Source organism: Telmatherina bonti (genome assembly GCF_933228915.1).
Source record: "Telmatherina bonti genome assembly, chromosome: 15".
In the NCBI taxonomy this organism is placed as follows: Eukaryota; Metazoa; Chordata; class Actinopteri; order Atheriniformes; family Telmatherinidae; genus Telmatherina; species Telmatherina bonti.
In genome coordinates, this window is record NC_136613.1 from 17,380,218 (window position 1) to 17,452,306 (window position 72,089).

General features: G+C 37.9%; 3 protein-coding genes across 4 annotated transcripts; 2 read left to right on the forward strand and 1 right to left on the reverse strand.

The window, feature by feature from the left end:
• Window positions 1-2,340: 2,340 nt before the first annotated feature.
• On the forward strand, window positions 2,341-22,170 carry LOC306766241 (nectin-4-like). 2 transcript variants are annotated; one of them, XR_013771590.1, is made up of 9 exons: window positions 2,341-2,509; window positions 5,890-6,228; window positions 6,348-6,650; window positions 9,960-10,053; window positions 17,915-18,063; window positions 19,477-19,573; window positions 19,668-19,767; window positions 20,755-20,901; window positions 21,206-22,170. XR_013771590.1 is itself a non-coding variant. In XM_079253888.1 (8 exons), the coding sequence occupies exons 1-8, from the start codon at window positions 2,455-2,457 to the stop codon at window positions 20,782-20,784; spliced, it is 1,167 nt and encodes a 388-aa protein (XP_079110014.1). In that variant the 5' UTR covers window positions 2,341-2,454; the 3' UTR covers window positions 20,785-22,170. The 2 variants fall into 2 exon arrangements, 1 of the variants encoding a protein (XP_079110014.1); XM_079253888.1 differs by having other exon boundaries at window positions 20,755-22,170.
• Window positions 22,171-25,144: 2,974 nt separating this feature from the next.
• On the forward strand, window positions 25,145-51,935 carry LOC306766445 (nectin-4-like). The gene is made up of 8 exons (XM_079254213.1): window positions 25,145-25,271; window positions 26,182-26,520; window positions 26,612-26,914; window positions 35,308-35,401; window positions 45,746-45,897; window positions 46,304-46,403; window positions 46,488-46,536; window positions 51,606-51,935. The coding sequence occupies exons 1-7, from the start codon at window positions 25,193-25,195 to the stop codon at window positions 46,531-46,533; spliced, it is 1,113 nt and encodes a 370-aa protein (XP_079110339.1). The 5' UTR covers window positions 25,145-25,192; the 3' UTR covers window positions 46,534-46,536; window positions 51,606-51,935.
• A 17,448-nt stretch (window positions 51,936-69,383) lies between these two features.
• LOC306766139 (gap junction alpha-8 protein-like) lies at window positions 69,384-70,682 on the reverse strand (the record flags this gene model as incomplete). The annotated part of the gene is made up of 1 exon (XM_079253750.1): window positions 69,384-70,682. Exon 1 carries the CDS (start codon window positions 70,671-70,673, stop codon window positions 69,384-69,386), a length of 1,290 nt encoding a protein of 429 aa, XP_079109876.1. The 5' UTR covers window positions 70,674-70,682.
• Window positions 70,683-72,089: the final 1,407 nt, after the last annotated feature.

Sequence of the window (72,089 nt, forward strand, 5' to 3'; positions counted from 1 at the left end):
CCCACAATGTCCAGAAAGATGGTACCATCGGTGGGGTCTTTTTCATGCAGTCGATAGAGTGAAACATTTTTGATATTGTTGGTATAAAACATACTTATCTTACTGCGCAAGATAAAACAAACTGCATGTGCGCTTCTGCCTTTCATATAGATGGCCATGATTTAAGTAAAGAAGTTTCCAGACATCCCAAAGAACTTCCACACGGAGTCACCTCAAATATGTATTAAAAAAAAGATGGCAGAAGAAATTCTCAAAAGATCAGGTAATAAAAGATCTAATTTTGGAAACTTTCTGCAAAGGAAATTGTTACTTCTTTTGTAACTAAGATTATTCATCAGTTATTTCAAAGAAAGAAGCTATAATATTTGAACTGCAATGCCAAACAGTATGTTAATCTGTACTGATTTTATATTGATATTCATATCAAAACTTATAATTATATAAACATGTATATTCCCATTTGTAGATACAGTGTGAAACCTGTTGCTAATGGTTCCATACTGAATGCATTAACATGACACCAGCACAGATGTCAAAGACACCCCTTTGTACTGTGTATTGTGCAACTTGAAATTGATACACATGCTTTGCTGACTGTAACCAGATACTAGGTTGTTCATGTTTGAGTGTGGGAAGTAAAAGTTATTAAAGCTCAAACATTAATGGTATGACAATATAAATCTTGTGTTGGGGATTGCTATATTGTGTGGTGTTTCAGTTTTTTCCAATGGATCAGCTGATGAAGCACTGCAAATGTAGAAGAGGATGACCACAAGGCTGTGTGACACCCCCAAAACCTTTCCTTTTCTTTTTTTTCAACTAAGGCATGAATATTTTTTCAGTCATTTAATTTATTTGCCCTATCTATTAAAGCTTTTTTTTAGAAGATGTATATTTGTTTATGCAGTCAAACACAAACTCTATTAAAAGTTGTTTTCCTATTTCAGTTAACAATCAACGATGTGTGTTGTCTGCATAGGCATGACATATGATTTACTTTTTTTTTTCTGTAACCTGAGAGTGTACAATAGTAACTTTTTAAAAAAAAAATTATTTGTGGTTTACAAATAAATGCATTGAGGGCACATGGGAGCACAGACATCATACGTAGACGCCTCATTGTGCGCTGGAGAGTGAACCAGCGTCGCCGCCATATTGGATGGGTCTCCGCTTTCAAGTCCTGATGTAGAGTCAACGTAGTTTCCCCACATTCCTGTTTTCTGTGAAACAACGCGTATATATAACAAACACACAAACATAACACTTTTCTACTAAATTGGTTAATAAATAATGATAATACAGTGAATAATCTACTAAAATGCAAATTATAAATTTTAGTACTATTGAGGTGCATATGGAAACATATTATATTGTTATACTATTATACTTCACAAAAAGTTTTTCGTGGTAGCCTAATTACCTCCGCCAAGGAGGTTATGTTTTACCTGTGTTTATTGTCTATTCGTGTTCCAGATTACTTAAAAACTTATGGACGAATTTTCATGAAATGTTTATGACTTGTTGGAAATGCGAAAAGGAAGAACTAATTCTATTTTGGTGGTGATCCGGATCACTGTTTGAATCCTTGAACTTTTTAAAGGATTCTTTCATTGTGCTTGTAAGAGGTTTGCGATCTCCGAGTGCTCGTTTGAGTTCAAGATTGGCTTTTAAAAAGTTATAGACGGATTTTCATGAAAATTTTAAGAGTGGTTGAAAAGGAGAAAGTCAGCAACTATTCTCGTATTTTGTTCAGCATACTTTGCCATACCGGCGAAATATTGAAAGCAATGTGTGGAATTACATTTCACATGATTGAATAATAATTCATTTAAACCAGACAAAAATAGGTAGATAAATCCAAATGCATTAATAAACAATCAGATATGTTAGTATGAAATTAATTTATACATTTTTTATTACAGCTAACTTATTAGTTAAATAGCATTATAAAAATATTTTTTAGCTTGAAAGCACGTCGTTTTTTAATGTTTTATAGTGATCTGCATCATAACAATACATATGCCCCATATGCCCAAACCAAACTCTAAAAATCAGGTAAAAATGAAGTTATTGTTGTAGTTGAGCCTACACCTTACAAATAAATGCATTAGAGGCGGCACGATGAGCAGCGCGATACAATGCGGCGTCTGTATTTATATGTCTATGGCAATGACTGATAGACTGTATACATGGGTTTCTTTAGGACCGTCCTGAAACCAGAAGTACGTCGTCATCATGGCTTCAATATGCTGTGCGAGAGAGACAAGAGACACCTAACTGCAGTCGCGGTGACGTCTTCGTTTAGTAAAAAGCAATGTTCCGTTAACGAAGTATTGCTTTTGAAAAGCCGAATATATGAATATCTTTGTAACTTTTATAGAACTCGTCGACTTGCGTGAGCGTGGATAGGATTATTTTTGTGCGATTTTCTAATGTTTTTCTCGTAGATTTTCAATGTGGCACAATTTGCTTCTAATGTCTTTGCTCATGTCCAGCAGAAATCCTCGAGGTGAGCTCATTTTTTCCTTTTTGCCCCTCGCATACTGATCACACGATCAACGCACTTTTCTGTTTTAGCAGAAAATATCAAGTAAAACCTTTGTCCTGTGCGTCATGTTTACCACGAAGCAGAAACACCCACTACGATGCATGCAAAAAATGCTTTCCATCACCCGTTTTATTTGGCTGTAGTATTTACAAATGTTCATCAGTACCAGACGACAAAACTGCAGAATAATGTATTATGATTGCGTGTTGACCAAAAATGTCCTCCAGTGTCAAATACTTACTTATAGAAATGAAAAATAGATATATTCAAAATTCACTCAAAAGACAAACATAAAAATAACTAATCGATTTAAAGATGAGAATCAAATACGCGTGTCCAGGTTTGTGGAAGCTGGTGACCCAAATGCAGGAGGCAGACCTGTTTTAATCCTCACACTAAATAAAAAGCTAACACAATGAACCAGCAACTGAGAACATCAACCAAGGGGTATAAATACACAGAGGGAGTAACGAGAAACGGGTGAACTAAATCAGAAAATCAAAACCAGGTGAGCGAATGCACAGAAGCAAAAAGGACAACAATAAACATGGGAGCACGACTAGTAAACAAAACAGGAAACCAGAACTAAAGAGGCAACACAAACATTACATCATGACAACACAGGGGTTATTTACTCAGAGAAAGAGAAAAAAATTGTGACACTTGTTAAACCCGATGTTATATACACACACACACACACACACACACACACACATATATATATATATATATATATATATATATATATATATATATATATATATATATATATATATATATATATATATATATAACATCGGGTTTAACAGTAGTTAACAATAGTGTCACAAAATATATATACATATATATATATATATGTATGTGTGTGTGTGTATATATATATATATATATATATATATATATATATATATATATATATATATATATATATAATTTTTTTTTTTTTTTTTTTTTGTAGATAATAGCTACAAAGCATCTTCTATTATCTTATAAAGTTTTGGGTTTTGCATTATGGTGCACACGAGGGCAACGGACATAAGTGCATTATGTCCCCCTCCCACCCCCAACAGCCATAACTTTCCTGTTGGACTTCTGATTATGGATATGGACTGATGTGTCTGGAATAAAGAATAAATGAATGGATGAATTATTTGTAAAATTCCACCTGTCGGGCTTTGCTAATGTCCAAAATGAGAAAGCAAGAATATTTATATGTGGCACCCATTTGCCCCATTTCCGTAGAAAGTCTAGTTGTTTTTCTCCTCACCAAGATATGCCAAATACATATTTGTATGTATTCTTCTTGAATGCAACGCGCTCATGTCTGCAATAGGCAGTGGCTTGACTGTTGAACCCGAAGAACTTTTTCTGCTACTGGAATCAAGACATGACGGAGAAATATTGTGAGTAAATGGTGTTTTAATTATCTGTCTAACAAGTGGCATAGTATTTAATGTGCAATCTGTGCTATATACAAGTACAACATATCGCTGCTGTTTCGCCACCTACTGCATCTTTCAGATTAACACTAAGACACAATCTAACCTTAGCTTTGCTAAAGAGGGTGTGCACTCAGATCTTTTGGGCTGGGCTAACATTAGCTTTGCTAAGAAGCTGTCTTTTTAATCAGAGGCTGGGCAGCATATGTTTGCCTTTTGGTGGGTTGTGTAAAATATATTTGTGCTTAGTCACTTACCCGACCTAATATGTGTAACTAAATAGCATAACGTATATAGTCACTGCTAATGACAGTCCTCTCAATCTTGAAATTACAGCGATACTTCTTATTGACATACCCTTGAAATGTATTGCATTTGTTTCTGGTCTTGTACATTTTACATGTAACCATTTTGCAGACTTGGTATATTTGTTATTGCTTGTGTAAAGCTGGCATATTTTAACTAGCTTGGCACGCTATTATAATACCTCCCAGCTGTTGCCTGGTTTCTTCTGCAGACCAGTCACCTGGACTGATCTTCTACTCATACTCCTTCGCCAATAAACTGGTCATTTGTCCATTACTCCTCGTGTGTGGCTGTAATTTCGGATCCTCACGGTAACTCATTACATACTACAGGACACACAGCCGAAGAGCTGGGGAGCTCCTTCAGTGAGGGACTGCTTCATCCACTGTCATGATGTGTGTTTTGTAATCTTAGTTTTGGTCTCTTGTTTTGTATCTTAGTTCTGGTTTCCTGTTTTAGTTTGTAGTTTTCCTTGTTTAGTTCTGTAATGTCTGGTTTCCTGTTCATTAGTTCGCTTTGTCTTGTTTAGTTCATTCACTTCACCTGTGTCTCGTTTTGTTCCTGTGGATTTATACCCCTTAGTCTCTGTTCCTCATTCCTGGTTCATTTTGTTAGCCTCCTGTTTCAAGTATATTAGATTAAACATTTAGATTCAACATTCCTGCATTTGGGTCCACACCTCCACCACCATTCATCATGACATAATGAACCAGCCATACTCTGGAGTGTGGAGTTACTTGTACAGGAGTTCTTGTGCTGAGAGGCAGCCAAGAACCTCCCAACTTATGAAGGGCTGGATCCCATGCCTTCCAGTTCTTCACATCCACATGCCAGGAGAAAAAAATCAAGCAAGCGCTGTAAGCAGGAACCCACAGTGACCGTTACACCCAGCCAACTGGTAGGAATGCTGCTAGGGCTGGATGAGTAACCAGAGCCGGTGGATGGGGTGGTCCGGTCTGGTTTCGTGAGAACCAGCTTCCTGCATTCCTGTGTCAAGTCATTTTGGATTAAACATTTAGATTCAGCATTCCTGCCTCCAGTCCTGCATTTGGGTCCACACTTACACCACCACTCATTGTGACATCCACACTGTGAAGGAGATGTACCACAAAACTTTTCTCCCTGCTGCTGTCAGACTACAACAACAAACATCATGCTCGCTAGTCTGCAGACAAGTGGACAATAATAAACAAATAACAGACTTATCACTTATCTCGTATTTGCAAATAGTCTTGGACCTTAGTTGAAATTAGCAGGTAGCCTACGACAGGACATGGGATGATTCAGCATGAAACTATTTAATCAAGTTGTAATACAAAATTGTACACTTCTAAATTATGCCAGGTAATACAGAGATGTGGAAATTATGAAATGGACAAAAATTTTAGTTTAAAGTTTTAGACATAGTGTCCTTATATGCTTGTCAGTGCTGGAACTCTCAGAACTTTTTAGACCAAGAGGTTTCAATCATCATAAGGCCTGATACAGTCTTTGCAAAGGGTTGATTTCATTATATTTTGTTTACAAACTCTTATATGTGTTTTCATTGTGTTATAGGGCATTTTAAATCATGATAATCTAATATTTAATCAACAGCACTGGTCAGTGGTGGAAGTTCAACAGTGGTTCTTGGAGACACTGCAACTTTACCCTGCAAAAAGCCTGACACCAGTGAGGCCCTCACTCAGATCTCATGGCAGAGGAGAACAAGAGCAAATCCCCTTGATGACAATTTCTATGTAATTGACGCAACAACCGGACCTCGGTTTGTAAATGGAGGAGATAATCGCTTTACATTTGTTGGGAATATTGATGACATAGATGGAACAATCCAGTTATCCAATGTAACACTGATGGATGAAGGAACCTACACATGCATCATCACTTTGTTCCCCAGTGGAAATCACAGAAGAGAAATGCCTCTTAGATTGCTTGGTAAGTTGAAGGTCAGTGTTTAAATCTTCTAAATGTTATGTTTATGTCTGCAGAGGAAGCAAGAGAATTAAGTTTGCTTTGACCTTGCTTTCATGTTGACGTTCTTATTTTCCTCCTAGTGCCTCCATCCACAAGCCTGGAGGACAATCCGGTTATTTTGGGAGATGAAGAAGTTTTCATTGCAAACTGTACAGCTGCAGGTTCAAAACCTCCTGCTGAGGTGAGGTGGAACACAAGTTCTGTGAGCATAATACTGAGGACAACAAGCATCTCCACTCAGCATGAGAATGGTACAGCCACCACAGTCAGCTCACTTTTTGGAAAACCTTCCAGAGACATCAATGGTGGTTTGGTCCAGTGTGTTATCACTGCTGAAGGACTGACAGAAGAAAAAGTCTTGCCCTTAAAAATACAAGTGCACTGTGAGTACATGTTTCTTCTCTTTAACATACCCTTACCTAATTGTTGGTACCATGCATAACTTCAGAGATGTGTCTGACATCCATCAGAATTTCTGGTGTGTTTCTTTCGGCTTGGGACAGAAGTGAGTCAGACCGTAGAGTAGAATTTCCAATAATCAGACATTTTCTGTTTTCTGGGAGTTTTATTCCTCACATGTGGAACAAACTCCAGGTCTGCTAAAACTTTCAGCAGTTTTCAATCAAAATTCAAATATTTTCTATTTGCCGCCTTTTATCAAAAAATAACATCTCTCTAACTTTTATTTCATGCATTTAATCTTTTTCTCTTGGTCTAATTTTAAAAGTTAGTTTTAATGTAACTTTTAAAGCTCCCCCGCACTTTGCTGGAATGCTTTTAGTGACTCAAGTTTGCTTCTTTGATTCACATTAGAGTCCATTTGTGCTTTCAGACATTTCAAACCAAACCAAATTTTTCTGAGCAAACAAAGCTGAAGCATTTCCATATGCTAGCTTTTTATGTGTGTTGAGTAGTGGTTGATGAATTGATCTGAATATTGATAATATCTATACCATTTGTGGTGTTGATGTTGATATGTAACAATGTCATAAGTTTAGTTTAACTTTAGTTCCAGTGTCTCTTCTCTATGCAGTAGGCGCGGCTGCATTTCAAAGAAGCATCCTTGTTGTCTGCATCTGTCTTAATCATAGCTCTTGTCACACTTAGGATGGAATTTTTTTGCATATATCTCCTTTATGACACCTTGAATACAACACCACAGTGATTACATGTTGGGTGTGAGCAAACTGTAGTTCAAGCTTCAGCTAGTCATGGGAGAGGTGTGAGAAAGTACTTTTTTTCAAACTGGAAAAGCAGCAATTTGAGAAGCAGATCATTCACAGTAGATGGATTAGGCTCGGCGTTTTTCCTTTTTCCTTTCTTTTTTTAAGTTTTTTTGGAGAGTTGGCTATAAAAGTGAAAGTGATCACAACTTTAATAGAACAAAGAAAAAAGAACATAAATGGGGCATTTCCTTACCCTGACTGTCTTTACATTCAGCTCTACTTATCTGATTATTCAGATAAGGCTTCCAATAATCAGAAATTTTCTGGTTTCTGGGAGTTACTAACTAATTTTAAGACAAAAACTTCTCTTCCTGTTTTATTTTTTGTTTGTTTGTTTTTTAAAATAATATTATTTTTCTTAAAATAGTAACTAATACCCCTTAAAATACAATAGGAAAAACACATAGAAATAAACTAATTTAACATTGCCATACTCCAGAGGCAACAAACAAAACAAAACGTCCGCTACAACCATAGACTGTATATTAAGGCTACAACACCAGCAGAGTCCCAGTGTTAGACAAAACCACATGAAAAAATTAATGGCAACGTAATCTGTGTTAATAAATGTCAGGCTGCATCATTAACTAAAAGTTTGCTGTGTTATTTCCATGGGATGCCAATCAACTTACTGGCAAAATAAATAAAAAAGATCATAACCATTTCCTATTTAGATGGGGCAGACAGCTTAGATACAAGGCAGAGGCGGATACAAAAATATGTCAAGATAAATGAAGTGAGATCCTATTTTAATAGCCAGTCATAGGTGAAAACAAGAACATGAGAAACAAGATCACCAGGGAGTGTAGTGTTTTAGTGCCCTGTCAAGAGATCCATGCTATGTAGCCCCTTGAAAATGAGCAAACCAATAATTGCTCTACACAATCCTCACATTTAATAATTCAACACATTGCTTTTAAACAAGCAAGAGCCATTTAATAAATTAGTTTTTTTTAACAACAGTTACACTCTTAATTTACCTGTTTTTTTTTTACAGTGTTCGTGTGTATGTGTGTGTGTGTGTGTGTGTGTGTGTGTGTGTGTGTGTGTGTGTGTGTTAAAGAGAGAGAGAGAGCTTTCTTGAATTAGAAATTTACCAGTGTGATGAAATTGTTAAACTCCATGGTGTTCTTCAGGAAGTTTGATAACGTGAACCCATAAAAGGAAAAAGCTGTGTGGTTGACTGATCATAAGAACCGTTGAGCTGTTACTAAAGTGATAAGCAAATACTGACATGGGAAGGCAGATGCAGTGACAGCTGAAAATGTCAACTCGGACTTAAGGCGGGACAGGAAACCAGATCATCCCAGCGTGACATCCAGTATATGATATATGTACTATGATATGTACAGTTTCTGAGACATTTTGCATCACTTTATGGTACAAATTTGCTTTAAATCCGATGGAACAAAACCTGATACTGGTACATGTCTTCTGCTCCTAAATGGACAAAACCAGAAGATTACACAATAAAACATGTGACTTATCACATGGTAATATATCGTAAATGTCCCTAAAAAATGTTGGTACGATTTTAATTTACATTCTGTTAAAGGGACAAATAAAGATCTCTCATTGAAAAAAAATGAAAAATTTTTTTTATGGGTTGGGTCTTTATGGGTTAATAATGGCCATAGCTGAAATCTTGAGCTGGAAAAGCCGTTGCTGTTCGTGTATGTTAGAACACTGAACTGAACACTGAGCTGTTTAGATTTCATTGTAAAATGTGTGTATCAAAGGATTAATTTCACATTCATTTGTCGCCTACTAGGGCTACAAGAGTAGGAGCATTCTTACAGTGCCTTATTGTACTGGTTTGCACAGCATGATTGACATTGTGCCTGGCACACAGGGGCGGTTCCACCTTGGCCTTTCTGAACTGATCACCTGATATATTTTCTTGTACTTTTTGATTATTCGTCATTCGACTCTAAAATCAAAACATAACAATACTGTATTCTGTCAATCAGCTTCAAGATAGCATCATGTAAATTAAATTTACTGGATGATATATATGATTGATTATTGATAATTTGCATGATTTGCACTCTCTTTATATTTATATATATATTTATGTTTATGGCGTGTAATGTATTAAATTGTGGAAAAGTTACTCAAGGGGCAAGCCACTGAATGTTAATTGGTTACTCCAAGTTGTCCCTTTAGAGTGTGAGTGTGAATGGTTGTTTGTCTCTCTGTGTTGGCCCTGTGATGGACTGGCAACCTGTCCAGGGTGTACCCTGCCTCTTGCCCAATGATTGCTGGGATAGGCTCCAGCTTCCCACAACCCTGAATAGTAGCTTGCGGTTTGGAAAATGGATGGACGTTCTGTGTGAGTGGGATGATCTGTTTGAAAAAGAGAGTACAATCGTAGGTATGTTCTTAAACTTTGATGTTTTGTCCTTGCGTGAGTGTGATGGTTTGTTCCTGATTACATGAATAACAGAACTCCCTGTGTGTTTGCAGTTTCGCCTGTTGATGTGAGCATTATGGCAGGTCCCAAGGATTCTTTTGAATGCAAGTCTGAAGCTAACCCAAGTGCCAACATTACCTGGAAAAGGTGCAGTATTATAAATAATTAACTCTTAACATTATTTTATTTGCATAAACAAGCAACCAGTACTCTGGAATATTTGCTTCATTTACACATAATGTTTAACAAGAGTGTTGTTAAACATTATGTCAAAGATTGTAGACTGAGGTGGTGGTCCCCCTTTTCAAGAAGGGGGACCGAAGGGTGTGCTCCAACTACAGGGGGATCATACTCCTCAGTCTTCCTGGAAAGGTCTATTTGGGGGTTCTGGAGAGGAGGGTCTGTTGGACAGTTTAATCTCGGATTGAGGAAGAGCAGTGGTTTTTGTCCTGGTCACGAATCAGTGGAACAGCTCTATGCCCTCTTTGGGGTCCTGGAGGGGGCATGGGAGTTTGCCAAACCAGTCTACATGTGTTTTGTGGACCTGGAGAAGGTATTTGACCGTGTCCCCCAGGGACTCCTGTGGGGCGCACTCTACTCATGGGGTACCTGACCCCCTTGTACGAGCTGTCCGGTCCCTGTACGACAGGTGTCAGAGCTTGGTCTGCATTGCCGAGAGTAAGTCGGATTAATATCCGGTGAGGGTTGGACTCCGCCAAGGCTGCCCTTTATTACCGATTCTGTTCATAACTTATATGGACAGAATTTCTAGGCACTGATGTTGAGGGTGTCCAGCTTGCTGGCTTCAGGATTGGGTCTTTGCTTTTTACAGATGACGTGGTCCTGTTGGCTTCATCTGGTCGTGATCTCCAGCTCTCGCTTGAGCGATTCGCGGCCGAGTGTGAAGCTGGTGGGATGAGAATCAGCACCTCCAAATCTGAGACTATGGTCCTTAGCCGGAATAGGGTGGATTGCCCTCTCCAGGTCGGGAGTCAGGTCTTGTCTCAAGTGGAGGAGTTTAAATACCTCGGTGTTTTGTTCACGAGTGAGGGAAGGAATGGTGCGTGAGATCGACAGGCAGATCAGTGTGGCGTCTGCAGTAACGCGACGTCTGCAGTAACGCGACGTCTGCAGTAACGCGACGTCTGCAGCAACGCGACGTCTGCAGTAGTGCGACGTCTGCAGTTGTGCGACGTCTGCAGTTGTGCGACGTCTGCACCGATCTGTCGTGGTGAAAAAGGAGCTGAGCCAGAAGACAAAGCTCTTGATTTATCAGTCAATTTATGCTCCGGGGAAGAGACCCCGGGGAAGACCCAGGACTTTCTGGCGGGATTATATCTCTTGGTTGCCCTGAGAACACCTTGGGAAACCCCCCTGCAGAGTTGGCAAATGTGGCTGCCGAGAGGAAAGTCTGAGCTTCCTTACTTAGGCAGCTGTCCCCGCAACCTGACCCTGGATTAAGTGGCAGAAAATGGGTGGATGGATGGATGGTTTAACAGCAGCACCAGATAGAAAATAAGTGTTTTTCTGGAAAATACATTTGACTTTCAGCTGAAATTTTTAACTTTCTTACATCTGCACCCTTGTTCAAGTCATAAAGTTAAATTTTAAATCATAGACATAATCTTAGAGGTGGACACAGAGGACATGTCCCCTGCACTTTTTCAAAAGGCTGTTTTGGTCCTCTGCACTTTTTACTGTTCAAAAACAATGTTTCACTATAGTAAACAGAGACAGTCAAGCACTACAACCAAGCAGAAAAAGGCTGCTGAAGCTGAAATCAGTTTCCCTTAGTTTAGATTGCCTTCAAGCTCCTCCATTTGCTCTGCGTTTGTGTGACTGGCTGTCACTTAACATTATATACGCACCAGTAAGCTAGTCTGCAGTCACGAGCCCTTGTTAATATGCAACTGTAAGTTGGCCATTTGTTCTGCCTGGGTAGGGTCAGCTGGAAGAATTGTATTATCAGAAGTGTAATTTACACTTTTTGAATAGATTTCCACATGTGTATGTGCATGCGTGTGTGTTGTGTGTACGTGTGTTTGGTAATGAGGCGTAGCCAGGATGTAAACAAAAAGCAAAACAAACAAACAAAAAAAACCCAAAACATGTGGACATAAGAAATGTCTTTAAAAGTTAAAGTGTAAGTTACTCAAAAAGCATCCGTTATAATCCTTCTGGAGCACCTTCACTGGTTCCATAAAGCATCACTTTAAGATACTTCTCATCATTTACAATAATGTTATAAAGTGTATTCTTTTTGGAAGTGCTGATGAATATATTATTATTATTATTATTATTATTATTATTATTATTATTGTTATTAGGAAAAACACAACTACAAATTTATACATCACAACTCATGATCATTTTGAAACTTCAAGGATTGATGTACCTTTAATTGTTCCAAAGTTCATGACACGCATCAATGTATTTTTGTCAGGTGATGAATCGTAGAGATGCAGAAGGAGGTACAGGAGGAAGCGCTGGAGTAGGAAGAGTAGGAGAAGCTGGAGGAGGGAGAATAGAAGTTAGAGGAGATGGAGGAGAAGAAGCTAAAGGAAGGACAATAGGAGACGCTGGAGGCTCAGCAGTGAGGTAGAAAGAATAAGCATATGTTAGTCTTGACATTAGGCATTGTGATGCTTCGCCCTTTAAGGACCTGGTCTACCATTTGGTAGAGGTAAATTTGCAGTAACTTTCATTAATTTCTTTAACAAATTGTGGAAATAAGCCTGTGTGAGCCATCTCTACCAACTGGTTTGGGTATGTAAAACCCAAAGTAAGTGTTTGTTATAACATTACTGTTTCAAACTCCTATCATTTCATTGTTGTTACATTTTTATTAACTTCTTAATTTTAACGTTTCAACCATTTGCTAAAAAAAAACAAAAAACCATTTATTCTGTTTATTCTTGTCCAAAACAAACAGAAAAACACAGAGAAACATTTTTGCCTGGCCTTTTTGTTAGTGTGAAAGTTAATGGGTTAATGCCACCATGCTATGAACATGATGTTCCATAAATAAGTGTAAAACTGGTGGTACTGAGTTGGTGTGAAATTGACTGACAAGGTGAAAAACAGAAGTGAGAGATAATGTTTTGCTACATGCCTTACAGCCAGTCACACTGGAAAAGGAAACATTAAGCCTAAAAATAGCAATAGAAAATTCAAAGAACTCTAGGAGTACACAGTGAGCCGAAAGATCAGTTTTATGTCCCTCCCACTTCTGAAATCAAAATTTCATTCTCGTTTAAAATTGTTTTGCTTTTGTTGTAGAAAAAAGGAAAATTATTTAGAATATGAATGAGGGAAGTTTACAAAGTTTATTACACAGAGTCCCTGTCTACTTTTAAGAGCAAGTTGAAGACTCAACTCTTCAAGAGCACTTCAACACTTAGTATAGCTGTATTTATTGGAAAGTTGGAGAACTTAGCACAGTTCTTTGCAACAAACTTTATGATATTAATTCTTTGTATTGTAACACAAGTGACATTATATGGTGGGAAGGGAGTAAACAAAAAAAAAAAAAAAAAGCCTGTAGCACTTCATGCAAGGATCCGCATCCAAGTGGATAGTCCACTAGCATCTTCCTACGACGTCCTCAACTGTTTAATTTTGTGCTTGTGTTGTTCTCACTCATATGTAAGTTGCTTTGGATAAAAGCGTCTGCTAAATGACTGTAGAATAGAATAGAATAGAATTTAAGAAAACATGTTGATGGAGAGCGCCATACAGACTCTTGGGAAGTCCAGATAAGTTCTGAAGAACTGGACAAAAGGAAAGATATTTTCCAGCCCAGAGCAATCTCAAGCCTCTTTCTGTCACGTATGAGAATGATAAGACACTCTCCTTACAGTCTTTTTCCCATAACACTTATGTCTTATCATCACAGACACCTTGCTCCATTGCCTAGTATCAGCACAGGGACAGCACACACTGACTGTTTTCAGGTTCTGTTCAGTACAAACAGCAACATTATCAGCATATGCACACAAGTGAAAAGTAAAAAAAAAACCATTGTTTCTCTTTATTTTCCCACAGGAACGGAAGAAATGCAATGAAACACATTCTCCTAGTCTCTTAGTGCAGACTTGAATGGGTTAAGCACTTACTTCATGGATTTTTTTTTCTGTTTAAAGGTCTACTAACTATTTATTTTCACCCTGAACAGTTATGACAGATGAACTCACATGATCCTGATTTCATAGTTTGATGTGTTCCATCAGGTCTCTCCATCCCTCAGGCATGATCCATACCCCAGCAATTGCATTTTTTAAATTCAAACACATTTCAACTTTTTAGCTGTAAGGAATGCTTTATGGAGACAATTAAATATTGTTCATTACAGTAGAAGAGGAGAAAATCCATTTATTTATATATAATCATGTACAGTAGTTACAGCTCACACCGATGTAGAAAATAAATTCCTTTCATTAAAACAATACAGAAACTGGTATCAGTAGCAGTATATAGAAAGATTTTTTGATAAGTTTTTGTTTGTCTGGTTTTTGTTATTTAAGATTGTTCCATCCATCACCCATCTGTAATTTTAGTTATTGCTGAGTTAAAAGTTAATGATGGACATGATTGGGGAAAAAAGGAAAGATAGTGAGCGAAGAGAAGAGAGAAAAAAAAAAGAGACTGAGATACAAAAGACACGAAAGAAAAAGCCACAGTTGTACAAACAAAATAGAGAAACAGAAAACCAGCTACAACACCTGCAAAGAAGCTTAACAGAAAACCTGTCATGACCTTGATAAGAATATGTAACGGAATCATCAGGAGCACTTACAAGAAGAAAAACTGAGAAAAACATGAACAAATGTCTGTCAAACTCCTGAATCTGCCTCATCTCTGATTTGGGAGAGTCGACCTACAGAAGCGAGATGTACCCGTCTGGTGTCCTTGTGCAGCATGAACAGCCAGGAGCTCAACACTATAAAATGAATTAAATTAAATTAAATTAAATTAAATTAAATTAAATTAAATTAAATTAAATTAAATTAAATTAAATCAAACAAATGAACGAAACGACAGAAAGAAAGAAACGAAAAAGACTTCATTAATCCCAAAGGGAAATTCAATATTGTTGTAGATAATTTATGTTAATTAGAGGAGGTCTTGTTTCTGAGGCTGATGGCTGCTGGCAGAATGATCTTCTGTATCTTTCAGTCTTACAGCAGACTTGATGCCTTTCTCTGAACACACTCTGTTGATGAACACACTGTTGAAGAAGTATCAAGATGGTGGAGATGATAGTTAAGTTCAAGAACGACCCAGGTTGTTTCTCTCCTGCCATTTTAGAGACAATCCAATGATTTCTGTTGAGTCTTTCGGCTTCCTTGGCACCACCACCACCTGGGAGCTCAAGTGGGAAAATAACTTCCTCACCAAGAAGTCTCTACAGAAGGTCTGTTTCCTACAACAGCTGAATGTGTTGATGGTGAACTTCTGCATGGCCATCATCAAATCCATCCTCACATCCTGGTCAGTAGTGTGGTTAGCTGCAACCACAGCTAGGGATTAAGTACGGCATTAAGTGCTCTGCCAAGAGGCGATCAGCTGCAACCTCCCATATCTCCAGGAGCTGTACTGCACCAAGACCTGGAGACATGCTCTAAGGCAGTGGTTTCCAAACTTTTTCTGCAGGGCCCCCTTTTCATCAGTGACAATAATGTCGAGCCCCCCTTCCCGTCACATGAACCAAAGAAACATACTAAGAAATGCCTCTTTAGTTTTAGTTGCTGTATTTTAGGTAACTATAATTGAATCTGGGTCAGTACAAATATCCATTCTTCTGCTTTAGTGTGAAACATTTTAAACCAGAAATCTCTGCAAACTACTTTAGGTGAGTGGAGTTGTCTATGAGACGGATGCGGCTTTAGTAAAATCACTTTGTTTGGCTTCATATTTCATTATATTAGATGGTAATATTTTGGTACATGCAAAAGTCACTTACCATTGATTATTACTATTACTGGTCAAGCAGGGACAGATATGCTCCAACATAGTTTGTTCTCTTTTTTTTTCATTATTTGAAGTCTCTTTTGTATATTTGCCATAATTTCCTATGAGTACTTTTACAAATTCAAATACTCCAAAGTTTTATTTAGCCTTCCCGTGAACATCATGTCATCACAACCATTTCTCTCCCACATCAGTTCCCTGCTGAACAGTAACTCCCCCCAATAGACACTTCTGCCAACAAAACATTTATCTTTTTTTCTTAATCTGTGTATATTTTAAACTGTATGTAGGATTACCTTTTTTTTTTTTTTTTTCCCCCACTTCTGACTCTTTGATGTATCTGCACCTGATTGAAGGGGGACTCCAGAAAACTGCAGATAATGACTGGTTATTTATCTTATGTGACTGTAGACCTACCACAAAGGGATTTTAAGCCACCCAAAAATGCACAAGCAAGCTGGAACACAAAGAAATACTGCCTTATAATTATAGGAAATATTTTCATAGACATTGGTGTGGTAACACATCGCAAAATACCCTTTGTTTACTAAAGTCAAACAAGTTCAGTTAAAAACATCCCGTAAACATGTGATTATAACTTAATCAGAATCAGAACAACTATCTACATCCCTGGGGGGCAGTAAAGAGGGCAGCGAGCAGCATGAAAAGCAACAGAAAGTTCAAACGCAAAACAATTAACATAAGTAAATATGAAACAAAAAAGTTAACAAGGTTAAGGTCCTGGTTGACCTGTTGAGTTCAAAAGGAGAACCGCTTTGGGAACAAACAAAACCCTTCTCTGGGTTTCCCAGGCTGGAGAGCGGAACCTGGGACCAGATGGCAGCAGCTCAAAAGCTGGAAAGAGAGCATTCGAGGGGTCCTTACAAATGTGACCAGCCAGGCCACGTGCCTGCAGCTCATACACAGAGTTCAGATGGCGGGCAAGATGTCTCCTTGTTCGGCATGTAAGTTTAGGTGGACAGCCGAGTCTTGGTAGGTTTGCAGATGTGGCGTACTGTTTCAGTTTCCAGATAAGGTATTGATGAGTGCTCTGTAAGACGTTCAAAGCTTGGGGAGTCTTTTTTATAGCCTAAACTGCTTTAAACTTCTCTACAACTTTATCTCTGACCTGTTTGGTGTGTTCCTTGGACTTCATGGTCTTTTTGCTCCCTAACATACTCTTATCAAACACCCGAGGCCGTCACAGACCAACTGTATTGGTACTGACATTAGATTACCCACAGATGTACTCAATTTAGTCTTTCGGCCAACATTCAGTCATTCAGGAAACTTCTGAAGGCAATTGGTTGCACTCAGTGAAAAGAGGGCTGAATACTTTTTAACACTGCACTTTTCAGTTTTTTATTTGTGAAAAATAAAAAAAATATATGAGTAATTTTCATTGTACTTCACAATTGTGAGACATTTTGTGTTGGTCTTTCACATAAAATTCCAATAAAATGGATTTATGTTTGTGTTGTGTAATGTCTCAAAATGTGGAAAAGTTCAAGGGGTATAAATACTTTTGCAAGCCACTGTACCTCTTGAGGTATGAGTGTGTGTGTGTGTGTGTGTGTGTGTGTGTGTGTGTGTGTGTGTGTGTGTGTGTGTGAAGGGGTGAGTGTGATAAATAGTCCTTTGAATGAACAGCATAACTGAGCTATTAAAGTCACTTTGAACAATTGGGTGTTGACTGGGTGTTGGCCATAAGGGATATGTTATTATCTCTGAGCTAGTTCTGCAGCTGCTGGACTCCTTGAGGAGCAGTAAAGGCAACCATGACTTGACGTGACTTTAAAACCCTGTAACCCCAACTATGTCATCAAGAGATGTCATTGTTGCTCTTCCCAGGGCAAAGGTTGAACATTAGATCCAGTCTAGTGGCCAGTTTTTGACAAAAAACTGTTGCAGTGGGTCAAAAGTTGAATTTGTGATATTTTAAACTAAATAACAACTTGATTTGCAACTAATTTATAACATGATTATTAGCCAAATGGAGCCTGTGGTGAAAGTATTATCTAAACGTTTTCTCTTTCAGATCTGGCAAGTCTTTACCTCAATCAGCCAGAGTCCAGGGTGCAGTACTGCAATTTTCTAGCCTGACATCAGATCTGACTGGCCTCTATCAGTGTGAAGCAAGAAACCAGTATGGAAGAAGCGAAGCTTTTTTCTATGTTTATGTCTCTGGTAAAGTTTTACTGTAATTTTGCTTTGTAGTGTGGCCATTAGGCTGTTCATGCTTTTTGAAATTGTCACTGTTTTAAATTATCTGACTTTTTTTCCCCCTTTATAATTAGAATTATGTCATTCTTTAAAGGGAGATGTGATGTAACTAGGATTTGTCAGTGCCTTACTTGCCGTTTATAGGCAGAGGTTTTTTGATGAGGGAGCTCAGCTGGCAGCTATTTGGTGTGAGACCGCAAAAGACAGAAGTAAAAACAACTTAAACCTTTGAAATTCATGAATGTTCAAGCAAATTTACATTTCCAAAATTTACATTTTCATATTTGCATTTTCTGACTGTTATTGACTTAGTTGTATTAGCAATACAAATGCATGCTGAAATGGCAAGATAAAGCGAATCCCATAATTTGCTTGGGAGGAACATAGTTTTTGTTTGTCATATACATATATGGCTTTATCTGATATCACCCTTCCTCCTTAGCACATATATACATTATTTACACTGATTTATATTCAAGACTTAGTTCATTCTCTGATTGACAGATGAGATACCAAGTGATAGAAATAGATTTTGTTTTTAAGTAAAATTTAAACAGTTCAAACAGCCCATATCATTCAGAGAGCAAAGATTGTTTGTTTTTGTTTGTTTGTTTGTTTGTTTTTATCAAAGTCCTTATTGCAACCAGTGATTTAATCAGGATTGGACAGAAATCTAGGAATGGCACCATTAAAAGTAGTAAATTTGTTTATACTGATTGCTCTATTTTTCCCCCAGCTTGTTTAGGAAATACAGTGTTCCAGCTACATCTCTCTGAAAGGAAACTGAGGGCAGAATGAAAACACACAGAAATGTATTAGACCTAAGTGTGTTCTTGATGACAGATTGGAAAGAGTGAGAGTTTCTCTGCCCACAGGCCGAATATGGAGAAAATTCTTAGAATCATTATGTTTTCTTAGAATTTCCCATAAAAGTGAAAAGTAGATACCAGTAAGCATAAAAGGCATTCCTAAAGATTCTTAGCTCTGAGAAGAGTTTCTGAGGTGAGATCTGCTAAGAGCAGGAAAGAGGACTTCTAAGAGCTTTAAGAGTTCCTTTAGCAAATTTAAAAATGGGGGACAGAAGAAATTTCTCAAAACACTGGATGACTGTGTGTTAATGAAATGCTATAAATTGGATCATGCAAGAAGCATGGTTTCTCTCATTAGAGATGCCTTTTTTTCCTCCAACTCAATGCCACAATGCAATATCACCGGAAATGATAGTCATTACAACACTGAGGTATTTAGCAACAGGTAAAATGAAAAATGGAAATAGAAAAAGGAAGTTGAAATGTTGATAGACTTTTTTGTCCATTTCTTGCCTTCAGTTCTTTTCTCTTATGGTTTTATTCTCTCTTGTGTCTCATTTCCTAATAGAAGTCAGCCAAGTTGGTTGGGTTTTATTTGGTCTTCTGCTTGTCATTCTCATTGGCATAGGAGCATGGAAACTCTATCAATCTGGGAAATGGCGAAGGTATTATCGACAGAAGCAATGCACCTAAGCTTAATATTTATTGCTACTTTTAAAAACAGAATATGAACACACATTATACATACTCTGTCAACAGCTGTCTTCCAGGTGAAGGAGAGTCACAGGAAGATCCAAGGCCTCCTACATCAGCACCAGCTGACCCAAGTGAATTGGTCAGATTACAAGAAGGAAGCCCTGTAAGTAATTCTTAGGCCCAGATCTAGTAAGGGTTTGCATGTAATAAAAAGTGCAAGCTCACTGTACACACACACACACACACACACACACACACACACACACAAAAAAAAAACAACTGATCTACAAACAGCACACTGTGGGTTGCATCTTTCAAAGGCCCAAAATAACCAGTTACCATCCAGTTTACATGTTATTTCATGTGTGTTGGGAGAAGAAAATGTATTAATTTAATTAATAACATTAATTTAAGACCTGCAATGTGATCTATGAAACCTGAGAGCAATTTTGCATATAGAAACTGCAACTATGTTTATTATGTTTCAAAAGGACATGGAAACAGTTTGTGTGTGTAATTGCACACATGGTTGCGGTTATTGTTGCAAGAAGGAGACATCAAAGGAAGGAGGAGCAAGGAGAAGCAGAAAATGTGTTTTTCACCCTTGTGAACATTTTTTTGAATGAGGAAACAATCATCAGAACATATCACATATCCAGCATTGCCATTTTGAAGATGGTGGTAGAAGACAGGACGTATATGGAGGGGAGTTATGTATACCTGTAAATGATAGGTATTGCATGTCACAGCTGGCATCCCCAATCCGTTTTTCTAATGTGTTTTCAAAGTCTTATGTGTCAATGGATGGTCAAGGCCATTAAGTTTCCGTGTTTTCTTAGAATAACCAAAGAAAATGATTGTGTGCAAAATATCTACAGTCAGTGCATTATTCTTTTATTTTGGAAAAGCAGTATTCTGTTCTCCAAGTTGCGAGCTGGCAATTTTTAAACAACTGGCTTATAGGTGGGTCAGTTTATAAAATCTTTAGTAAGAAATAAATGATTACTTTATTAGCAACAAGAGACTGTCATATTAATTATTTTCTTTGTAATTTTTTTTTTTTTAAATCCATTTCTATTATTTTATCACATGCCGATTTTTCTTTTGTTTATCTTCTAATTTTGTTCTTTTTTAATCTTCTCACATTTAGGTCGAAAGTTCTTCAAGGGAAGCAGACTGATGTCATTTGAAGTGCTCAGGCTTGACTAAGCAGCAACCACCAGCAATGACTCCCATTCTCTAGGCTGCAGCCTAGAGGATCTGGGCTGGATATTGGGCGGAGTTGGATGTCAAATGGGTGTGGTTGGATGTCTTTTTTTTATTTATTTATTCTTTTGTCTGTTTTTTTTATTTAAAGCCGTGACCTTTTGATTGACAGGTACCTGATCTGCTTCAAGTACAAAGGACATAGAACAACCACGGTTTATCCACTTAACAGTGTGACTTAGTTTTATCCACCTTTAGCTGTGTATCTCCTGTTAGTTCCAGGTTTGCTTGGTTAGCTACAGGCAGCTCGGAATTCGCTTGTTGTCCATCATCCACCCCTTTGCTCACAGCCCCCATCTCAGCTCTACATCTTTGCCCATATTTGTATTTTCCAGGAGAGATGACACACATGACCCTGCTAAGATGGCAATGGTAGGAACCGCCCACCGAATTTCAATTCAGCTCTTCAAAAACTTATGAGTGACGTTATGGAGGCTCTGTCCATCTTTTTATATACAGTCTATGGGTTTGACCAACGATGTTATTCACTTAGTTTGGAAAAACAAAATTATAGACTGCTAGGTGCATTTCGTATTGTTTTAAATTGAAGGCTAATTTTACTTTGCAAATCTAATATAACACAAAATTGTATCCTTTATATTTTCCAGCTGGTTTGCATTGTCTTCTGATAGATTTTGTTTCTGTTCCTACTGTTATTATAGGCACATTGGAAAATTACAACCAGCATAGTTACTGAGTAGTAGCACTGCAGGTCATCAAATAAGATGTACCAATAAAGTTCTTTGTTTTTCACAAACTCACTGTGTGCAGGGTGTGTCAAACTCACAAAGTCAGCATTATCTAAGGTCAAAATTAAGCTGAGCTGCAAACTCTGATGGAAAACAAAATATCAGCTGTTGCCTCAACAGCATATTTTGACTTGCTTGCTAACCTTTTTGATTCCTGTTTCCTAACAACTCCTCTGACATGTGAGATGTGCCTGAATCTTTCCACCTTGACTTTTTTTCCTGACTGCTCATGGGAACATAAAGACTGGAAGTTCACAAATAACACCACAAAGGCTTGTATTTATGGTAAATATACTAATCCGTGACCTTTTACTTGTCTTTAAGCTTGTGTTATGTAGCCACATTTCCAGTTATATATGTAATGTTTTCTAGTTTGTTGTAATGTCTTACCTTTATTTGTCTGTTTTAACTTAATTCACAGGTATTTGCTTTGTAGGAGAACTGGCACTATAGTAAAGATATTAGAAGTCAAGTTATGATAGTCGCCCAAAGCCAACTGGGATAGGCTCCAGCTCCCCCGCGACCCTGAATTGGATTAAGCAGTTCAGAAAATGCATGAATGAATGAATGAAGTTATGATAGCATTCATTGCTTTCTTTTGCTATTTTAGTAGTTTTTGGGACATTGTTGACATGATTCCCTGATAGTATCTAAATGAAATGTATGTTATTAAAAGCAATTGTTGCAATGTGTCTTGTCGTTATTGAAACAGGACTGCATACAACGTAATTTTAAAGCAACATAGTGAGTTTGAGTCTTTGAATAAATCTATACATTACCAGCATTACAGCTGCAGGCACTACATAATTTATTTTTAGCTTTACTTAAAACCTTTATTTACAACATACAATAACTACAGTCCATTTGTGTTAAGTGTTAGTTTTGCTGTATTTGCTACATTTACTAATAAGATGCAAGTTCTCCAAACATTGTGATTTTACAATCAAACCTTGCATTAGTTCCATCAGGTCTGTTTGAGATAAAAACAAGTCATTTACCTAGATTGTTGACTGTCATGTTAGATTGCGTGTTACAGACGGCTAAGCCAAGCTAACTGTCCAAAACTTTCATAGGAGAGATCATTGTATAAACAAGGAATAGGATACAAAACGTTTGCCAAGGCATTGAAGCCATCAAGTTCAAGGAACAGTGGCTGGACCATTTGGACATGGCAGACAGAGCAAGTATTAATGGTTGCTACCAGATTCTTGAGGAGGCAGGTGGTCAAAATCCTTCAACTGACTGCAAAAGACCTGCAGCGAGACTTTGTGGCAGCAGGTGCTGAGGTTTCAGCTCCATGGAGAGGTGTAAATGCACACAGTACATACTGCCTGAACTCCAAACCATACACCACTACTGAACCAAAAGCACACAAAAAATTGTCTCAAGGCTACATAAATAAGACAAGGAAGCTTTAAGATGCTGTTGTGTGGAGCAATGAAAAAATCCTGGACCTTTTCAGGCCAGTGTATGTCTGGAGGAAGTGTGTTGGAAATTATTTTATCAAGACACTCAATGAGATGATCACTCAAGAATGATTCATATGAGAAGAGGAAGCAATCACGACTAAGTGAAACTAAGGATGTTTCCCAAGGTGCTTTCATTGTTGCCTTGTTACAGAGTTCTTCTGTATACAGACTGGAATGATGTTATTTCTCTAATATGTACTACACATGATCTACACACAATCTGCTCTGTATGCAAACCGTTGAACTTGTACTGTCCTGTGTCAAATTTCCATCACAGAGGGTAGTCTTGCAAAATATTAAACAAGAAAGAATAGCTGACATTTTCTGCCGTGTGGGTCTTTTTGGTGCTCCAATCCTTTTATCCCTGTACCCAAAGTACAGGAAAAAAAGCCTCAATGTTTTAACCTGATCAGCGTGAGGATATAAGACCATAAGGAACTATTATAGATTAATATGGCTATATTAAACTGCAGCAATACTTGCAATAACTTTCAGTAGCCAGTTGGGTGGCTGTAGTATCATATTTAACATGTGAGACTTTTGATGTTGATGTAGAGCTACATCATTTGGAGGCTAAATAGTTTAGAGTCTCCCTGTGGGACTCTACTCTTAGTCTGCAGACAAATGTATGGTAACAAAGTTATTTAATCTTCAATCAATCAATTTAATCAAAGGTTTTAACCTTTCAATATATATCTTACACAGTTGAAAATTTACTGTTAAGTGTGAGGTGTAACTTTTTTTACCCACTGGATGCTCACGCAATTTAACAAGTCATGCTTAGTAGACGGCACAAAGTTTTACAAGGTTCTGTTGATTTAACCTAAGGTCAAGTACAGCTGCAACATATAGGCCTATATTTCATGTGTGGTTTTGTGGTCCTGAAAGAGTAATGGAATGTTTAAAATGTTTCATAAACATGCACGCTAAATACACGTGATAAAGCACACTTTCAGCATAGATTATTGAGATTGAGGCCAAGGTCATTCATGAGGTGTAATGAATAAAGCAAATACATACTGTTAATACTTGCTCATTGTATTTTGTTAATTGTAGTGTGTTTACTACACGTCTGTTCAATTAAGGTAGTAAATCATCAGTTTGTAAGACTATCTTGTCAATTATAGGGGAGAAAGAGTGCCCTTATTGATAAAATCTTCAGATAATTACTGAAATGTGACATTAATTCAATCATTAAATACTTATGTATTGGAATTATGTGCATCATTGAATAATAAAATATGTCATGAATTCATTTAATAACTAAATATATCATTAAATAATTACTTAAATATATCATGAATATCCTGCAATGGACTGGCGAGCTGTCCAGGGTGTACCCTGCCTGTCGCCCAAAGCCGACTGGGATAGGCTCCAGCTTCCCCGCGACCCTGAATTGGAATAAGCGGTTCGGAAAATGAATGAATGAATGAATGAGGTCCTCTTGGTGGGAAACTATTTAATCATAAACAGTGTCTTACCAGCTGTAAAACCCTGGGGCTCAACCAAAGCCATGGATTGGACAACAACATGAAGCAAATAATTAAATGGTGAAATAGTTTTGACTTTTACATACAATGAATGTCTTTTAATGAAGTAAAAACACATTTAATGACACATTTATATATTTAATTCCAATTTTAATTAATTCTGTAATAAAGTATTTACTTAATGATGTATTTAATGAACAAATTAATTACTGACATTTCATTATTTAACATACAAAAATTACAAAAACTAACAATGCAAGTAATTATTTTATAATATATTTAAACAATAAAGTAATGACTTTCTTACACAAATAAATAATTATTGAATTAATTAATGTTGCATATAGGTCTTTCGTTCATGATATATTTGATTATTTGATTAAAACAAACAAACAAACAAACAAACAAACAAAACACCTATTCCTTCACTTTTCCCACTCAAATTGCGTTACCAGTTTGTTTTTTTTTTGGTTTTTTTTTTTTTTGGTTTTGTTTTTTTTTTTTTCCACAAACGCAGACACACCCTTGAAATGCAGGAGGGTCGGGTCAGTTCGAGTTGACGATGAGATCGAGAAGCGACTACGTGGACTACTGTTGTAAAAGGAGGAATTCTCATGTGCTTTTCTCATTTTTCAATGTTACTCCACTTGCTGTTACTGATATGCGGACTCCTGTCGAACAGAAGCAACCGTGGTGAGTCTTTCCTCTTTTCTTCTTCTTGTAGTCCACAAAGTTTGAACCAAAGAACAACTTTATGCAGCGCAAGAGCTCGCTCTTTTCTGCAGGAGTTAAAACTACTAGGTTTGTGCTTAATGTTACTTTGGTAATTTCAATGTTAAGAAAAAGTTATTTCACTTATATTGCAGTGTATTATGAGGTACTTTAGTACCTCGATGGAAATTATTGCTAATCAACATCAGTCTATAAACCCTGTTTACTGTAAATTTGAGTATATGCATGTTTTGATTAAAATCTTGTCAAATCGATATGGGAAAAAATTATGGGGGTAAAAAATACGAAGTAATCGGTCCAAAAAAAATGTAAACAAACAAGCAAACAAACAAACAAACAGACAAATAAAGCATGGTAGAAAACATAAGGGCTTTGAAGTTAGGGCTTATAGGGCTTCGTTTTTATGTTGTGTTTTTATTAAATTATTTATATTTTGAACTGCACTTTGTGAGACTGTGCCCGTTGTAATTGTGCTACCGAAATGAACTTGAACTTGAAAACAATGTCGCTGGACCTCTGACACCCATGTGATAGTAATAGTAAAATAATAAATAACAGTAAAAGTGGTAAATATAGGAACTTTAAAATAAATGACAGTAATTTGCGTAGAATATTATAAACAATAGGACTGTGTATGTTTGTTTAAGTTGTATTAGTTTTTTGTATCAGAGATGAAGTAGGCTACAGGTTTGATCCCGTTAGAGCTGATGGTCGAGAGGGAGCAAGACCAGGATCTGTGGGTGAAGCTATGGAAATGTTGCATGACATGGCTCCATGACACTTTGTTGACAAGTGATTATAATTAAGCATCAATTGTAGTATAGTGCATTTTAAATGATGATAACCTGATCATATTTCCTAAACTTCACAGCGCTGGTCAATGGTGGAAGTTCAACAGTGGTTCTTGGAGACACTGCAACTTTACCCTGCAAAAAGCCTGACACCAGTGAAGCCCTCACTCAGATCTCATGGCAGAGGAGAACAAGAGCAAAACCCCTTGATGACAATTTCTATGTAATTGACGCAACAACCGGACCTCGGTTTGTAAATGGAGGAGATAATCGCTTTACATTTGTTGGGAATATTGGTGACATAGATGGAACAATCCAGTTATCCAATGTAACACTGATGGATGAAGGAACCTACACATGCATCATCACTTTGTTCCCCAGTGGAAATCACAGAAGAGAAGTATCTCTTAGATTGCTTGGTAAGTTGAAGGTCAGTGTTTAAATCTTCTAAATGAGAACCAGGGTTGCTTTGACCTTGCTTTCATGTTGACGTTCTTATTTTCCTCCTAGTGCCTCCATCCACAAGCCTGGAGGATAATCCAGTTATTTTGGGAGATGAAGAAGTTTTCATTGCAAACTGTACAGCTGCAGGTTCAAAGCCACCTGCTGAGATAAGGTGGAACACCAGCTCTTTGGACCAAATACTGAGGACAACAAGCATCTCCACTCAGCATGAGAATGGTACAGCCACCACAGTCAGCTCACTTTTTGGAAAACCTTCCAGAGACATCAATGGTGGTTTGGTCCAGTGTGTTATCACTGCTGAAGGACTGACAGAAGAAAAAGCCTTGCCCTTAAAAATACAAGTGCACTGTGAGTATATGTTTACTTTTTCAGCATACTCTTAATTGTTGGTGCTACATATAACTGCAGAGATGTGTCTGACATCCATCAGAGTTTCTAGCATAAGATCTATGGCCTTTTCAGTCTGTCTGTATTACCTCACTCTCTTAGAATCATAATCACTTGTGTGCAAACACACAAGGAATTTGGCAAGTTGCTCTCAATTGTACGTGCATTAAAATAAACGAAGAATAAGCAAAAACAAGAAAAAGAGTTAGTAAATAAACACAAAAAACATAAATACACAGTAGAAATATGCCCGTCGTAATAAGCAATAAGTCAATTAATCGCAAGATAAGAAAAAATGCATGCAACAGGTTTGCCAGACACAATAATTTTGTCTTTCTTTTCTGCTGCATTTGTTTTAAGACAATATTAACTAAACACGGCAATACAATGAGCTTTCATTTGCACTTAAGACCAAAACAAACAGGCTAGCTCCATCTTCCCGACAGTCCACAATATCTGGGGTGTTGACCCGACAGATTAAATACAACTCGGACAGTGCAAAATGGTGTCCACTCTGACAGCATGATTGGTTAAGCAATGTTGTCCTTTAATATAGTTAGAAAGGCGACATTTTGGAAAACGTTGCAAAAATTTTACAGCCAGTATGAATTGCTTGGATGAACAGACATGTTACAAACTGCAATTCCACAACTTTACAACGACATGAAAAATGACATTTTACCATCCCACCTCTGGTCAAGTCCAAACATGTCCCCTTATACGAGCTTGACCATTGACTATGTAACTGTGTTACTTGGTGTTTAGAGACCATATGTTCCTGATACTGCGATGGACTGGCGAGCTGTCCAGAGTGTACCCTGCCTTTCGCCCAAAGACTGCTGGGATGGGCTCCAGCTTCCCCGCAACCCTTCACCAGATTAAGCGGTTAGGATAATGAATGAATGAATGAATTTTCCCAATAACCACATTGCCAAAACACTAGGAGAAATCCTGATCTGTTTTAGCAGACTGGGGACTGAATGCATATTGCACTAAATGTTCTTTAGAAATTAAAGTATGTTGATCTTTGAAAGGGTGTACTTGCATTATTGTGCCATTATTGTTATTTTAGTTGAAATGGTCTCAAAATGACAACAATAATTGCTTAGTGCAATAATATTGTCTATCGCAATAATTTCTGAGACAATTCAGCAAAATTTGTTACCATGACAGGTCTAAGTAGAAATAATGGAAAGCAGCAACATGGATACAAGCAACAATGAACATTGGTTATCGGTTTATTCTCTAACTATTTACACGTTATCTACAGAGCAGTTGACAACAATTTCTTATCACATGGATGTGTGCAAATGTGGATCAGCGTACATTTTGTTCAAGCCAGTGATGGCCTTGGGGGAAGAAACTTTTCCTGTGTCAGCTGGTTTTTATGTACAGAAATCTAAACTGCCTACCAGATGGGAGAAGTTTGAACAGTGTGTGTGCAGATTGTGAGGGGTCTGCATAGATGTCAACCACCCAGTTCCTAACCCATGACAGATACAAGTGCTGGATGAAGGGCAGGTTAACCCTAATTATCCTCTGCAGACCTGATAGTTTGTTGCATTCTCTGCTTTTGCAGTTTGATAGCAGATCCAAACCAGTGATGGAAGTGTTATTATTAAAAGAAAACTTATTTCGCAGAGTTTCCACAATTATTAAAAGGTTACATGATGTTTTTACATGAAACACGTCCTTACTTAATTCCTCTTTAGAGCGGCGGGTTGGGAAGGGTTCTGATTGGACAGAGGGTCCACATGACGTATGACGTATACCGGAAATAAACAAAGTTCGCTCCCTGCATCTCATCTTTACAGACATAACTTGTAAAAACAACATGATAAGTACCAGTCTGCTGCTATTTTTATTGTAATTTTGAAGTACCAGCTCAACACGAGCATACAACTTCACTTTTTGCAGCAACTGAGAAGGAGAAGAAAGATAGACCACCAAACACAGGAGGCAAAACAAGGCGTGTCATCGGGACAGGACAAGGTAACGAGCATGCGCTGAAGGATTACATGACAGAGGAATAACATAGTTCGTAATTAAAATGCAAATAAACCAGCCACTACATCGGAATTAAGATTAATTCCGAACAGAAATTTGCATTAGGAATTAAGTGTTTATAGGGTCATTTTTCATCGTTTAAAGCGGGATTAACTTTTATTCTGAATAAAACAGGAATTAAAACTCCCATGTAAATGTAGCACATGACAGTGTATCTTGAGTGTAGTCCACAGGGTCACGCAATCGTGATTTGTTAATCTCAATAATCAAAACAAAAGATAAAAAAAATGTATACAACATGAAATGTCAATGTCTCAATAACTTGTGTGTGTGTCATTGTGGTCTTGAATTATTTCAACTTTTTTCCTTTCGGACGGTACCTCAGCCTTAGCGTGCAAAAGATGGCAAACAAAACCCATAACAATTTCCTGAACACTAACAGATACACTAATTCCCATGAGGCTGTGGCATCTGTTCTTTATCTGAACTGGGCTGGATCTGATTGATGTTTTTCTTTTTATTTTCATTTCTTCAGCACTTAGCTCAACTCGTGAGAACCGATTCACTCTGACGTAATCTTCTGCTTCTGCAGAAATGTGCAGTATTGTGACAACCCAAACAGTCCAATTTGTATATCTATCAGTTGCAATAAAATAACAGCAGTCTAACTACAGGCATATGAAATCAACACTTTGTTGAAATACAGTTTATTTGAAACTGTGTTTCTGTGTAATTGATGTATAATTGTATTTCTGACTTAATTTTGTAACTGTATTTTCTGACCAGTAGGATCAAATACATACAAGTTACAAAGCATCTGTACAAGTTAAAACTATGAACATATAAGTCACAAAACTTACCAGCCTATTCTAGCTCCATAAGGCAAAAGCCAGGAATAAACCCAGACAAGGATCTCAGAAAGTAGGTGCACATTAATCCAACATATGAGGTTAAAAGTATATTGTAGTAGATTCCACTAACTTCACTTCATAACAAAGAGAGGCTTGAAAAGAAAAAGCTGTGTTCAGGTTGGCAAATAAAAGAAAGATCAAGACAAAATAATATTCCTAAAACTTAACAGTTTATTTTTATCATCCAGGATATTGCTCAGCTGAGGTTCAGGTGAACATATGTGGTCACCACATCAGCTCAAGTAAACAAAAAGTAGAATTTACAAGCTCTTTTTATGTACACTGACAGTATCCGATTTTCTCTCTGTGTACTCCTTTGTAGCTCTAAGACCAGCTCCTATGTTCAGTTGACCTTGTATGATAAGTTTTGGGACAGCTCTCTAAAGGAAATGATTACATATATATTGATTATTTTGACCACCAAAAGTATAGATTCATAAATGACGAATACAAATTTTTCCAGTGTAAAATATATGAAGTTCACAATGATAAATTCATTGAAAAATTAGGTTCAACTCTTCAAGCTATACTCAATCATTAGAAGCTCAATTTATGGGCCATGCACTCAGCAAAGTAACTCATCACGTTGTCAGATGCCGCTTCATTTATAGAGCTAGCAGGCAAGCTAGTGCTAGTCTCCAGTGGAACTATAGCTTTAGTCTGGCTTTGAGTAAAAAACACCTTTATAATTTGGTCACTGAGCTTTGCCCTCATCCTGTTCTTTCCTTCCTTTTTTGGAGCTGATTTTTTCTTTTACTCTTCCCATACCTGCCACTCAGTGTTACCTTTCTGACCTGCTCCAAGCTATTTCATTCAGAAAAACGGGTCTGTTGCTAAGTTCTGCCCTCATATGCAATTGGCGATAAGAGTACATATAACCATCCATACACTCTGACATTCTCTGCATGGGGGCCGATTGAAACATTTATTCTTTAGGACCTGGTTGAGAAACTTTGCTTTGAAGACAATGGTGTCAAACTCCAGTCCTCAAGGGCCGCTATCTGTCAGGTTTTTGTTGTTTCCCTCCACCAACACAGCTGATTAAAATCAAATGAATCCAGCAGCTTCTTCTTAACCTATTCGTGAATTTCGGTCAGGTATGTTGGAGCATGGAGACAACAAAAACCTGCAGGATACCGGCCCTCGAGAACTGGAGTTTGACATTTGTTCTTTGAAGAACCAATTTTGCCCCCTGGTGCTGTACTATGGCTGTTAGTGAATATGTGGTTCTTTAGCCTCTAAGAAGTGTGATTGACTGCTAGAGGATGCTAAATCACTCAATTGACCTCGAAAAATTTGTCCCCCTAACTTATGAAATGACGGTTTTGCCTCTGACTTCATCAATAATTTGTGAACAGCCACAGTATTCACCACTAACTGACTCGTATGAATCAACTTATAGGATTTAATGGGTTTCCTTACTCAGATGATGAAGGTCCTGCTGTGAGAAATATGTCAATCATCTTTGGCTGATCATTTGGCAGCATAATTTTTTTTTTAATTGTGCAATTTTAAATTGGGTGTCTTCTTTGTTTTCTCTTCTCTGTTCTGGCAGGTAGCTGCCAGAGCCACAAGGGGTTAAAAATTACGTGATTGTTTCACCTGGTGTTAGTTGAGAAAAGAACTGATGGGCCACAGATCAAAAAGCAAAGGCAGTGGAGTAAAAAAAAAAAAAAAGGTTTATGGACCACTTAGACTAATAAATAGACTGGGTCTGCCTAAAAAAAAACATGTGGACCCGCCAGAAAAATGCCCGTTATGTCAGACGCCTACTTCCTTCCTGCTTCATTATTAGGGTGTTGGTAAAACACTGTTGCTCTTTGGTTTTGTTTATACCAGACTTCAAACACAAGGCTGCAGACCAAAGTTCTCTGTTGTTTTTTTTATGGGAGACTGGTTTCCATATAAAGCAGATTAAATTAAATTAAAATTAAATTCAATCAAATCATGCTGTTATAGTCATAAAGAGAATTTCAACAACAGTGAGGAGTTGTTCTTTATAAGTATTGTCCAATGAAAACCACCTTTAACGTTGTTCACAGGACATGTGAACAAGTCTTTAAATGGTCCTTGCATGTCTTTCTCTCGTAGATGTGTAAATCCAAATTATATCTCAATAAGATTGCTGCAGAAGGGTTTTCTCTATCAAGACCAAGCAATAAGAACTAAGTTAGGACAAAACTGAAGATGTCTACCAAAAAAAGGTCATTTATAAAAAAAAACTGTTATGCCAGGGTGCTTGTAATTGACACAGACAGAATTACAAGCTGGTTGGATTGATTTAACCTAACACAACAAATTTAGCCTACTTAGAGAGCAGCAGACACTCCCTTAGGGGACTGTTAAAGGGAAACGGAAGGAAAACACTGCAATTAGCAAGTTCCTTTACATTTTCTCCAATGTGGGGAAATGTGGCTTCTTGGGTTTTTTTATGCAGTTCAATTTTGTATGTGTAAATTATTTTTGTATTCATTTACTCAAGTAAACATTTTGGCTGCCCGCCAAATGTTTGTGGTTTGATTTCTTTCACAGAGTTTCCACATATGGGTTCAGTGTATAGCATATTTTAGGCAGACTCCGGAAGAAAAATAAAACAGGAGCAGCCAGATGTTGAGGTTAGAATGGTGTCAAGGCACCCTTACTTCCTTTCCATTAACGGTTTAACGGCAGGTTCAAATTTCATATTGTTTTCTTCTTCACATGAAATTTAAGAATGCTGGTGGTTTATCATAACTGTAGTTTTAACCCATGATCTCCTGTTAAAAGCACTTACACCACTACACAAGCTTCTACAAGGTCTATTTTTCCTTGGTACAGCTTGTTGACTGTTTCCTTTTGACACCACACTGTCATCAGGATGATTCATGTTAACAATGTTTTGTCATGATGAGACTGTAACATTTCACAAACACTCTATTATGAGGGTGTGGCTCAGAGAAACATTTAAAGGATTGTTTGAGAGAATGTGCTGCACACCAATTGCAGCCCAACAATCTCTACAAACATATATCCATCCGCCCATATAGCTGTACATCCATCCATCATATGTCCAATGTTTTGTCCAGTGTTTTCCAATAAAGGGTCGTGAGGAAAGTGGGGCCTTTCCCAACTGTTATGAGGCGAGGGACAAGGTTCATCATGGTCAATCTACCAGTCTCAATTAAACAGTCGCAGCAAAATAAGAGGAATGCAGTCAAATTGTAGTGGCTGCACAGAAATACAATACTAAACTTTACCAGTGCACAGTTGTATATAACCAGATAATTTTTGGATGAATCTAAATTTTCGTTTAATCTGCCCTAAAATAACCTCGGTAATGATGTTACCAGCCAGTGAATATGTGGCATTTAGTGTCTACTGCATGTGTTCATTGCTTCACCAGTTGATTTCCCCACCGCCAATAACCGGAACAGTCTATCAGAAATTTCTTATGACTTTGCTGAAGTCTGTTTCAAAGTTTAGCAACAAATAGTAAAAAAAGATGCCAGGAGCTCCGAGGGGCTGCACTGTATTGGCAGTCAGTCAAGAGACCCACAGCAGCTCCCTGAAGGTTAAGACGACTATGACTACTCATCAGTTTGCACAACCACACATTTCCTATCCATCCAAACAAGAAGTAGATATTGCATCCATGTTTCTTCATTTTCCAAGTTTCTGTCAGAGATTTAAATTCACTGGTGTGATGAAATGGTTAAACTGTAGTGCACACTCCAGGAGATTTGATGACTTGGATGCACAAAGAAAGGAACAAATCTATTCTGGAAAGCTTTCTGCTTTTTTGAGATCCCCAGGAGGAGTGTGTTTATAGAAACACATTAGCTGTGTCACAATTCAGGGTCTGCACACTTCAAAGGGAAAATTTATTCGCTACATGTGTAATAGTGATGCGCCAAGTGCTGTCCCAGTTCAAAGGCTCCTTTGAATCCATCCTTCAAATCCGCACTTCATTTTGCTCCAGATTAGCTTGAAACAAAGGCTACAGTTGTTTCCCAATTCAGGGTCTGCACCATAGACTGTATATAAAGAGATGGACGGAGCCTCTGTGACATCACCTGTAGGTTTCTGAAGAACTGAATTGAAGCTCGGTGGGCGGTTCCTACCGTCGTCATGTTGGCAGCGTCATGTGCGTTGTCTCGCCCGGAAAATACAAATATGGACAAAGAGGTGGAGCTGAGAGGGGAGCCGTTAACGTCATGGCAGATGATTGACATTGAGCGAAAATCCGAGCTAAAAGCTAACCGAGCTAGCCCCGAGATAACAGGAGCTAACCAGCTAACGGAGGTAAGCGGGCTAAAGCTAAGTCACATTTTTAACCAGCTAAAAACCACGGTTGTTCTACGTTCTTCTGACTTGAAGCCGGGGATTGGTACCTGTCAATCAAAAGGACACGCCCCTAAGTATGCTGAACTTCGAGACTAAATTACTTTTAAACAGGCTGTAAACATGTTTATTTCTGCTGTGGAGTTGGTCTTTTTAACATGGAAGTCTATGGGGATTTGCTCTGTTTTGGAGCCAGCCCCTAGCGGATGAAGGGGGAACTGCAGTTTTATGCACTTACGCATAGGCTTCACTTTAACTGCCAGAGGTTGTCGCTTGGTCTGAACACATAGAAGTGTGCAGACTACGTAGGCTACGAAGTGTTCTACGTAGTCTGCACACTCTGAAGTGCGGTTACAGTTAGTGAAATGAGATGGCCTATCTGGTGTACAAGAATTAATCATAGTGCTCCAGTCTCCTGTTGCTTACCAATTACATTTGCCATGTTTATCTAATTGGATATTCCATTCTTTCACAAAAAGTCACAAAAATATTTTTTAAATGACAGAAAATAGTGCTTTTAATTTTATTTATTTTCATTTACCTTTGTGTCTAAATTACAAAGGTGGAGGAGGTAGCCCAGATGAACTCTCCTCAGCTGACAGCTCATCTTGATGTTTTTTGTTTTTTAATCTCAGTTTTATCCCATTACAAATTGCTGCACGGTGGCACAGTGGTTAGCACTAAATGGATAAATGGAGGCATGTTAGAATTGCACACATTCAGCAACACATCAGCTGTCTTATAGGCACAAGTTCATTCAACACAAGACCAGGCAAGACTCGTTCCTTCAAGCCTTCTGCACAGGAAGAAAAGGGTCTACCCTTACTGCTACAAGACCCACAAGGCTGCTTGTTATAAAATTCCTCATTGGCTTCATCAGGTATATTGTGTAATCATTTCAAGACATCTCAACCATTTTCTAAAAAACATTTATTCTGTTTATTCTTGTCGAGAACAAATGAAAAAAACACAGAGAAACATTTTTTCAGGCTGTTGCCTGTGTGAAAGTAAAAAAGTTAAGATGATGGGATCCAGACATTCACACTGAATATTATAGGGCCGTAATTTAAATTTTTGCTGTATACAACAATAACAAAATTCTGTTTTTTCTTACAGTTCCACCTGTTGAAGTACAAATTATAGAAAGCTCCAAAGATTCATTTGAATGCAAGTCTGAAGCAAACCCGAACGCCAACATCACCTGGAGCAGGTGCAGTATATCAGCCTTAGATCAATTTTATCATCTATGCTGTGAAACCTCAACTGGTTTGACATTCTCAGCTTTGTTACAGAAGGCTGTCACAATTGTGCCATGAACCAAAAGTCACAAAAAAACAGACATGTACTCAGTTGTTCAGTTTGCATGGGTTGACAGATTTACTCAGTTGGTGAGAATTAGAAAGTAAGAAATAAATTAATGAATGAAATTTTGCGTACTTTTACAGGAAACTCCATTGGAATGTGCATGAGCATGTCTGTGTTTGTATGAATGTGTATTTGCATGTGCATGCCGAAGTGATTCATACATTTATGTGTGTCTGTGCCCTTTGATGTCTTGGGTGAATCCTTCTTTTTGCCTGTTGATAACTGGGATAGGGCCCATCCTAAAAAGGGTCTGAAAACTGAAAGATGGCTGCCGCAATGACACAGTAATGGCATAGTCACGGGCTTAACATGAAAAATTCCTGCAGTTGTACAGGTAACCATTGTCATTCCTGAGAACATAGCTGAAGGTAAAGGTCACATTGAAAAGCAGCCAGGTTGCCACAGGAACACGTTTGCTAAATATGTAGAAGAAGAAATACACATCCTCAGAAAGTATTGATATTTTCTCTTGAATTAGCTGTTTTACTTTCCTGTTTAAAATTCCACTCTTTTTTCAGCTCATAGTTTAATCTGTTTCAGCAACAATAAGTTACGATCTGTGCAAAGCACTTAGGAAGAACGAAAAAGTTGATTTTTAATATGAATAACCTTTCAATTCTTATTGTAGTTTGATACACATGAATAACAGCTATCAGAATATGAAACTATTAAAACTATAATTCAGTGTTGCAGCAACATTCATATACCTATTGTTGAATTTGTGTTCATGTAGGAGCAGAACTACCTAAATTAAATAATTAAAAAGTTAAATATATTGTTAAATAATTTTGCTTAAATGTGTCAGTAAGGACCTAAACTCAAACACAGATTAACCTGATGTCAAAACGAATTTACAAGCCACAGTCTAGACAAAAACAACAACCCAAGCCATTAATCCAGTCTTTCATCAGGTTTTATCATGTTGTAAACAATGAATGCTACATTAAACACCAATATAAAACCAGCAGAAAGCATGAATGTAATTAGCCTTTTATAGCGTACTTGTTTAAACACATCTCATTAGTCGTCTGTCCACAGAAGCTGAACAGAAATGTACCACAGCCCTTTGAAGGGTTTTAACAGGGGCCTGCATTCCTGAGAAGTGTAAGGAACAACTTGGTTGTAAGGAATAATTTGTTGAATATCATTAATGGCTGTGCAAGATGGAAAATCCATTCAACAACAGCATGTGTGCAGAAAATAATAGACAGTACTTACAGTTTCTGCTGTTACAGGAAATAATTCTGCTGGTTTTCTAAGTTGTCTCTAAAACCAACAGAACAACAACTAAAGCATCCTTAAATTATATCTAACAGATAACACAGATGGTGCTGAACTGTTACTTGTCAAAAAGCTGTGTGGTAATAGTCTTAACACGTGAACACAGTCAACTTTCACCTTCAGTTCAGTATTTTCTTATTTTTTCTGCCGTCTGGATGTTTGTGTAACCCACTGAAGATGCATGCACAGAAAAATAAAAAATGATGACAGTCTGACTTCGCTTTGTGTAGGACAGATACTGTTTTTTTTCTCATTCATGAGGCAATGTCACAATCTGCTCTGCCCTTTTCCTGCTCTGCTGCAGGGATTTTGGAAGTAGTGGATGGAAGGAATAAATGCATTGCTGCTGACGCAGAAATACTTTTTTGGAAAGTAAGGAAAGGAGTTTTTGAAAATTCGCATCCTGCAGATGACCCTGAGCCGAGCTCACAGTGGTAGCGAATTCACTCATAAAAGCCTGACAAGTGGACAGCTGGTATCTGGTGTGAGCTTTTGACCAGAAAGACTGAATAGAGAAAAAAAGACTTAGTTCAGCTTAATGATGATGATGATTATCATCAAATGATATGTGAATAAATAGTATTCTTATCCAGCACTAAATGAGTGGATACAAAAAGTGAAATTAGTAGCACCAATGCAGAAAAGTTGACATACCTTTCTAAATTCAGAAAGATGAAGAAAAGCACTGTTCTTATAACCGAAAGTACAGAAACATTAAATAAGTCAGTAAAAAGTACCTTACATTAATAGGATCAAAATTTATGTAAATGTGATTAGATTTACCACAAGAACTATAACATTTCTGTGATACTCTGTAAAGGACTGGTATTTCAAGTTTAAGCCTTAAATGATTTCAATTTATACATCAGTTGTCATAAAGGTAGTAAGAGCAATGAAGTACATTTAAATATGAGGTATACACTAACTCGGAGATCCTTTTTTTCCTGTTTCTTCAACAGACCATACCTCTGTTAATGGAGGGGAGCTCCAGGTGCTCCAGGCTCGTGTTTACTTAAATAATGACTGACTCTTTACACCGGCATTAAGGGATAATTTTCCCACCCACAAACTCAGGAACAAGGTTTAACGCAGACATTCCATCATTTGAAAATTTCCAGTAAACATGTAACCCTGACTCATGAGCCTTCCACACCGTTTACATACTGGGTTTGTGAGGCCATTAACTGTGTTACATGTTTTTCAACATTTTAAACAAATAAAAATCTGAAAAATGTAATGTGTACTTGTATTCAACCTCTTGTATCCTAATGACTCTCAATACAATGAAGTGCAATCTACTGCTTTTAGAAGTCACCTGAATCTGTGAAGGTCTTGGTGGTTTAATAGAGAACATCCACATCATGAAGACCAAGGAACTCACCAGACAGGTCATGGATAAGGTTGTGGAGAAGTTTAAAGCAGGGATAGGTTTCTAAAAAATTATCCTATGCTTTGAACATCTCAAAGACGCCGTTCAAGCAATCATCCAAAAATGGTAAAAAGTACTGTTAACCTTCCAAGACATGGCTGTCTACCTAAACTGATAGATGAAGCAAAGAGAGCACTGTTCAGAGAAGTAAGTAAGGCCCACAGCCCCTCTGGAGGAGCTACAGAAATTTACAACTCAGATGGCAGAATCTGTTCACAGGACAGCTTTAAGTCGTGCACCTTTATGGAGGAATTGCCAGTGTTGAAAGAAAGGCATAAGAAGTCCTGTATGCATTTAGGGGACAACGCAAACATGTGGAAGAAGAAGAAGGTGCTTTTGGTCAGATGAGACCAAAATTGAACTTTTTGCCCTAAATAAAAAATGTTACATGTGGTGGGAAACTAATACTGCTTACCACCTTGATCTTCCTCCTGTGAGGATGCTTTTCTTCAGGACAAAAAAGCTGGTCAGAGTTGATGGGAAGATATATGGAGCTAAATGCAGGGAAATCCTGGAAGAAAACCTGTTGGCGGCTGCAAAGACTGAACATCTTCCACCAAGACATAGACCCCAAACACAAAGCCTAAGCTACAATGAATGGTTAAATGGTTCTATTATGCTATTGAATTCTCTGAACTTTTTACAGTGTTAAAGTGTTAAATATCATCAGACAAATGAGTGGCAATTTTTTTTTTTTTTATCAAATCAATGTATGTTTGAGTTTTTCAGCAAGTCTCTACATTCAGTTTCCTTGGTGCTGAAAATGATTGGGTCAGTTTGTGATTGGTCATTGTTGTATTTTGTTGGCCTCTAGTTGTAAATGGTTGCCCGTACCGAGACAGGTTTGTGGTGCCCGGGGCCTGTACCTTTTGAGTTTATGTACCCAGTTTTTCCTGAGATAAAGCAACGCTCTCGGCTAACCCTTGTGTGTAGTCTGATTTTTTTATCAGGTTACCACATATTTTGCGACGAGGTGAACTGGCCGTGTCCTCCCATTTTGTTTTGTTGTTAGCTGTAGCCAGATTGCAGTGGCTAGCTAGCGGCAGGTGGCAGCGTGTCTATGAGCAACACAGAGGAAGCAAACCGGGAAGGAGTGGGAGATCTGTTGGCTGTGGACGGGAGAGACATAGGAGGAGCGGGACAGCCTGTTCAGATGGCAACTTTTGGGACTATTAGTGAGTTTGTGGGGGGAGACGAGGACTGAAGCGGTATGAGGAAAGGTTGGGATACTTTTTCCTTGCAAATGGAATTACAAAGGAGGCCAAAAAGTGATCCATTCTCTTCAGTGTGTGGAGCAAAGACTTGAAAGCTGATAAGGAACTTAGCCTCCCCACGGAAGCCAGGGGAAATTCCATATGATGAACTCGTCCAGCTGGTAGGCAACCACCACAATCCCAAACCATCTATAATAGTCCGTTTCAAGTTTCACAGCCATTTCAGAAAGTCTGGTCAGTTGGTGGCTACCTTTGTAGCAGAACTTAGACAGCAGTCAGAACATTGTGATTTTGGGGCTGTGTTAGATGACAGGCTCCGTGACAGACTGGTATGTGGCATAAACGATGACACCATTCAGCACCGCTTGCTGGGGGAAACACCACCACTAACTTTTAAGAAAGCCCTTGAAATTTCTCAAGGCATGGAGATGGCGGCAAGTAACGCAAAGGACATTCAGAGAGGGCAAGCTGGGTCGCAGGCTGCTGTAGTTCCTCACTTAAAGAAGGAAGCTGTGAAATCCACATAAAGAGTGGAATGTCTCAGGTATGGAGGTGCATCATGCAAATGACTGCAAATTCAAAGATACTGTCTGTCATGGCTGCAATAAAAAGGGACACTTGGTGAAAAAGTGTAGAAGTGCTAAGAATAAGGATAAGTCTGCCAGTGCAGAGACACATCACATTGAGGATGTCACAGAAGATGCAACGTGCACTTTCAACATGTGTTGGAGCGGATGATGACCTAAGGCCTATTATGCTACAGTGACAGTTAACAGGAAGGATGTAAAGTTTGAGAGTAATTCAGGGGCAAAAGCATTGGTTATCAGTGAGGAGACCTACAGAAGGACCTGGGGGGCCAATCCACCACCCCTTACGCCATCAAATCTTAAGCTGAGAATTTATACAGGTCAGCCCATACCCCATGTGGGAGTGTTGCATGCAAACTGTTACGTCCCAACTCTGCAAGGGGATGTGAGGTGTAACAAATGAGAACTGCGGACAGCTGTTAACAGGTGAGTTTCTGAAAATTTATTGTTACAAGTGGAGATGGGAACAAAGAGGTGGTAATATTTACAAGTGTTGGGCTAAGTGTAGCTGCATAAAGGAAGGACAGCTACAAAACAACAACCATCCGGTACAACAAAGAAAACAAGGCGTACAATGTGTTAAACAGAAACTGGTCTGCTGAACTAAAGCAAACAGAAAAGGAAGCAGCTCCAATAGCTATGCTTAAAAGGCAAAAGTACTATACACCAACATACAACCAAAATACTTATTAGCCCAACACAGTCGACTTTAACAAAATACTATTTATAAATGCAACAGAAAGAGGAGCCAAAAGGGCTTTAATTTAGCTATGAAAATAAACTACTTAGCAAGAAAATAAACAGAACACAAAACCAACCAGTTTTAACACTGCTGGAGGAATCACTAAAACCAAGCAGTTTTTAAGCACAGAAACAAAAACTGCTAACCAAACAAAATCTAGTCAAATCACCACCAACAACCAACGCGCACTCTCAAACCCCACAGACTGCAGGCTAAGGGCAGACTGTCTGTGCCAAACAGTTGCCAGTGAGTTCACAGCTGCAGCCGGTTTAAATCTCCCTCCAGTGTTGCTGCAGCGTTGTTGATAGGCTGGGCAATTGTCCAATCAGCAGGCAGGGAAGAGGGGTGTGGTGAGTGGAGCCAATCTTCAGGTGGTGACGGCACACAGGGATTTGAATACAAAATAAACAATTAGGTGGATTGGCAGGCAGCCGTAACACTCCCCCCCCCCCCAAAATACAAAACCCAGCCAAGGTTTTGTAAAACAAACAGTCACCACAAACAACTACATTTGTGTACTCATACTCAAAATACGGCATCAACAAATACATTCACAGTTCTCATTTTGTACCGTATGTCCAGGGGGTAATCCTGGAGCAGCAGAGCCCACTGCATGAGGAGCTGATTGTGGTAGTACACCAAGGGTAAAAAACAGAGGGTTAACATAAAGAGGTTGCTTTAGAGGCCTGGTACGCTGAACTTGCTTAACATAGTATTTCAAGGTGGCATGTGTTGGAACATCAAAGAGATGCAAATGATCATTACTTAACTTTACAGGATCACGTTTCTTTTCGGATTTTAGATGCTCCATTATGGTGGATAGAGGTTTTAACATAGTGGAGTTTGGGAGACGAACAGACAAATGGTTTGAAGGTTTGACAGCATTTTCTCCATTTGGAGTGTTGCACGATACCTGTACAGGTACAGATGCAGCTGAGCTCTCAGTGGGTAACTGAACGAAGACCTGATCACCTATCTCTAGGTCTCTTCTCACAGAACACCAGCCATTCACACATTTTCTCTTTACCCGAGGTGTGGCTGGATGAACTTTTGCCATCTTATCTGTTCCTTTTGCAGCTGCCAACTGTTCAGGGGTCAAACATGAAACTCCTGTAAAGGCCAGTCAGATCAGAAGATGGACAGAGACTGATTCGGTACTGTCTAAAGTAAAGACTTGCTTGCTACATGGCTGGCCCAGTGTTGTTCAAAGTGAAGAACTCAGGCTGTATGCAAAACGTAAAATGGAACTGAGTCTACAGGATGGCTGCATTTTCTGGGGGATGAGAGTTGTAGTACCGCCCCCAGGGCGTTCACAGATTATAGAGGAGATACATGAGACACACCCAGGCGTTTCCATGATGAAAAGCTTGGCAAGATCCTATGTTTGTTGGCCAAAAATGGACTTAGACTTAGAGAACAAGGTAAAGTCTTGTCCATAATGCCAGTCTAACCAGAAGATGCCACCGTCCGCCCCTTTACATCAATGGGAATGGCCAGACAGCCCCTGGTCAAGATTGCACCTGGAGTTTGCAGGCACTTTTATGGGATGGGTGAATGCCCATTCTAAATTGATAGAATGCCACATCATGAACAACATAACAGTTTTTTCAACCATAGAAAAGCTCCGACAAGTGTTTGCAGTACATGGTTTACCAGACACCTGTTTGGTGACTTCATGGAAAACAATGGAATCCGTCACATTCACACTGCTCCTTTTCACCCTGCCTCAAACGGACTAGCAGAGTGGGCTGTCCAGATGGAAAGAAGGTTTGAAGCGGATGACAGGGGACTCTCTAAGTATCAAACTTTCACGTTTCCTTTTCAAATACCGCCTCACACCTCAGACCACTACCGCTTGTTCCCCAGCAATGATGCTAATAGGACGAAGACCCAATTCAAGGTTGGATTTGCTGCGTCCAGACATGAAGAAAAAGGTGGTACAGAAGCAGGAAAAGCAGAAGGAGTTCCATGATCTTCATGCAAGAGAGAGACATTTGAAACTAGGTGACCAGGTTTATGTAAGGAATTTCAGCACCAACACAAATCAGCTATGGCTTCTTGGGGTTGTTAAAGCACAGAATGATCCTGTTTCCTTTGTGGTTAAACTTTCTGATGGGAGAGTTTTCCATAGACATTCAATTCAGTTCAACTTTATTTGTATAGCGCCACTTCACAACAATGTTGTCACAAGGCACTTTACATACACAAATCAACATCCACATAATTTCAAGCCAATTCATATATATCCTATAATAGAAACCAACTGATTGCATCGAGTCAGGACTTCGATCCAATCCCCCATCCTGAGCATGCACGAGGCAACAGTGGGAAGGAAAAAACTCCCCTTTAACAGGAAGAAACCTCCGGCAGAACCCGGCTCAGGGAGGGCAGCCATCTGCCTCGACTGGTTGGGGTGGAGAAGACAGGATAGACAAATCAACATGTACAACTGCATCAGGACCATGAGCGCTTGCGACGAAGGCCCACTTGGTCCATACTTTCCAGAGTTTTCATCAAGGACCTCTGGCGAAATTTGTCTACCAGAAGATGCAGGGCAGGAGTGTTCTTTGCTACCTGTGGCTGACATACAGCCACTCACAGACAGCCAAGCCCCTCCTGTGACTGCTGTAAATGATCTCCCCAAAACGCTGTCACAAGTGAAAACTTTGGGAGTACAGGAGACAGTCTGCAGATCTCAGCGGGCCCGAAAACCTCCGGACAGACTGAATGTTTAAGGAGTTTTGCTGTCATATTTAGATTAATACCATGTTTAATAGAGTTTGCTTAACATTCAAGTGTTATTAAGGTATTAGATGAAGTACTAAAGTTTAGGGAGTAATCAGATAAAAGTTCTTTTTGAAAGAAAAAAGAGAGAAAGAGAAGTTTATTTACTTTGGAACTTTTTGGGGGAGGAGTGTTGTAACGGTAATTTTGTTGGCCTCTAGATGGCGATGTAGGCTTAGGAAACACTCAAGTTTTACTCTCCCCATCCGTTTTAGCCTTGTAAATGGCTTCCCGTAACGAGGGAGGTTTGCGGTGGCCGGGGCCTGTACCTTTTGAGTTAATGTAACCAGTTTTTCTGAGATAAAGCAACGCTTTCGGCTAACCCTTGTGTGGGGTCTGATATTTTATCAAGTTACCACGGTCATCTTTCCAGGTTGTCCACATTTATGAGAAGAAAGCCACACTCACCTTCAGTGCTCACTGTATGATGAAAGAGAGCATTTTCAGTGCTAACATGTTGCACAAGAAATGCTTGTTCAGTTGCGAGGGAAATCTACAGTTGTTCACATTTCTGAATGAAACAATGAAGAGACAACAATGGATGGAGTTTGTTTTTACAGCATTTTACAGCATTACAAGTACATTTTTATTTGTAACCAGCATTTTGCTGAACACTGCTGGGTAAATAAGGGCCAATATGACTGGGGATTTGCCACTAGGCTTTTGCTGAAAGGCGGGTCTTTTCCAAAAAATCAAGGACTGCGTTTCCGATCCTGAGACAAAAAGATGTAAGTAAAACCAAATTACCAAAAAAAACCATTGTTTGGTTTTCTTTTGATCAGGCTTAAAAGATCCTGGTGATTAGCCATGTGGCTAATCACCAGGATTAGCCACGTGCTGTGGATGGAGGGGTGGTATAAACATAACAACCAGGCTAAAAACATCCTGGTGGTGAGCTATGTGAAACAATAGATGTAGATGGCATTGTGATACATTTCCCACATGTACACTGATTAACAGGGATATTTACAATTATAAAAGGCAAAATGGCAAATGCTATTCCGGACTATAGCTGGAAAGCAAGCATATTAACCAGACAGATACGTTCTGCTGCACTTGTTGCTGCTGGTTGCAGAGTTGTTGACTCGTATTTGGGGTCTGATTCGGGCTCGAACATGTGCAGCTGGATGGTTTGTGCTGACATTATTTCTAGAGTAACTACTTTGGTTTCTTTACCATTTTTGCTTGTGTTTGTACAAAGAAAGCTTCTGATGTGCACGCTCCCAAAAATTCTCCTAGAAGCTGACCAATCAGAGGCAACCCACAGGCGGGACTTAGAGCAGAGTATTCTCTTTGTGCTTGTTTCTGGCAGGGCCAGATCTGAGACGATCAATATAAAAAGAATAAAGGGGTTTGTGAAAAAATTCTTAATTATTTCTTGCCCTTCCGGACTTTAATATTAAAATAAATTAGCCTGAAATGTGTCCAATAGAGCCACTTTAAGATCTAAGAACATCCAAGTGTTAGAATGGCCAAGCCACAGTCCAGACCAAAATCCCAGTGAGTGGCTGTAGCAAGACTTGAAAATTGCTGTTCATAAACACTCTCCATCCAATCTGTTTGACTTGAGCTATTTTGCAAAGAAGAATGGGCAATGGGTTTAAATTATCAGATTTTTACATTGCCAGTGTGTTCGTCAGAGAATTGACTTTAAAATCCCACTATTAGTTTACAAAGCACTGATTGATTTAGAGCCAAATACATTTGGGATTTTCTGGTTCATTGTGAACCAATTAGATCCCTCGGGTCTTTGAAGTCAAAGTGGTCTTCTTTTTCCAAAGTCAGAAATAAACATGCAGAATTTTTATCCTGCTCACACGTGGAAAAAAACTCCCAGAAAACTTTTAGGTTTGTTGAAACTCTCAGCTGTCAAGGTTAAAAACTGTTCTATTCATTCATTCATTCATTCATTCATTCATTATTTATAATGCTTAGGTAAGGGTCGCGGGGGAACTGGAACCTATCTCAGCAGGTTTTGGGCGAGAGATGCACCTGCTACCCCCTGGACAGGTCGCCAGTCCATCGCAGGGCCAACTTTTCTATTGGCTGCTGTTTTTTCTCAGAACTGTTGATCCTTCACACTAACTTTTCTTTCTTGCCTGTAAAGTATATCTACATCTGTATCTATATCTATATCTTTTTTCTCTTTCAGATCTAACCAGTTTTTCCCTTCATCAGCCAGGGTTCAGGGTGGAAGGCTGCAGTTTTTGAGCATGTCCTCCGATCTGACTGGCCTCTATCTGTGTGAAGCAAGTAATCGTTATGGAAGAAAAGAGATCTTTGTCTATGTTCATGTCAATTCCGGTAAGGTTTGCTGTAATTTAGTTTTTCAATTTGTAAAATTTGTTGCTAGTGGTCATTGAAGCTGTTACTGATTTACATTACTAAAAGAGATTTTCTAGGATTTTTTTCTTCGATAATAATAATAATAATTATCATTATTATCATAGTTATTAACATTTTTATTATTGTCAAAGTGTCAAGTTTAAGCTTGTTGCCTCAGAACCCGATGATATTAAAGATCATTTTAATAGGCGGAAACGATGTTCATGAATTCAGTGGAATCCAAAGAAATGTAACATGTGAAAATAAATCAAAATAGCCAAATAAAGGAAGGAAACAGCTAGTTTAATAAGTAAACTTAGTGTATTTATAGCATTAATTATTTCTACTTGTGTTTTATTATTTCTTGTGTTTTGTTTCTCAACAGAAAGCAGCAAAACTGCTTGGGTTTTATTTGCTGTTCTGCTTGTGCTTGTTATTGGGGCAGGAGGAGCGTGGAAACTCCATCGATCTGGAAAATGTCAAAGGTACCAACTATAGCAGGCATGTACTTAATATATTTATCACTACTGATTAATGCAGAATATGAACACACATTGCAAATCTCCTAGATCACCAGAAGATTTACCTGTAGAAGTCCCACTAAAAGAAAAATAATCTGTAAGTGACCTTTTAAGTGTTCAAATTTGTATAACACTCACATAGACTTCTTTCTAAAGAGCGTTGGTGTGTAGATTTACTGGTTGTGAGTACAGCTGCAGCTGCTCTGCTGCAGGGTATGGATGGATGTGTTTGCTTTTTGTCTGTTGGGTAAGAAAAATATTTAATTACCACGCCTATGTGGGCTTTGTGAGTTTTAACAGATGTGCTACCAGTGCAACAACCTACTATCATCACTCAGATGTTATAACCACGATAAGCACACCCAACCCTCCATATTGTTTTAGCACCCTAAGCACAACATATTAAAAACAACAGCTGTGACAATATTAGCCAGTACAGAGTGACTGCTGCCAAGCATAGGTAAGATCTAAATAACATCTTTCAAAGTAAATAATGCACAATAATGTAATTTTCTTTTATCCTGCCGCATGTTTGAAGATGTTTCAATGTTTGATGATTTGGCTCCACATTATTTGGCATGAGTTTATTCAGAAGACAATAAAATTGAGAAGATGGAATATCTGTCTGAGAATAGTTTTCAATATACAGAAGTTAAAAATAACTCATCCTAGATACATACATACATATATATATATATATATATATATATATATATATATATATATATATATATATATATATATATATATATATATATATATGTATAGTATATATTATATATAATAGGAACCTTTCTTATGGTTGAAGTTAAAGCACTGAGTCTGACGGTACTCATAAAAATGTGTTATATCATAGATTACAATTTGTTTATATAGTTCGCATACTTTCCCTGTATTCCAATGTACACACATCGGATATGTAGATACATTAGGTACTGATTAGGAAACAGTTGTAGCTCTGTGAAGCTACAACTACAACTGTGAAGCAGAGCTACAATACAGCAGATAAGATCAATGCAAAGCCCTGGTTTTACAAACAACTGATTCACAAGGTTAGCATTATCAAAGGTCAAAAACTGGGAATATTGGGACGTTTTTGTATTGTGGACTTTTTAGCGTCAAAAGTAGCTTTTTCTTTTTTCTTTTTTTTTTTTGTTTTTGTTACATCTTCAAGGTTTTAATCTGTGTTAATATCCTCAGCTGTACAATAACTTCTACATGTCATCCAAGCATTAATAATCAAAATTATTTTTATTATTGAACATCTACTTCAGGATACTTAGAACCTTAAATAACTGGAAAACATATGATACATGGCAGGGATCTCAAACTTGAGTCCTACAGAGCCATTGTTAAAGCTTCCCTACTCTAACAAGCCTGACACAAATTAACATATAAAACAGCTTGTTGTCAAGTTTTGAACAATTGGTCCATTCATTTAGGCCAGATGTGACCTCCATTGCAGCGACCTGCAGGGCAGTGGCCAGTGAGGACCCGAGTGTGAGATTCCTGCTGTATGCAGTCTTAAAGTTGAATTAAAAAGTTGTTTTGTTTAGTTTTCACACTTCTAACTCCTGTAATGAGCACTGTATGTGATCAAGGAATGAACGATGATGTAGTGGTTAGCTTTGTCACAAGAATTTTGCAGGTTCGAGCCTTAGCTGGGGTGAAGTTTGAACAGTGGCGTTTCTGTATTGAGTTTGCATGTTCTCCTATCCATGGGTTCTCTCTGGGTACTCTGGCTTCCTCCCACCGCCCAAACACATGTATGTTAGATTAAATGGTTACTTTAGATTATCTCTAGGAGTGAGTGTGAGCATGAATGTTTGTTTGTCTCTCTCTGTTGGCACTATGATGGACTGGCAACCTGTCCAGGGTGTACCCTGCCTCTCGCTCAATGATTGCTGGGATATGCTCCAGCTTCCCAAGACCCTTCAATGGACTAGGCGGTTAAGAAAATGAATATGGTGTGATAATAATGTCCCCTAATATCTAAAATTGTGGTTTTAACATTGTTTCATGCTTTAGCTTCTAAGATTCTGTTGTGTGTACCTACTCTGCTTCCTCCCGTGTTGGATTTAGTTTTTTTTTTTTTTCCATTTTCTTGACTTCCATGTGGAGTGTTCCCTAGAATGGAGAAAAATGACACTAATGGTGCTCATCGTGCACAATGACATTTCAAACTCTAAAACAGAGACCATTATGTGTGTTATTAAAATATAGTTTATTTTTTGAGAAAGCACATTAGACCTCTATATCAATGAGTGCTTTGTTTTAGACGATTAGCATAAACTTGCTGCTGAATTTCCAGGCAGTTTTCATAAATCTCCTCCCTTCGCTGATGCCACTGCTGCCGCTGTTGCCGCTGTTTGGGGGAAATGGAAAGAGCAAAATATAAAAAGTCATCATTCTAGATTATATTGTGATTGTAGGTCTACAAGTCAATATCTAGAGGCTCATTCACCACTGGTCAGAATTCTTGTCACTGGGAAGAGCTACATGTTTTACTTTTCTGTTCAAGCATGTCAGTAACACGTATAAGGAAGTCATGAATGGTCTGGCCGAAAATAAACCCTTCTTTACTGGGCTTCAACAAGGTTGTATTTATTCAGGTGTGTTGCTGAGAACAGTGAGGCATTTATTCAGAACATTCCTGAAGCTCTTTTTCAGCCAGACGTACTAGACTGACCTGTATGGTCTTCTAACTTACATTTCTTAACAACTGCATGGAAAGAGGAAATACCAACATAATAATTTTGGTTTCTGGCTTTTGCTCGCTTTGTAGGCATCAAATACTTTCATTTTTAAAGCATTTTTTCTTCCTCACTGATAATGCTTTACAGCTACATAAACTTTAATCAGAACATTTGTATATCAGTGTTTTCACTGATAATGTTAAGTTAGACTGCCATATTTACCATTTCTATGGTGGCAGGAGAGATGTTTCTGCAAAGGAGAGCAAAAATTTTGTTCAGCTTTCAGCAGTGTCAAACACATCTAAATGACATATAGCTGAATCTTACTGTGCTTGCAGTTTCCGGACTCGTTTCAGAATAATCAGAGTAGATAACAGGATCAGGAAACAGATACATGGAACGGCAACTGCCACTATGATCAGCAGCTCATCAGGGTTTGCAGTTTCCTCCTCTGCAAGCAAAGGAAAGAGTTTTTTTCTATTGCATTTGCTTGAAGACATGTATTTTTAGATTAAACACACAGTCAAAATAACCAGTAATTTTGTTTTGTATGTGATGTGTGCAGATAAAAATGGTCCTTTTATTAAAGAAGCAGAGGCAGGGCTTTAGTGTCCTGTGGTAAAACTATTCTAGCTGGAGTCTAGAGAAGCTACATAAAAAAGTTTTTAAAAAAAAAACAAAACTCAGAACCACCATGCAGATACGCAGGCAATGTCAGCCACAGCCTCGAGGCCCTAGATCCTCCATGAGTGGGCTTAACTTTGATTATTCTTTTAGAATTATATCTACAAGAACATAATACATTTCCACTTTCCTTAACAACCCTTTAATCCTTTTCCCACCCTCCTTCTTTCCTTTTCTTATCAAAAATATTAGGTTTTTCTGTAATCTGAAGATTTTGCGTACCTGTAATTAAAAGCTGCCAGTTCTCTGGCCAGACTCCTGACTTTGTGGTCGTTTCACAGGTGTAGTTTCCTGTGTGGGATGTCTTGGCCCTTTCTATGATAAGTGCATACAGTTCTTTTTCTGATGTAGCCATTTTGAAAGTGTGGTTGCTAAAGTTTGCCACTGTGTTCATATTTGAATTGTAGGTAAACAGCCGTTCTCCGTTCATTCTCCACATCACTTGATTTAGATCCTTTATTGATTTGTTGCTACATGTCAGTGTCACTGTGCTGCCTGCCGATTGCGAAACAAGTTTTGCTTCTGTGGAAACAAAGAGACAAATAGGGCAGTTTATTAGCTGTCAAACAAGCATTGATAAAATACAAAGAAAAAAAGCGGGCTTTAAAAAACAAAAGGTGAAGCAAAATGTAAGCTAGAACACAATGGCAAACAAAGCTCTTAACATTATGTCCATTTTCAGTCAGTATTCATCATTTTGCACAACATGAATGGTAGCATGTAACTTCACTGGGTCATACAAGTCACAGATAATTGTCTGCCTTCTCTGTTCACTTGAAAACCTGCATGGCTGTCTGTCTCAAAAGCATCGAGAGGATTCTTCTAATCTAAACTAATTACAGCCTGAATTAGAACTGCTTGAATGTCTGCCTTCAAATAAATGTTTCAGATGTATGTAAACCAAGAAAAGCTGATTCAGAGACAGTTTTACTCCACAGCCATCAGAATGCTAAATCATATCCCATAAGGTGCTCATTCGTACGCAGCTAAAGAGTTAATATGCTGGTATGCCTGGTAATATGTGTAAACATTTTAGTGGTGGACTTGATTAAAAAGAGTCTAAATTAATTAGAGGCTTTGTATACATTTCATTGCATAACAATAGCTGCTGCAAAAAACAACATTTTTAATTTAAATGTTTTTTAGTGAAAGACTGAATCATTTAATAGATACAGACATGAATATTGTAAACTAAAGCTTTAGTAATGTTTCTAAAAAAAAAATGCATTTTGTTATATTTTAATTCAAATAGTAGAAAAAATATATATTTAAAAAATATCTCTTGCTAAAAATTTAACAGACCTAAAGGTAAAGTGCTATTTTAAGTACCTTATCTACCAGTCCGATAAATAAGGTTGTTGTTGTTTTTTTGTTGTTGTTTTCTTTTATCATGTTAAAAGTAATTTTAACTTTTTACATATTTTCGTTCACACTCTTCAATAATAGGCATTAATGTCAGATAGTAAATGTTGGTAGGATCAGTCTGGTCATGGAGCAGAGGGGCTCGTTCCACAGTTTTTGACCAGCAACTGAAAACTCATTTCGGCCTCCATACCTTCATTAAAAAGACGTTAAGTTGGCAACACTTTGTGAGCCGAGCTCAGTGCATCAGTGTCGTCAGTGAATAAACCTTCTGTGTTGCTTGAATTCAACCCTCAATTAACTGCAATAATTTAAGTTTAGTTGTACAATGTCCCATTGCTTCATTGACAACAATATATATTCTGTTTGTCTCCTGATGTTTATACAGTGTAATCAAGATTATTAAACTACTATGTTGTTTCAGGTTCTTTGGCATCACAAGTCTCCAGCAGAGTTGAAGTAGACTGGGATCACAAGTGATGGAGAGCTGGACTAACATAAGGATAGACGCATTGAGGCTTGTTCTGATGTCATGGGAGCACTGTACCAGTCTGAAGTCCTGAAACTGCAGCTTCTAACCACAGGCTAAAACTGCAGCCTCTGACACTACAAAAACTCCACGTGGCTTTGTGCGGTAAACACAGTGTTAGGTGATGGAAAATAAATTTGCATTTGGATAGTTTTTCACTGTTCCTTTTATTCTAATCATAAAAGTGATCAAGTTTACTTTAGGATTTTTTTTGGAAACCATAAAAAATGGAGAACAATTTATTAAAACACATCAAGAAAAGGGGTTTGTTGATTTTTCATTGAGACCAAAACAAGCAAATGATGAAAGTCGTACTGCAGGAGTGTTCTGAGTCTGTCTGTAAGGCCCTGTTCAAACTACGATGCTGTTACAGTAAAACAGAAAGGTTTTGTTGCATTCTTGCCTCTCGTTCACACAGTTAAAGAGTTTTGGGTGGAGAAAGCAGCAAAGATTTGACAACAGCCTCAGACAGAAATTTTCTTGCAACACAAGGTGAGTGATGTCTTTTAGGTCCTTTTACATTTGCCCACTCAGACCCTGTTTAACCTGCAAAAAGCATAACAATAATGGCCGACCTGCGTGTCATGTTTGTGCAGCTGCATGTTTTTAATCCATTTGGTCTAGTGAAGCAAAACCTGGTAGAGCATATCTGCTGTAAACGAAGATGATAGGTTACATGCATCGGATGTGTTTATGAGAAGGCAGCGGACACCTAGATTGTTTCTGATCCTATTTGCATTTTCCCCTGCACTGGGATAGCTGTTATTCCACTGTAGTGTAAATATCTCTAAATTTTTTTTAAATGCACAAAAGAAAAACCTTTGCGTGGAAACTTGGTGTAAATGGGGCCAGAGAACTGCGGTCCTGCAGGTTTTCAATGTTTCCGTGGTCCAATACACTCAAATGAAATGGATTAAACATTGTAAGCAGTTCTGCACAATAAATGATCAATTTGAGTCAGGTGTTTTGAGCCTGGAAACATAAAATATCTGCAGGATTGTGGCTCTAACTACACACCCCCATTCTAGGCAGTATCTTGTTTTACTTGACAATATTGCACTTGCTAAGCAGGACGTAGATAACCTCACATCTGTTAAGCTAATGTAAAGACAAGCTAATGTTTTTTACTTAATTTACTATTCAACCAATATTCGTAGTGAATTTGACACTGACTGCACTCCAGTGATTCTGCCATGACAGGGAAACAGCCAGTTACAGTTTGCCCACACCAAACTAAGTCATGGATGTCAGGCCTTGAAAGCTATCTTGCAATTTTTGTTTGTTTTCTTGGTCCAACACTCTGTATCTCCTCAACAGCTTGTTAAGTTTTCCAAAAACTTGTTGATCTGTGTGAGATGTGAGGAAGCAGAAAACATCTTAAACTTACATTACAGTGTAATTGAAGGACTAGAGCTTAAGATCCCCTGGTAATGTCATCAAATAGCTTAACTTTTGAGCCTGAACTTAAGCCATTTTAGCTTATTTGCTAAAAGGGCTTAAAAGTACTCATTAGCCAGAAACAGTTAGTTTTGTGAGGCCATGTTACTCAAATAATCAATTGTGCTTTTAGGCATTTTATCCCATAAAATGTGGCCAAATGTGAAGAAAGGGTTAAGATCATTTAAAAGCTACAAAAGCAGAAAAGTATTCAAAGTAAGATAAACAAGAAATAAATAATCTGACAAAAAAAAATGCATTTTACTGCCACACCAGCAGAGATCTTGCAATGTTATGTCAAACATTTGTTGTTTATTCTTTTTTTCTTTATATTAAAACATTATATATATATTTGAATTTCTTTAAATAATATTTCTTTGAATAATAGTGTCTTATTGTTATAGGCTAACAATAGTTTTTTTTTTCATTTTGATACTAGACATCTAAAATGTTATATGATGTTTTCACAAGGTGATTTTTATTTTTAATACATTTCAACTTGAAGAATATCTTCTTAGAACATTAAACTTTTGACATTACAACCTTATAAGGTGCTGTGTTTCTTTATTGGGGTAGCAATAATGCACTTTTGCAAATGAAAGATAAAATTAGTATTAAAATTTCATCAAAATATTGGAATGCAAACTTAATTTAGACTAAACCAACAACCTGTTTCCATATTTCATAATCATCACAGTAAATGAATTCTACCTGCTGGCCAAAACATCCAGAAGACGCAGCACATCACAGCTTTAAAAAACAAAAGGTGAAGCAAAACGTAAGCTAGAACACAATGGCAAACAAAGCTCTTAACATTATGTCCATTTTCAGTCAGTATTCATCATTTTGCACAACATGAATGGTAGCATGTAACTTCACTGGGTCATACAAGTCACAGATAATTGTCTGCCTTCTCTGTTGACTTGAAAACCTACATGGCTGTCTGTCTCAAAAGCATCGAGAGGATTCTTCTAATCTAAACTAATTACAGCCTGAATTAGAACTGCTTGAATGTCTGCCTTCAAATAAATGTTTCAGATGTATGTAAACCAAGAAAAGCTGATTCAGAGACAGTTTTACTCCACAGCCATCAGAATGCTAAATCATATCCCATAAGGTGCTCATTCGTACGCAGCTAAAGAGTTAATATGCTGGTATGCCTGGTAATATGTGTAAACATTTTAGTGGTGGACTTGATTAAAAAGAGTCTAAATTAATTAGAGGCTTTGTATACATTTCATTGCATAACAATAGCTGCTGCAAAAAACAACATTTTTAATTTAAATGTTTTTTAGTGAAAGACTGAATCATTTAATAGATACAGACATGAATATTGTAAACTAAAGCTTTAGTAATGTTTCTAAAAAAAAAATGCATTTTGTTATATTTTAATTCAAATAGTAGAAAAAATATATATTTAAAAAATATCTCTTGCTAAAAATTTAACAGACCTAAAGGTAAAGTGCTATTTTAAGTACCTTATCTACCAGTCCGATAAATAAGGTTGTTGTTGTTTTTTTGTTGTTGTTTTCTTTTATCATGTTAAAAGTAATTTTAACTTTTTACATATTTTCGTTCACACTCTTCAATAATAGGCATTAATGTCAGATAGTAAATGTTGGTAGGATCAGTCTGGTCATGGAGCAGAGGGGCTCGTTCCACAGTTTTTGACCAGCAACTGAAAACTCATTTCGGCCTCCATACCTTCATTAAAAAGACGTTAAGTTGGCAACACTTTGTGAGCCGAGCTCAGTGCATCAGTGTCGTCAGTGAATAAACCTTCTGTGTTGCTTGAATTCAACCCTCAATTAACTGCAATAATTTAAGTTTAGTTGTACAATGTCCCATTGCTTCATTGACAACAATATATATTCTGTTTGTCTCCTGATGTTTATACAGTGTAATCAAGATTATTAAACTACTATGTTGTTTCAGGTTCTTTGGCATCACAAGTCTCCAGCAGAGTTGAAGTAGACTGGGATCACAAGTGATGGAGAGCTGGACTAACATAAGGATAGACGCATTGAGGCTTGTTCTGATGTCATGGGAGCACTGTACCAGTCTGAAGTCCTGAAACTGCAGCTTCTAACCACAGGCTAAAACTGCAGCCTCTGACACTACAAAAACTCCACGTGGCTTTGTGCGGTAAACACAGTGTTAGGTGATGGAAAATAAATTTGCATTTGGATAGTTTTTCACTGTTCCTTTTATTCTAATCATAAAAGTGATCAAGTTTACTTTAGGATTTTTTTTGGAAACCATAAAAAATGGAGAACAATTTATTAAAACACATCAAGAAAAGGGGTTTGTTGATTTTTCATTGAGACCAAAACAAGCAAATGATGAAAGTCGTACTGCAGGAGTGTTCTGAGTCTGTCTGTAAGGCCCTGTTCAAACTACGATGCTGTTACAGTAAAACAGAAAGGTTTTGTTGCATTCTTGCCTCTCGTTCACACAGTTAAAGAGTTTTGGGTGGAGAAAGCAGCAAAGATTTGACAACAGCCTCAGACAGAAATTTTCTTGCAACACAAGGTGAGTGATGTCTTTTAGGTCCTTTTACATTTGCCCACTCAGACCCTGTTTAACCTGCAAAAAGCATAACAATAATGGCCGACCTGCGTGTCATGTTTGTGCAGCTGCATGTTTTTAATCCATTTGGTCTAGTGAAGCAAAACCTGGTAGAGCATATCTGCTGTAAACGAAGATGATAGGTTACATGCATCGGATGTGTTTATGAGAAGGCAGCGGACACCTAGATTGTTTCTGATCCTATTTGCATTTTCCCCTGCACTGGGATAGCTGTTATTCCACTGTAGTGTAAATATCTCTAAATTTTTTTTAAATGCACAAAAGAAAAACCTTTGCGTGGAAACTTGGTGTAAATGGGGCCAGAGAACTGCGGTCCTGCAGGTTTTCAATGTTTCCGTGGTCCAATACACTCAAATGAAATGGATTAAACATTGTAAGCAGTTCTGCACAATAAATGATCAATTTGAGTCAGGTGTTTTGAGCCTGGAAACATAAAATATCTGCAGGATTGTGGCTCTAACTACACACCCCCATTCTAGGCAGTATCTTGTTTTACTTGACAATATTGCACTTGCTAAGCAGGACGTAGATAACCTCACATCTGTTAAGCTAATGTAAAGACAAGCTAATGTTTTTTACTTAATTTACTATTCAACCAATATTCGTAGTGAATTTGACACTGACTGCACTCCAGTGATTCTGCCATGACAGGGAAACAGCCAGTTACAGTTTGCCCACACCAAACTAAGTCATGGATGTCAGGCCTTGAAAGCTATCTTGCAATTTTTGTTTGTTTTCTTGGTCCAACACTCTGTATCTCCTCAACAGCTTGTTAAGTTTTCCAAAAACTTGTTGATCTGTGTGAGATGTGAGGAAGCAGAAAACATCTTAAACTTACATTACAGTGTAATTGAAGGACTAGAGCTTAAGATCCCCTGGTAATGTCATCAAATAGCTTAACTTTTGAGCCTGAACTTAAGCCATTTTAGCTTATTTGCTAAAAGGGCTTAAAAGTACTCATTAGCCAGAAACAGTTAGTTTTGTGAGGCCATGTTACTCAAATAATCAATTGTGCTTTTAGGCATTTTATCCCATAAAATGTGGCCAAATGTGAAGAAAGGGTTAAGATCATTTAAAAGCTACAAAAGCAGAAAAGTATTCAAAGTAAGATAAACAAGAAATAAATAATCTGACAAAAAAAAATGCATTTTACTGCCACACCAGCAGAGATCTTGCAATGTTACGTCAAACATTTGTTGTTTATTCTTTTTTTCTTTATATTAAAACATTATATATATATTTGAATTTCTTTAAATAATATTTCTTTGAATAATAGTGTCTTATTGTTATAGGCTAACAATAGTTTTTTTTTTCATTTTGATACTAGACATCTAAAATGTTATATGATGTTTTCACAAGGTGATTTTTATTTTTAATACATTTCAACTTGAAGAATATCTTCTTAGAACATTAAACTTTTGACATTACAACCTTATAAGGTGCTGTGTTTCTTTATTGGGGTAGCAATAATGCACTTTTGCAAATGAAAGATAAAATTAGTATTAAAATTTCATCAAAATATTGGAATGCAAACTTAATTTAGACTAAACCAACAACCTGTTTCCATATTTCATAATCATCACAGTAAATGAATTCTACCTGCTGGCCAAAACATCCAGAAGACGCAGCACGTCACAGCTTTAAAAAACAAAAGGTGAAGCAAAACGTAAGCTAGAACACAATGGCAAACAAAGCTCTTAACATTATGTCCATTTTCAGTCAGTATTCATCATTTTGCACAACATGAATGGTAGCATGTAACTTCACTGGGTCATACAAGTCACAGATAATTGTCTGCCTTCTCTGTTGACTTGAAAACCTGCATGGCTGTCTGTCTCAAAAGCATCGAGAGGATTCTTCTAATCTAAACTAATTACAGCCTGAATTAGAACTGCTTGAATGTCTGCCTTCAAATAAATGTTTCAGATGTATGTAAACCAAGAAAAGCTGATTCAGAGACAGTTTTACTCCACAGCCATCAGAATGCTAAATCATATCCCATAAGGTGCTCATTCGTACGCAGCTAAAGAGTTAATATGCTGGTATGCCTGGTAATATGTGTAAACATTTTAGTGGTGGACTTGATTAAAAAGAGTCTAAATTAATTAGAGGCTTTGTATACATTTCATTGCATAACAATAGCTGCTGCAAAAAACAACATTTTTAATTTAAATGTTTTTTAGTGAAAGACTGAATCATTTAATAGATACAGACATGAATATTGTAAACTAAAGCTTTAGTAATGTTTCTAAAAAAAAAATGCATTTTGTTATATTTTAATTCAATTAGTAGAAAAAATATATATTTAAAAAATATCTCTTGCTAAAAATTTAACAGACCTAAAGGTAAAGTGCTATTTTAAGTACCTTATCTACCAGTCCGATAAATAAGGTTGTTGGGTTTTTTTTGTTGTTGTTTTCTTTTATCATGTTAAAAGTAATTTTAACTTTTTACATATTTTCGTTCACACTCTTCAATAATAGGCATTAATGTCAGATAGTAAATGTTGGTAGGATCAGTCTGGTCATGGAGCAGAGGGGCTCGTTCCACAGTTTTTGACCAGCAACTGAAAACTCATTTCGGCCTCCATACCTTCATTAAAAAGACGTTAAGTTGGCAACACTTTGTGAGCCGAGCTCAGTGCATCAGTGTCGTCAGTGAATAAACCTTCTGTGTTGCTTGAATTCAACCCTCAATTAACTGCAATAATTTAAGTTTAGTTGTACAATGTCCCATTGCTTCATTGACAACAATATATATTCTGTTTGTCTCCTGATGTTTATACAGTGTAATCAAGATTATTAAACTACTATGTTGTTTCAGGTTCTTTGGCATCACAAGTCTCCAGCAGAGTTGAAGTAGACTGGGATCACAAGTGATGGAGAGCTGGACTAACATAAGGATAGACGCATTGAGGCTTGTTCTGATGTCATGGGAGCACTGTACCAGTCTGAAGTCCTGAAACTGCAGCTTCTAACCACAGGCTAAAACTGCAGCCTCTGACACTACAAAAACTCCACGTGGCTTTGTGCGGTAAACACAGTGTTAGGTGATGGAAAATAAATTTGCATTTGGATAGTTTTTCACTGTTCCTTTTATTCTAATCATAAAAGTGATCAAGTTTACTTTAGGATTTTTTTTGGAAACCATAAAAAATGGAGAACAATTTATTAAAACACATCAAGAAAAGGGGTTTGTTGATTTTTCATTGAGACCAAAACAAGCAAATGATGAAAGTCGTACTGCAGGAGTGTTCTGAGTCTGTCTGTAAGGCCCTGTTCAAACTACGATGCTGTTACAGTAAAACAGAAAGGTTTTGTTGCATTCTTGCCTCTCGTTCACACAGTTAAAGAGTTTTGGGTGGAGAAAGCAGCAAAGATTTGACAACAGCCTCAGACAGAAATTTTCTTGCAACACAAGGTGAGTGATGTCTTTTAGGTCCTTTTACATTTGCCCACTCAGACCCTGTTTAACCTGCAAAAAGCATAACAATAATGGCCGACCTGCGTGTCATGTTTGTGCAGCTGCATGTTTTTAATCCATTTGGTCTAGTGAAGCAAAACCTGGTAGAGCATATCTGCTGTAAACGAAGATGATAGGTTACATGCATCGGATGTGTTTATGAGAAGGCAGCGGACACCTAGATTGTTTCTGATCCTATTTGCATTTTCCCCTGCACTGGGATAGCTGTTATTCCACTGTAGTGTAAATATCTCTAAATTTTTTTTAAATGCACAAAAGAAAAACCTTTGCGTGGAAACTTGGTGTAAATGGGGCCAGAGAACTGCGGTCCTGCAGGTTTTCAATGTTTCCGTGGTCCAATACACTCAAATGAAATGGATTAAACATTGTAAGCAGTTCTGCACAATAAATGATCAATTTGAGTCAGGTGTTTTGAGCCTGGAAACATAAAATATCTGCAGGATTGTGGCTCTAACTACACACCCCCATTCTAGGCAGTATCTTGTTTTACTTGACAATATTGCACTTGCTAAGCAGGACGTAGATAACCTCACATCTGTTAAGCTAATGTAAAGACAAGCTAATGTTTTTTACTTAATTTACTATTCAACCAATATTCGTAGTGAATTTGACACTGACTGCACTCCAGTGATTCTGCCATGACAGGGAAACAGCCAGTTACAGTTTGCCCACACCAAACTAAGTCATGGATGTCAGGCCTTGAAAGCTATCTTGCAATTTTTGTTTGTTTTCTTGGTCCAACACTCTGTATCTCCTCAACAGCTTGTTAAGTTTTCCAAAAACTTGTTGATCTGTGTGAGATGTGAGGAAGCAGAAAACATCTTAAACTTACATTACAGTGTAATTGAAGGACTAGAGCTTAAGATCCCCTGGTAATGTCATCAAATAGCTTAACTTTTGAGCCTGAACTTAAGCCATTTTAGCTTATTTGCTAAAAGGGCTTAAAAGTACTCATTAGCCAGAAACAGTTAGTTTTGTGAGGCCATGTTACTCAAATAATCAATTGTGCTTTTAGGCATTTTATCCCATAAAATGTGGCCAAATGTGAAGAAAGGGTTAAGATCATTTAAAAGCTACAAAAGCAGAAAAGTATTCAAAGTAAGATAAACAAGAAATAAATAATCTGACAAAAAAAAATGCATTTTACTGCCACACCAGCAGAGATCTTGCAATGTTATGTCAAACATTTGTTGTTTATTCTTTTTTTCTTTATATTAAAACATTATATATATATTTGAATTTCTTTAAATAATATTTCTTTGAATAATAGTGTCTTATTGTTATAGGCTAACAATAGTTTTTTTTCATTTTGATACTAGACATCTAAAATGTTATATGATGTTTTCACAAGGTGATTTTTATTTTTAATACATTTCAACTTGAAGAATATCTTCTTAGAACATTAAACTTTTGACATTACAACCTTATAAGGTGCTGTGTTTCTTTATTGGGGTAGCAATAATGCACTTTTGCAAATGAAAGATAAAATTAGTATTAAAATTTCATCAAAATATTGGAATGCAAACTTAATTTAGACTAAACCAACAACCTGTTTCCATATTTCATAATCATCACAGTAAATGAATTCTACCTGCTGGCCAAAACATCCAGAAGACGCAGCACAAGACGCTGATGCCCAGAAATCTAGAGATCATCCCACCTTGAAGCAACCATAAATTTATTTTAATTTACACTGCTGCTTTAGCATGAATGAAAAAAACATGAGTAAAGAAATGACCAAATCAGTGTTCATAGAAAATGTAAGTCCTCTCATGTCACTGGTAACAGACACTGCTGCCGTCGTGCTCGTGTAATAACCTGCGGAAGCTGTGTAATGGCTGAAAGCACATCAGCTGCATCAGTTAATAACCTGTTGTTCAGAAGGCTCATTTTTCTGCCTCCTGTGTAACATTGTTCAGAAGAAGTCTCCATTTGAATTGGAAACACCATAAAGATCCAGGAAGAAGTAAAGCCCAAGTTAGAGTGAATACTTAATGCACCTTTCACCTTCATGTAAGCTAGCAGGACCTTTACGATTCATTCAAACAAAGTCAGAATTACTTGCGAACACATTAGCAGCATTTAGTGTGGCTGAATAAAATGTAGAAGAAAAAAACTGCAAACGTAGGACCTGCTTTCTAAATAAAAGTGTTTTGTGAGTTTCTTTGCTACTTTTTAGCTGCTAGCTTGCAATGGTTTTCTGACATAGTGACAGTCATCCTGTCGATCGTCAGAGTCTCTCCTTTCATGACACCTTGTTATTCTGATTTGCTTAAAAAAGAAACATTAGCTCTGAGTAGACAGTCCTCCATTCACATTATGTTGCATACCAATATAACTGTTTGGGCTTTGAATAATATATTTTGTTAAGATGCCAATGCTTGGTATAATTATTTAACTGAGTTTCGTCTGGTGTTTTTGATTAGCTTCATTTTAGAAGTTGTGATTCTTGGGGTGTGCTAAGGTCTTCCATATTGTACACATCTTCCCCCCATACGGCGTACTCTTGTGAAGAAGACATTAAACCATTATATGGGTATGCAACATAACGTGAGAAGAGGACTGTCTACTGTAAAGCTATTTTCTCTACTTTAAACAAACCAGAATAACAAGATATCATAAAAGCAGATACTGCTGGGTAACAGGATGTGTCTGGCACCATGTCTGAAAACCATCACGAGCTAGAAGCTAATAAGCAGCTAAAACTGGGTAATTTAAATTATCCATTCAACTTTCTGTTACCGGTGGCATTTTAGGACTTAAAGGGTTAAAACAATGAGTGCAACAGTGAATACAATTCTCAAAGGCAATGCCATCTTTCTCCAACTGAAATAAACAGTATGCTGTTTATAGACCATGTCTTACCTGTACTGAGCAACATCTGCTGTCTGATATTCTTCTCTTATGCGTTATTTTTCTCTCGGCTGCAGCTCTAGTTTCAGTGGGCTACAGAGAGCACTCTAACTTATCTATTAGGAAAAATGTCTAAATGATTCACACCAACAAGGTGTGAACTTCTAAAGAAAAAGCTGCCAAAGCCCACACACACAACAGGAGCCCTCAAACACAGGAAGTGAGATTTAGGCAACTTTAGTGGTCTGAAGTCATGTGAGCATGTGGGCACAGTGGATTTTTTTCTCTTTTGTCTGGTGGGCTGTGGATTCATGGGGTGTTTATGTGTTGCAAAAGAGTGAGACTACACCATGGCCTTTGATGGTAATGTCAGTTCAGTCTAGTATCTCATCGTGCTTTTTCACTCACAGTATGAAAAGCCTCTGATCGTGTAACAAATTTGAACTTTCTCTTTTTGCATAAAAAAGTATGACAGAAAACTTTTCAGACTTCATTGGGTGTTATCCTGAAACTAAAAAAAAAAGGTGAAATGGACCTTGCCACATAATTTTGGCATAACTTTGTGAGCCTTCACACTTTTCATTGAAATGTCAAACAAAAATAAACAAGCAAAGGGAAAAGTGCATTTCAAAGCAGTCACAGGGGAAAAAAGTGGACATGGCAGTTTTTTGTTTTGATTAACATTTGAACAACAGTGGTATTCTTCTTTCCTTTTGTGATGTCATCCATAAAATGTGTGCAAGACAGCTTAAGATTGAGTGTTCAACAGAAGGCTATTGTTTGACTGGGTTTCTTTCTTCCTGGCCTCTCGAGGGAAAGTTTAAAAAGAAGAGAACAATCTGAGGAATTGTTTGCATTGTGTCATGAAAAGGATTAAAACTGGTGGAATCATTTATTAACTAGTAGTAAATACCAATAGTATCAAGTAATACTGGCAACAACTTCCTCATACTGGTATTTATGTGACAATAATTTTTATCACCCTCAATATCTCCACCCCCACTGTCATCTTCTTGAGCACAAGAAATGAAAAGCAAATCTTAGAGTTGAACTATATTGTTAGTTTTAAAGGTGTTGTTTTGATGACACAAGTCTTTCCTTACTGCGTTATTTAGTTTAGTTATTCAGAAAGAAACCAAGAGATCAGATGTGTCAGAGGAGCAAGCTAGCCCACAGCGATTCACTTACTCAAAAAAGCTTCCAAACCCTGAGGAGAGACACTTTATTCCACAGTTTGGTAAAATTTGAGAATGTCAAGAGGATCTTGTGACATGGACTTTGGCTGTATACCTGACGCCCTCGCACCTCAGAGAAAAATCCAAACACAAGTCAACTCTTATTACGTGAAAAAAAAGTGGACATGGTATTTGTTTAGTTTTACAATCAAACAATTTGCCTACTAGTCTGTTTGTTCTGTGAAGTCATCATGCAGTCAACCATAACAGGTAGAGAAAAATACAACTTATATATGAATATATAAAATATATAAAATATATGAATAATCCACAGTGAATAAGGTTGCCATGAGCATTAAACAGAGATAACTTCTAAGATGGAAAGTACTGTCTCGTTGAACCTTCAGGCAACGTGAGTTATGTTAAGCAAGTCACGCTAACTTAGTTAGTATGCCAGGATGAAAAGAAGATATGTACAAGGTTTATCACGCAGGATTTGGCATAACAGAACCTGCTTAAATATTTCTGTGTAAGTTGAATGACTATGACTATGACTGTACGCCGACTCACCACAGTCTAACACCATCGCTATGGTGAGACTCCTACAGAGGCTGATGATAGCATGTGTGTGTGTGGGTGTGTGTATACGCACATCTTTACTCATCATCACGAAGCAATTTAACTTCTATAACTTCTATATAATTTCTAGACAAAAGACCTGTAAAATTGATAAAGCATAATTCGTGCCAATATATTGTGCTAAAATGTCTTTAAACACAAACTTCACTGTCCCAGTGCCGACAGGTTACTCAAAGGAATTACAGCTTATCTCGTTGAGACTTGTGTTCAGGTAGCTGGACAATACTCACTCCACAAGCAGAGACATGTAGGACTGCAGCCAGAGAACCGGCACATGTTAATAACAACTTGAGAAGATTTAAAGATATTGTCACTTACTTAAAGTATCCCCAACCATTACTGAAAATTGTTATTTTGCTACTTCTTCATGAAAGGTAAATTACAGGAAAGGAGACATGTTGAATGTGCTGCCCCAGGGCTTTGTAGCCATCTTCTTTGGCAGCTTCTTTGTCTGGGAGTTCAAATTCTTCTGTCTCCTTTAGCAACCATTTGAACAGTGGCTGCATCTTAATGTTATGGGCCTTTCTACAGACCCTGGTGGTGTAAATGGCTACAATAGGGAGAAGGAAAGGTGTGTGTACACTTGCAGTATTAGAAACAGTTTGATTTGATTTCCAAGGATTAAACAATGAAGAGCTGTCTATTACATGGTATAAATGTACAAAGTGGAGTCTGGATTACCACAATATTGACATACTTTTACCATAACATCATTCCTGTATCAAATTTCACTAATATTTCATGTCTGTCATGAATAGACCTGGAGGTATTCTCTCACCAGGATGTTGTTTCAGAGTGTAGTGTTTCATACTGAAGTTATGTCTTCTGTTTTTAGTTACCAGACTATTTGTGGTACACTGCACTTGTAAAGGGTTTTAACATTTGTGAAAATCCCAAAACAAAAACAGCTTGTGTCATTGTTCAGGAATGTGGTTTGTACTGAATCAAAGAAGAGGAAATCAAAAGAAAGAAAGAGAAAAACATTGTTTTTGAGTTCTGGTCATGAATGTTGTTTGCCAGCCTCTTTTTTCCCATGTAGCACCCACAGCTCTACATTTCAAGAAGTGTTTGCACATCTTGTGTGATGACATGAGAGGATGGAAAGACCAAAGTGAGTTATTCTTAACTCTTTACTCCTTTATTAATCCTATTTTTACCTTCTTTCCAATGTCAGTGCTCATGAATATTAAAACAGACAAAGTTACAAGAAGAAAAAATTGTACCATTACATAGTCTGCCATAGTTTAACATGGGCTCATTTTACTTTATTGGAACATGTTGCAGTGGATGGAAACTCATCCAGAGTGCAGAAAAGGGTCTAAAATAGTTTCTGGCTAAGCTCTAACCCACTGCATGAATCTAAATATGTTTAAAGTGGTACATTTATGGCAAGTTTTTTTTTTTTTTTTACTGTTGTTGAAATCATTTATATGTTGCCATGGCAATGCTGGAAACCAATATTTATTTTGGTAACATTTTTAATCTGTCTATTTGTTTATTGATTTTAATAATTGAATTTTATTATTTTATTATATTTATCTAGTGTGAACGTTTTTATGAAGTTGCATCAGCAGTTAGTGTTAAAAAATTAACTATGTTTAACATCGATTTTTACACCCTTAAACCATCACGTTTTTATAAAAAGGATGTTAAAGGGAGAATAGTTATTACTGTATTTTGTTCCATTCTACAGTCATTTAGGAGAACAATCCAAGCAGCAAATCAAATAGGAAACGACATCAATATTTAATGTCAGACTGCTGTAAGTCAACTTGGACACTGGTGCTACTGTGTAATGCTAGAGGCAGTGCAATGTTTTTTTCTTCTCTTTCCCCTCCCTACAATAGTCCCTTTGTTTAACATGACAACACAATTTCTTTATTCATCTGTTGAGTTGTGCATTTAACTTATTCACTATATGTATTTAATTCTGATCCAAACGTCTGAGTCAAACCTGAGAAAAGTTAGTTTAAATATTTTCCAGATTAGATTGAAAACAGATTTGTGTACTTTCCAATATACTAAATATGCACACATTTACATTACAGTGTTCTTGTTCAAGAGTAGCTTTTGTTTTGTTTTTGTTACTTATTTATTCATTTCATTTTGGTTTCATCCAAACCAAAAGGTTCTCATGACAACAGCATCGCATCATCCTCACAATCCCGTTTCGTGCAGCGCCCTCAAGTGGCATCATAATGAAATAACAGTACATTGCAACTTCAGTGCAAAACAGAAGTTTCTGACTTGAACAGAGCTCTTTCACCAGAGTGAACCTTATTGTACAGGCATCAGGCTTGGGGAGGACATGTTGCTGAGCCTGACTTCATGAGCATAGACACTCCAGAAGGCCCAGGTGACCCTCATCCGGGCAAAGGGATGCTAACTCAAATGTTCTTCATCATAGAAGTCTTTTGAACCAAACTTTGTCTGGTCCCATACCTAAAGACCAAGGTCAACTAGGTGACCTCGTCAGAGGCGTGAGGCCCTAACAACATAGCTTCTAGGATATACGGGACATGCACACCTTTCCAATGTGGTATGTGGGCAGCTCAGGGGGGGGAAAGTAAAGTATTTCTTCCTCCTTAATTAAGCCATTCGTCTTTTTTTTTTTTTTTTTAATGTAAAATGTTGTGGAACGTAATAGTTTGGGGTTTTTTTAAATAGAATTTTATGAAACAAGATTTTATTATTTTAAATTTGTTATTTTTTCTGGATCAAGACTAAGCGGGGATGGATATTTAATTCCTGAATTGTCTTTAGAGTCCACATTCTGCCAGATTAAACCACTCAATAAAAGGATTTCTACATACAGCAAATTAGCACATAATAGCTGGGATTAAATCAAATAGTCTTACCAACATTTTTACCCATTTTTAGCGCATGTAATTGACAGAAACCAGGGGAAATTATAGAGAAATAATCTGTCCCCAAAAGAACAATTAAATTCAACATTTTAAGGAGCCCTATGTAATTATATTATAAAATAAGATCTAAAGATGTAATCTAAGATTTTGCAAAGAAGTTCTAAATGTAACTTTTATTTTTATTCATGTTGATCATTTAGGATTTCTGCAGATTCATTTTTCATGTAAATCTGACAGTAAATCTGAAATTTCTGGTTGTCTAAAATGAAGTTGATAGACTTCCACTTTTACCTTGTGTTTACAAGATGTGTGTTTTTTGCAGAGAAAAGCCAACAACACACTTCTTGACCACGTGTGACTTTTTATTGCGTCGCTTCACATTCCAAAAGAAGATACTGCCACACATCTATCAGCAGAGAAGACTACAAGTTAGTAAAAATGTTTTTTTTTTTCCAAGTAGTGTGTCTTTTTACAAACATACAGGCAATGCAACAGTCTTAAAATACAAAAAAATACATACACTTCCGAAGTGATGTACAAAAAGAACCAACGTCACGCTTTGATCATAACATTGTGTTTGCTTTAATGAGTTGCACTGGATCCAAGAATTTCAGAAAGTTATGGGGGTCTAAGTTGTCTCCATTGCTAAGTTTCTACTGAATTGTTTGATTATACCCTCAAAATCCCTAGTGTGAGGTGTGCAGATCTGACTTAAAGCCATGTGAATTTATGTAAAGGCACATAACGGCGCAAACCTGCTATGTGTAAGTACGTTCATGCCTATAAACATGCAACTTTATGCATCGCAACTCAGCTGCATTGCAAAGACATTATTTCACAGTTGGGTGGGTTTGTGTGTGCAGAGGGTCACATTCAGAAACAAAGCTATTAAAATAAAAACAATGAAAAATAAAAGATAAATAAATTGCAAAACATCAAGTTCACATAGGTCCCAGAGCAATATAACCACTTCCAACATGCTCACCACATTTGAGAATTTACATTACAGATAAGGCACAGGAAACTGTCCAGTCTGACTACACAAAGCCAAAGAATGGAATAATTTGTTATAAATCCTGGCAAACTTCAATGCTCTTTATATTGAAACACTTGCTTAGGTTTTAAAAGAAGTACTTTTAACTTGCACAGATGCTCAAACTCCCATATGGACCGCCTTGTTTTTTCAATTAAGTTTGTGATATTTGATAAGTTTAATGACGTTAAAAGCTTTTGTATTTACTCCCGGTCATAAAATAAGTCAAATCAGCACCTCTGCACAATATGTACATTATTAGACATGAGATAGGGCATTATGTACAGTTGGGTGTTCCCTTGTTTGTTTCTTTCTCTGAATTTACAAGCGCTTACAACTATTGTGTTTCCTTGTTAGACGAGGATCTACATTGCTCATAAAAAAAAAATCAAGTTAAAAGACTCTCTTTTTGTTCACAGCCACATTAAGGATGCTTGTTTTCATTGATGAGCTTGGTTTCTTTTATTGTCTCGCTGCCAACAATGCTTTGTGCTGATGGTGCATGATCTTTATCGCCCGGACGCCTGTTTGTACAGCACGAAAAGAGAGGATTTGGCCTGAGGTCACTACTATAGTTCATTCTCTGATAGGGCAAAATGAGCACCGCTGTCTTTCATAAACGGCTGATATCACAATACACGGATTTCTTAAGGCTACATAACATAAGCAAATCTAAACTGAAAAAAAAATGTAGGATGACATTGAAAAAGACATTCAACTTGTGGTCTTCTTTTTTGTTTTCTTTTTTCCTTGCTAACTCAGCTGTGGCTGCGCTACATGGTATATAAACATGAAAAGGAGAGAAATGCTCTGAAACTAATGCACATCTCTCTTCACTTAAAGGAATCCTGTGTAAATGGATGCATAGTTGAGGTGTTGTGAGGGTTAAAGGCCTTGCAGAGTTGAAACCTCTGAATGTGCAAAAGAGGTACGCTCCTCTCACCCTGAAAATGGACTTTTCTTCCTTTTTTCCAAAGAGCTATATACCTGCAAATCTACCGGCAGTTGTGTATTTTCTATGCAAGAGCCCTTTTACCTGCAAGACTTAAAGCTAGATGCTGCATTTGCAGTCTGTCCCTATAGGAATGGGACCGAAAGTCTGATGTGCAGACACACAAGTATAGCTCTCTTTCCTCCTATCTACTCAAACCTCATGTAAAAATTTCTATTCTTCCATTGTATATGATTATAAATCTTTCAATAGAAAAGATGTCTAAAAATTGAACATGGATTTTCATCAAGTAAAAACATTCCCCACCGCTTGTGTCCTTTCCATATACGTTTTTTAAATATAAGAACACACTTGATAAAAAAAAAAAACTACTCCTTCCCTCATTAACCTCTACGTTTTACGGTATTTTGTTTATATCACAAACACTCAGATTTTTTTTTTGTTTGTTTTTTTGTGTTTTTTTTTTTTTTTTGTTGTTCTTTAGTGGATTTCTGTCTTTAAACTCTTCATCTATCCCTGTTGGTTTTCATTCGCTTTTCTGTCCTGCCTGTTCAAGAGTGTGCATCCTCTTGAGTTAGGTGTGTGCGTTCTGTCATGCTGAACATTTTTCTGTGTGCGGGTGTTCATGTGCTTTCTCTCACAGATTCATACGGTGAGATCGTCAGACCTGGCCCTGCTGCTGGCTTTGCTCAGTCGGCTCAGCGGTCTGTTGTCTTCTATCGTATCCGTGGCCTCCATCTCTGCCTCGGCTGGAGTTTCCCCCTCCCCGTTCACAGCTTCTTCAACCTCCACATACTCATCCACAACATCTTCCACCCTCTCTGCTTCCACCTCTGGTGGTGGCTGCATCTCCTCAGCCTCTGCCTCCTCCTCAGCCTCGTGTAATGTCACCCCCCCTGTCTCAGTGGTCTGGGTGTAGGAGGGTAAAGTCTCATCATACACTTTAGAGATATCCTCCATGGGCAGAACCTCCTCTGCCTTCTCCTCCAGGGCCTGGAAGGGTGGGGCCCCTCTGCCAGCCTCCATGCCAACCTCAGCCAGAGGGTAGAGGTGAGTTACAGGGGGAGCTTTCTCCTCCTCCAGCAACCTGTAGCCTTTTGCTCTCTGCAGAGAAGGAACAGCCAGGGGGGGTAGACTTTTTCCTTGTGACGGCAGGGGGGCCGACCCTTCACCTTGGGCTGGGGCTGGAGCTGGGGCTGGCTTTCGAAAGACGAAGCGAATTTTCTTTAGGCCCAAGTGGCTGATCTCCACAAAGTTGAGAAAGAGTGAGACACAAGCCACTGCCAACATGAAGATGATGAAGACAGTCTTCTCTGTTGGGCGTGACACAAAGCAGTCCACTGTGTTGGGGCAGGGCCAGCGGCTGCATTTATATAGAGGTAGGATGCGAAAGCCATACAGGAAGTACTGGCCCACCACAAAACCCACCTCAAACAGTGTCTTGAAGATGATGTGGCAGATGTAGGTCCTCAGCAGCGTGCCCTCTAGCCGGAACTTCTTGCTTCCTTTGGTACTGGTTTCTTTTGTGGTGCGAACACTTCCCTGGTCAGGTGCCAGAGGGAGACGCTCCTCACTCAGTTCCTGTTGCCGGCTGAGTTCGGCCTCCTCGCGCTCTTTGCGTTTCTCCTCCATGTGGACATGATGCACAGCATGACCCACATACACCAGAGACGGTGTGGACACAAAGATGATCTGCAGCACCCACAGACGGATGTGGGAAATGGGGAAGGCCTCATCATAGCACACGTTCTCACATCCAGGCTGCTGCGTGTTGCAGACATAGTCAGATTGCTCATCACCCCACACAAATTCTGCCGCTGTGCCCAGGATGAGGATGCGGAAGATGAAGAGCACCGTGAGCCACACCCGGCCGATCACCGTAGAGTGCTCGTTAACTTCCTCTAAAATATTACCCAGAAAGCTCCAGTCACCCATGATCGGTCCGTAGCACTGCAGAATGAAGGGTGGAGTAGGGAGGGACACGAAGGGTGCAGTCAGATAGAGAGGGTGGGGTAGGCAGGACCAACAGGGGGAGGAGAAAAGAGAGTGTCAAAAATAAGCAATGCAGGAGAGAAAAACTGAAACTTCAAAATCTTAGAAAATCAAGTCTAAGCTGTGATTTAATGCATCTGCCTGTCCTTCAAAATAACATCCAGAATAAAATGAACTTCATAAATTGCTGAATATTCTTCATGCTGGAATCCATTTTGTTTTCTTTATATGGATATATAAAAGGAAAAAATGAATCGAACATTTCAAAGATCTATTGGTACTGATGGATACTTTTTCCACACAGTAAAGCATAAATATTAATAAATGTGAACACCAGCAATATTACTTCTCTTTAGCTCTCAGAAACATTACAAACCACTCTTTTAAATTAATCCAGTCAAAAAGATGTCAACAAGTAACATCATGTACCCTCCTCTGTAATGTATGATATAGGATAAATGTAATCAAATGGGCTACTTGCCACAGCTGCGGCTCCGGCAGAGTTGAGTCCTGTCCCGTTCTCTTGGCACCCAGCAGGGAAAAGTGAACTTTGTTCTGCCCTCTTTCCCACCTAAAGCCCTGTCCTTGTCGCCCCACTGAGCAGATGTGAATGAATCGGCTCTGATGGTTGGTTTTTAGTTTGCTGCAATATTTAAGCTTGGAGCCAGACGGCCTTTATTTGCAGGGCGACGTGTGGTGACGCAGGAGACAATAGGATCAACAAAGCCAGAGTGGGGATGTATGGGAGCAGGCCTCAAGCTCCCACACCAGCATGGACATCCTACTGATGGGGCACTGGGTCCACAGTGGAACGTGTAAGCTTCTAGCATGCAGCTTCCTTACATGCATTCACAGTTTTTAAGAAAGAATGGACACAGAGGATACATTTGTAGCATGATCCTCCAGCTGGACTGCTGCAACCGAGAGCAGAAGAGGGGTGATGAACTAACAGCTCAGGCAAGGTTGAAGGAGAGTTTATGTCCTCTCGCAGCAACACTGGGCATTGCCATCTATCCTGTCAGAGTAGGAAGCATCACTAAATGTTCATTTCAGCTGTGTGTGGGGCTCAAAACAAGGCAAAGATTTAATTTTAACTTGTTTCTGATTTTAGGTGATGGGTTTTTATTTATTTTATCCTTCTAAATGGTGACAGGAATGTCCTTTTAAAGCTATCTCAGGCATGCATTAATGGCTGGCATGCAAAGGCACTGAAATAACCAATGAACTGAGATTATAAATGGGATCTCTGACAAAAATATTTATTGTATGATTGTATTGTATAGAAAAAATAATGTATCATCCTGTACAGGAACATTGAATCACCACAATGAATTGTTTTTGCAATTTAATATGAAAAAT

Excerpts from the sequence above, each read along its gene's own strand:
- LOC306766445 (XM_079254213.1), top strand. The coding sequence starts at position 25,193 with ATGTGCTTTTCTCATTTTTCAATGTTACTCCACTTGCTGTTACTGATA. Across the intron at positions 26,521-26,611 it reads AGTATCTCTTAGATTGCTTG|TGCCTCCATCCACAAGCCTG; the intron begins GTAAGTTGAAGG and ends TTTTCCTCCTAG. Across the intron at positions 26,915-35,307 it reads CTTAAAAATACAAGTGCACT|TTCCACCTGTTGAAGTACAA; the intron begins GTGAGTATATGT and ends TTTTTCTTACAG.
- LOC306766241 (XM_079253888.1), top strand. The coding sequence starts at position 2,455 with ATGTGGCACAATTTGCTTCTAATGTCTTTGCTCATGTCCAGCAGAAAT. Across the intron at positions 10,054-17,914 it reads GCCAACATTACCTGGAAAAG|ATCTGGCAAGTCTTTACCTC; the intron begins GTGCAGTATTAT and ends TTTCTCTTTCAG. Across the intron at positions 19,768-20,754 it reads GATTACAAGAAGGAAGCCCT|GTCGAAAGTTCTTCAAGGGA; the intron begins GTAAGTAATTCT and ends TCTCACATTTAG.